This window comes from Rhinolophus sinicus, chromosome 14 (genome assembly GCF_057876585.1).
Source record: "Rhinolophus sinicus isolate RSI-liver-muscle chromosome 14, RSI-T2T, whole genome shotgun sequence".
NCBI classification, from domain to species: Eukaryota; Metazoa; Chordata; class Mammalia; order Chiroptera; family Rhinolophidae; genus Rhinolophus; species Rhinolophus sinicus.
The window spans coordinates 114,787,293-114,859,381 of NC_142514.1; the positions used below are offsets into that span (position 1 = coordinate 114,787,293).

The 72,089-nt window shown below is 34.4% G+C and overlaps 1 protein-coding gene across 1 annotated transcript; it reads left to right on the top strand.

Annotated features, from left to right (window-relative positions):
- Positions 1–202: 202 nt before the first annotated feature.
- Positions 203–14,262, top strand: LOC109435076 (caspase-12-like). Its single transcript, XM_088791483.1, has 11 exons — positions 203–437; positions 1,378–1,620; positions 3,048–3,104; positions 3,275–3,355; positions 7,289–7,383; positions 7,770–7,943; positions 8,679–8,913; positions 9,314–9,460; positions 12,889–12,998; positions 13,388–13,507; positions 14,093–14,262. The coding sequence occupies exons 1-10, from the start codon at positions 431–433 to the stop codon at positions 13,484–13,486; spliced, it is 1,248 nt and encodes a 415-aa protein (XP_088647609.1). The 5' UTR covers positions 203–430; the 3' UTR covers positions 13,487–13,507; positions 14,093–14,262.
- The last annotated feature ends 57,827 nt before the right edge of the window (positions 14,263–72,089 follow it).

Here is a 72,089-nt window from a genome sequence, read left to right on the forward strand (position 1 = left end):
CACTTCACTTCCAGCCAGGGTTGAGCAGGTGTTAGTTAAGTGAGGCCTCCCTGCCATTTAGTGGCTAACGGTGTCACAACGACAAATAGGGGTCTACTTGATTTAACTGTGTTAAAAATAGACTGAAAAACAGAACAGACATTTCCTATGTGTGTGTGTGTGTGTGTGTGTGTGTGTGTGTGTGTGTGTGTGTTTCATTCTACTATTCTGCTGATTGTTGTATCAAAGAGAAAAGGTAAGTTTTACTCTCTGATTTCCAAAGGAAAGAAGTTACGTATCAGAGGAGGAGTCAAATTCTATCCTGGCAAAGAATGAGGTTGAGAAGCTGCAGTTTCCAACTTAGGCAATATCAACACACCCGTCCACTGAGAGCAAAGAAAGAAATTTGCTTTCATTATCACTGCATTTCCTGCCAGGAGCCAGAGCAGCAATGGCTGGTGAGTGGCCCCAGTTTTCCCCTTGTTTTATGAGTGTATTTGGGGGTGGGGGGGTGGGATTTATAGCACAGGAGGAGTGGGTAAGAAAGAAGAAGCCAAGAAAGGGGCATTCACCAGACAAAACTATTTTTCTCTGGAGATGGGAGCTCAGGGCTCAGTAATGTGTACACTAACACACAAGGTATTTTAGTTGATGTGTTACAGCTTCTTGGAAAAAAAGGAAAATGTAAAAATCTGGACCTATGTTCTTAAAACTTTCCTGTGATTTTAGGCTTTTCTTTGGACTCATACTGACCCAGAATTCTCACCCATTTTATAAGTGTTCTTTTATTTGGCTGAGACGCCATGCTGTTGAACAGAGTAACTTGCGTTTCCTCCCTATTTCTGCTCTCTGTATGACCTTTCATTTCCAACAGCAAGCAAACCAGCTGTAGTTTGAGCTTTCAGTCTCTGCATATAGACAACTGCCTGCCAGCCCTGCCCATGGAAACAAAATGCATTATTTCTCAGGTGTAATATGTTTATGTTTTACCGCTATACATATTAAATATATTGTATTTTTAAATTAGGTATTGATAAAAGGACAGGAAGTGAGGGGATGATGGGTGAGACAAAGACTGAACTGAGTCAGCTATCATTAAGCTCTTTAGTGAAGTTGAAACTCATCTCTGAACCACAGTTTCCCCATCTATGAAAAGGCGCAAGTTCGAACAAGATAAGTGTTATTCTACCTGTGGTCTTTGCCATCACCTCAGGAATTGTTAGAAATGAAAATTCATGGACTCCACCCTGATCTATCAAATCAGAATTTGGGGGAATGGGGTGCAGGAAGTTCTACTTATCAAGCTTTTCAGGAGATTCTTCTGCGCATTAAAAATTTACTGGCCTAGATTCAAATATCTAAAGTCCTGTTCGTATTTAAAATCCTATCATTTTTCAGACAAGAGACTTAAAGAAGATCCTATCAACAAGGTGAAGTCCATGGCCAGGAACCTGGTTGACAACATTTTTGATGATTTGATGGAAAAGAATGTGTTAAATGGCGATGAGTTAAAAAAATTAGGGGATGGAGTGGACCTCATCGTGAATGGTACTGAAAACCTGGTTGAGAATCTTGCTGAGAAAAGTCAAATAGCAAGCAAAATATTTATGAAACGTCTCTTCAGACAACAGCTGTGTTTAGGTGAGTACCTTGGGCCAAAGGGCTAGTAACTTGTTCATCTATTGTCCTTATGCAGTTTTTGTCTTCTTACTTCTGTTCGCAAGTGGAGAATAAATTATCTACATCTCTAGTACCTTCTTTGCCTGACTTTCTTATTTAATAGTGGAATATGCCCTGATCTACCCCAGTGCCTTTTCCAGCATCCAGAATCACTTTTCACTGATACACGTTTTCTTTTTTCTTTAGCATTTGTCACCTTCAATCATTCCATAACATTTACATATTCATTATATCTCTCTGCTAAACTGTAAGCTCCATGAGGCATGTACCTTTGTCTGCTTTGTTCATGAATATATCCCAAACTCCTAGAAATGCCACCCAATACATAATAGATGCTGAGAAAATATTTGTTAAATGAATAAATGGTGATGGAGCTGCATTAAACTCAGTGATAGTCTGTAGCTAATCTGTGCTACTCTTGACAAATACTGTGGACTCTACAGTCATTCACAAATATAGAACATTCAATAGAAAAACTCACCATCTTCTATTTAGCTGTGACTTATCCCAAGGGATAAATCTCTTGTAACCTATATTTCTCTTTGTTGAAGGAGCATAGTGAATTTGAGGATAAGTGGAACATAAATGTATCTTTCTTTCTAGAGCATGGGTTGGCACATTTTTTCTTCGAAGGGAAGATAGTTTTATGGCCCATGTGGTCTCTGTCACAATGACTCAAATATACTGTCATAGGATGAAATCAGCAATATATAATACATACAAAATGAGGGTGGATATGTTCCAATAAAACTTTAGTTACAAAAACAGGTGTCCAGATGAGTTGGGCCTGCAGGCCATAGTTTGCTTACCCTTATGCCAGAGTAAAATACATATATGAATATATTCCAAATCTTTGGAACATCCCCCAAGGATTATTTTCTTTGTTGTTGAAAGACTATCTAATTCTTGTATAGAGATGTAGTTTCCCTCCTCAGAATGAAAAATTCTATTGCAGAAAAGCCTTTATTAAATAATTTGATTATTCCTTGAATTACATAAGCAGGAAGGTAATGAGCTCTTCTTTTTATTAATTAATTAATTAATTAATTCAGGTGTAGAACTCAATGTAATAGTTAGACATTTATACCCATCACAAAGTCATAACTCCTCTTTCCCATCTACTACCCCTCTGACATTGTATATAGCTGTTATAATTCCAATGAGCGCTTCTTTGTTTCATGGAAACTCTGCCTCCTCCTTCACTTGGCAGAAAGTTACAGTGCTCTAACACCAACCTGGAGCTCAGAGAATGAGTCAAGTCTCCATGCTTCATCCAGTATCCCCAGGCTGACATAGCCACTGCAAGTGAAAGAGTTTGAAGTGGATAGGTTCTAGAGACTAGGTTCTGGTAACAAATCTTATTGTATTTGTTTTTCATTGTATTTTAGACTCTCATTCTGAAAGTGAGAACGATGATTCTGACAACAGTGAGTCATCTTCAACAGGTAACTACCTCCAAATCTCATATCACAGGTGAAAATCTTAGACGTCAAGTGTTGTCAGAATGTATTCTGTTAAAGAGCTAGGAAACCTGTGTTTTCGGTCAATTTTCATCTTAAGAAATAACCTTCAGAGTAGAACATTGAGCCTTAATTTTTTGTTCATTCCACCTCAGAATCTGAAGATGAAAGTGAAGAAAACACAGATGACGACAAAAAAGCTGGATCAGCCATGGCGCTGGCTCTCCCTCCATCAGGTAACTGCCATCAAACCCAGTGGCTCATGGGAAACCTCATACATCACTTGGGGTGTGGCAGCTTTCCAGGGGCCATATGTTATAGTGCAAAGACCACTGAATTGAAGTTCAGGAAAGACCATTGAATTTAGGTTCAGGAAATCTGGGTATTTCTCCCTTCTGCCCCTAAGAAAGTCCCTCAAAAGTAAGATTAGCATATACATCCCTGCTCTTTAAATTCTCCTAAACATTGGGAAGTGAAAGTGAAGATGACACTGAGGACCATGCAGGATTGTTCCAGGCATTGGTCCTACCTCTGACGGGTAGAATATCATGGACACAAAATGACATTATCTGAGCTAAGGCTTATGAGAAAGACCTTATGGTGTAGTGGAAAGAGAAATGGAATAAACTCAAGAAAGCTCTACATTGAGCCCATCTGCTACTGACTAACCCTATCCTCTGATGTGTATATATCCCAACCTTTCCAAGGCTCATATTTTACATTGAATCAAAAACATCTTCAAACAAATAATTTTTTTAAAAAAAGAAATGTTCCAAAACAAGTGCTGATTAAAATATATATATATATATATATATATATATATATATATATATATATATATCCACTTGATATATAATCACATCAATTATGCAGATTACAAATAAATACAGAAAAAAATGCCTGAGACAACTGTCTACTATTATACAAGAACTTGTGGTTCATATAAAATTTTCAATGAAAGCATCATACACTGGGTGTAAAAAGTGCTGTCTCTGAAGCAATTTAAATGGAAAAGAAGATGATATACTCTGAAATTCTGTGTCTGATGGTGCAGTAGAAACTCAAGGAACTGAGGTTAAATTGCTGTGATGACACTTAAATAAAGTAGTATAAAAAGAAAAAAAAAAAGGATTCAGAAAATATCTAAGACACAGCAACTACCAACCACACAAAACAAAATAAAGATGGGGTTAAGAAAAATACATTAAAAAAACACACACACAAAAAAACACACACACTATGAATCAGACATACTATTCTATGTGGTCACCAAAGAAACTGATGAATTGTTGGGCCACATTAAAGAAGGATAGTGTCTAGAAAGGGAGTAGGGATAGTGTTGCTCTGAGTACCATATTTTCAGAAGTTCTGGATAAAAGCACAAAGGAATAAGGAAATTGTAATGTTTACTCAATCCATTCGTGTGTGTGTGTGTGTGTGTGTGTGTATATTATATGTATATATATATATATATAATATAGATATATACATATATATACATACATATATACACACACATGTATATATATATATATATATATATATATATATATATATATATATATATATTCATATGTTAACTGAAAACCTACTGTATGCCATTCTAATTACTGTGTTTACAGAAGTAAGCGATCTAAAGATCATGTCTACATGGAGTTTACAGTGTAGTGTGGGTAGATATATAATAAACATGCAAAAATTAAGTAGTAAAAATTATACAGGAGAAAAGAGGATTAGGCCATAGTAAGAGATGTTGTTGTTGGGGTGTAGGGTGAGGCACATGAGCCAGGGTGGACAGCTATGAGAACTCTTTTGAGGTGATATTCCAGTTTGTACCTAAACAATAGGCAGGGAGTTGTGCCAAACTCTAAAACAAAAACATTCCACAGAAGGGGGAAACACAAGCAAGGGCTCTGAGTGTGGAAAGATCTTGTCATATAGCAGTCATACGAAAGGCCAGTCTGTCTAGGGAGTAGGAAATTAGGGACAAAGTGATAGGAGGAGCTACTAAAGATCAGATCATTGCTACAATTTGGGGCCTTCTAGAGAGTGGGAAAGAATTGGGAGTTTGTTTGCAATGGAAAACCTGTAAGAAGTTGTTAAGCAGAGTAATAAACATAGAGTCAAAAAGGCTAGTTGAAAGCTATTACATGTTTCAGTTAAGAGATAATAGCTTTCAGACTAGAGTTGTAGTAATGAAGTAGATGATGACAAGTAGTTAAATTTGGGGTCTATTTTGGAGATGGAGTCAATAGAAACTATGGATGAATTGGATGTGGGCTGATAAACGAAATGAAGGGATCAAGCAGGGATGATTTTAAGTTTTTGGCTTGGAAACTGTGTGAAGGGTACCAATTACTGAGCTAGAGGAAAACAAACAAACAAAAAAACAACTTGTGATTGAGAGAAAACTCCAGAGAAACATATTTGAGTGGATAAATATCAGGAGTCCTTCTTTGTGCATGTTTAGTTTGAAACATGTGCTGCATCCAAAGGTAGATGTTGAATAAACAGGTGGATGTTCAAGTGAGGTGTTCACAGAGGAATCAGGGATGGGGATAAATACTGGGATTCATCAGCATGTAGATAGTATTTAAGATGATGGTACTGGAAGAGGCCATCTGGGGAGAGATGTTGATAGAGAATAGCAGAGGGTCCAATATAGAGCAACGAACTTTTGAAAGTATGGCAGAAGAGGAAGAACTAGCAATGGAGACAAATTTAGAAAGAATGGCTGAAAAATGCCACACCACAGAAGCTGACAGAACATTTTTTCAAGAAACAAAATGTATTCAGCCATGCTAAATGCTAAGAAAGCAAAAAATGCTTAGTGGTAACCCTGATAACAAGTACTTCTTTTAAGTGGTGAGGGTAATAGCTAGTTTATATTGCATACAAGAAAAAAAAAAAGAGTTGAAAAAACAGAAATAGTGAAAATAGAGAAAGCCTTTAAGGAACTGTGCTGAGAAGTGGAAACAGAGAAATGGAACTATAGCTGGAAGGGACATGGGGTCAAGGGAAGGTGTTTTTGAAAGCTATATTGATATTAAGATATGTTGATATGTCAATGGGGATAACACAGCAGGAAGAGTGGGGGAAATTGATGATGTAGAAGACAGAAGACAGGGCTGAATAAAATGCCTGAGTAAAGTCCTCATGGGTGAGAAGGAATGGAACTCAGAGCATAAGGAGAGGTATCACATTTAGATAGGAGGAAGAATCTGTCTTCCTTTGTAGTGGGAGAGCAAATAGAGTAGATGGGGAGAGAGTGGTACATGGATTTGTTGGTTGAAAGGATGAAATTATTCTTATGCAAAATATTAGAAGGAACAGAGGCTTGTTGCCCTTAAGGAAAACAGCACCAGGGGATACTTGGTAGCTATTTTCAATTGAAGATAACTATTCATTTACAATCAGTTACAAACTTATAACCTTATATATCATTTTAGATACTGGAAATATAAAGATTAGAAACATCTTCTGTGTCCTAATTAAGCTTACAGTACAATAAACACAATTAATATAAAATACAATAATTGTCTGTATGAGGGCATTTGCATAAAATAATGGGAAGATATATGAAAGTCATAGAAGAATTCATGAGCTTTCACAGGGAAAGGAATTCGACATTTTTATGTATGGTACCAATGCAGGAAATACGTACCAAAGCTTAGAAGCTTCACAATTTATGATACTCAGAACTGTTAAAAAATGCTTTAGAATGTTGTGAGTTAACTGTTAGTGGAGATATTTCAGAGAGTGATAATAATAAATTAGGGGTAGTGTTAACTCGAGTTCAAATATCTGAATAATGAACTTGACTAGGCTAGATGAACCTTAGGCTAGCTTCCAAATCTTAGACACTGTGTTTGTGTGAGTCTAATGTGTTTAGTTTGAAAGATTAATCAACATTGTGACCACTAAGACAGAAATTTATACTGGGGTAAGCAAGAAGCAACAAGAAAAGGGGAAGTACTCAAGTTTTTGTTTTAGTCATTTTAAATATGAGCTGATTTTCTTCTTATATTAGCTTTTTGGTGGAATGGCAGTAAGTATTGCCAAAGAATGAGAACCCAGTCAAAAGAGATGCATGATTGTAAGGCATTGCATGGTGCTATTTAATGAGTTTTTTTTTTTTTTTTTTACTTTTGTTTTGTTTTCTCTTTTAGCTCCTCAGGAAATCCAGGATTCCCAACCCAATCATAATTTGAAGCTTTGTTCTTATGATTATTTCCATAGAATGAAGACAACAAAGGCAGACGAGGTAGTATGCTTTGGACTGGGAGACACACGGTTTGCCCACTCAAAGACACTGGGGCTCACTGGGAATTTTAGTTCCTGTTATAAATGCCTTAAGAGCAGGCCAAATGGCATTGGATGTTATCTGATTAAGGTGTACTTACATTACATTTCTGTCTCTTCCATCCTATCTTGGAGCACACTCTAAATTCTTATCCATCACACAGCCAAAGCCAAGTTTCTAGTACATGTTTCTTGTCTGTGGTCCTATCTCTTTCCTCATGAAGACATATTTCCATTCCTAAGCTCTCCCACCACCCATTCTGTAATTGAAAGGGACTATTTAGTATGGACTTTGGAGGCAAAAGGGAGGAGGCCTGGGGCAACTCACTCTGTGCCTATTAATTGCAGATATATCCAGTGATGGAGCAGGAGGGCAGAACACGCCTGGCCCTCATCATCAGCAACAAAGAATTTATACATCTTTCTAACCGAAATGGTTCTGAAGTTGACCTTTCAGGGATGCAAGACCTGCTTGAAAACCTGGGCTACTCAGTGGTTGTAAAAGTGGATCTCACAGCTGTGGTAATGACTCGGGAGAGTGGGAAAATTTTCCCTCCTAAAGCGTTTTGAACTTTTTCCGTAGCAGCTGTAAGAACAAAATGCATGTTACAGGAATTACATTTGCTCTAGAATAGGATCCTCTGGATTTCAGCCTCCTCCAGTGAATAGTCTCATATCAAAGATTTAGAGCAGCTCTATGTGACTAAATTTCACTAAAAATTTTGGATCTTTCTATAGGTCTCAACCTGGGAGACATCTCTTACTTGATAGTCTGGGTGCGATGAAAAATCTAGTCCCTGAAATTGCCTAATACCTACAGAATGAGCTCATGAGACTTTTACAACTTGAATGTACTGTGTCTAAAAGTAAAACCATGTATGTGGTAAAAAAAAAAAAAAAAAAAAAAAAAAAGTTACACACACAAACAATTGTGATTCTGTCTCTGCCAAAAATATCTTGGGTGACCTTAGACAAACCATTTTAAACCTAACTTTCTGCTGTTCCATGATGAAGGTATCTGTTAAGTGTTGATAATTTTTATCAGTAGAAACTCTCTCTCTCTCTCTCTCTAGCAAAGCCTTCTTTTTGGAGACTTGTCATCTAACTTGTCCCTTATTATCCTTCATCTCCCAGCATCTTCCTAAGTCCAAATTGCCTGATTCCTCGATGCCTACTCCTTTTGTAAACTCTATCTACTATTTGAATACAAACTACATATGTAGAGTTTCTTGATAATAATTCTGGAGTCCCTTTCAGGAAATGGAAGCAGTACTATGGGAGTTTGCTGCCCGCCCAGAGCACCGATCCTCAGACAGCACAATCCTGGTGTTTATGTCACATGGCACCCTGGAAGGAATCTGTGGGATAAAGCACCAAAATTCAGAGCCAGATATTCTTCATGATGATACCATCTTCCAAATTTTCAACAACCGTAACTGCCAGAGTCTGAGAGACAAACCCAAAGTCATCATCATGCAGGCCTGCAGAGGCAGTGAGTCTGAGCTGGGGAAACACAGGGAGTAGCTGTGCACTTTTTCTATTAGCCTGATGTCTAGCCTTCATATCCCTAGGGGTGGCTGAGAGAAACCACATTGTAGTACTACTCTTAGGCCCAGTCCAGGAATTGTAAGTCTGAAATGATAAGAAGCCTAGAATAATTAGGAATGCCCAGGTCAGTTGAGACTAGGTTGTCAGCAAGTTTACTCTAAACTTATGAGGGCTCTGTATAGTTCCCAGTCAGTGACATCGTTTTTCTCTTAGTAAGATACTTGCATTTTTAATAAATGCCATATTGAAATGTACTGAAGTGAAGAAAAAATGTAAGAAAGATTTTGTGTGTGTGTATGTGTTTGAACATAACACCTTTGAGATGACATGGATGTCTCTCCCAGGAGGTACTGGGACTACTTGGGTGGCCGACACAGGAGGAACCTCTATATGTAGATATGACCGTACCCTTCAGTGTTACCTCTGGAGTGATGCTGTTACAAAGACCCATGTGGAGAAGGACTTCATCGCTTTCAAATCTTCAACTCCACGTAAGTGACTCAGAGAGAACAATTTCTTAACCTATCAGTTCTTAGATTACAGACCTAGCTATCATCGCATCTTATCACTAACATAAGAATATTTCCTCCCTAGTGAGATATTTTAGGTGGAAAAGACATTTAAAATTTTGAAATTTTCATAACTGGAAAACTATATAAAGGCTGATAATTAAGTTCGTGAACTTGTTGCAACAATGTTGCTAACTTTTTGATATCAGAGGGATTATTCATTATGAACTTGTACCAAATGGACAAACAGTTAATCAACTTTACTATTTGAAAGTGCTGAAAGGCTGTGTGAAAAAGTTAGATGACTTGAAATTTTCGCCAACAATTCATGGCTCTTGCATCATGACAATGCACCAGCTCACACGGCACTGTCTATGAGTGAGTTTTTAGCCAGTAAACAAATAACTGTATTGGAACACCCTCCCTACTCACCTGGTCGGGCTCCCAATGATTTCTTTCTTTACCCGAAGATAAAGGAAATATTGAAAGGAAAACATTTTGATGACACTCAGGACATCAATGGTAATATAATGACAGCTTTGATGGCCATTACAGAAAAAGAGTTCCAAAATTGCTTTGAAGGTTAGACTAGATGCTGGAGTTGGTGCATAGCTTCCCAAGGGGAGTACTTGGAAGGTGACCGTAGTGATATTCAGCAGTGACGTATTTAGCACTTTTTCAAGGATGAGTTCGCGAATTTAATTGTCAGACCTTGTTAAGTCTTGATTTTAGAGGAAACTTTAAAACTAAACAGGACTTTGGAGAGGATCCAGACTTAAAGTAGTCTATGTATAACTAAAGTTAAGAGGTTTTATTTGGGAGGATTTATTTTGTTTAAATATGTCCATGGCACATAGTTGTATCATCTTCTCATGGTTTAGTCCACCTGATCATCTACTAGCAATTAAATGAGCCAACCAGGAAAACTGTAATACTTGCTCCACATAATATTTGATTATAGTCTTAGGAAATAAGTTAACATTCAAATGCCTGCCTTCAGGATAACACAGCCAATAACTGAAAATCCTTCTTTGGTAGGAAAATCACAGTGGGAGGTAGAAAAAGAAGATATTCCTTATCGTTCATGGTCTAGCCTGTCAGAAATCTATTTAACAGTCATCCAATATACTGTTTCAGCAAACATTTAGATAACAAGGGCAATTTTAAAATCTGAGTTTATGTAAGTCAGTTTTAAGTGCTCTAGTGTCGTCACTACAAACCGTAATGTGCATAGAAATCACTTGGGAATCTGATTAAAATGTAGATTTCTGATTCAGTAGGTCTGGAGCAGGGCCTGAGATTCTGCCTTTCTGAAAATCTCCGTGGTGAGGCCAGTGCTGTTGGTCCCTGACCATATGTGAGTAGCAATGGACCCAAGGACCCTCTGAGTCTAGCCTGGCGAAATAGGAAAAAAGGCACGCAGGCAACTCCCATTGCACAGCTGGAAGAGTTCTACTTCACTTTATTTTATGTATTGGGGGATACATATTTCAAAGAACAGCTTTCTATTTTTTGCTATTAAAGGTAGTTTAAAAGTCATATATGGCCTAACACATATATGTTTAATTTAGCTGAGAAAATAAAGTCCAATATATGAAATTCTTGCATTCACTTCTTGTCTATACTATGTTCTAGGACTGGGCTAAGTGCAGGGCATATGATAAAGCCGACATGGTTACTCAAACTTACAGAGTGTACAGACAGGCCAGAGAAGCAGAAATTAATTGGGGGAAAAATATACACACAACATAACAGAAATAAATAATGATTGTCAACTGTGATAAGTGCTTTAAAGAAAAACTAGTACTCAGATGTGAAAGGTTAAAGGAGTTAACCACATCAAGGGTAAGAGAGGAACACTACAGATAGAAAAATAAATGTACACGGAGTACCTGAGACAGAAAGGAGATTGGAAAATAGGGCCAGTGAAGCTGGAACCTGGAGCCAGGGGAGGGTTACCAAGAGGGGTAGGCAGGAGCCACACAATTTGAGGCCTCATATGTTAGGGAATTTAATATACGGCAATATACTTTATTACTAATATTACTTTATACTAACAAAATTTTGTTGAAATTTAAGCAAGGAAATGATAATATTTTCATTTTTAAATGATCACTCTGGGGATTCTGTGGGGAACGGATATAGGAAGAGTAGATAAAGGAAGATAGGTTAAAATACTATTACAGTATTTTTAAGCCATAGGTGATTATGATAGTCTTGGAATCAGATAAGTTGTTGGATATAAGAAATAATTAGTATATAGAAATTAAGATGACATTGTGGTTTAGTAGCTATGGCAGGTGAAGAAGAAGTACTGATAGGTTTTAAGTAGATGACTATGGTGCATTCATTAAAATGGAAATAAATACTGCAAGTATGCTCGAGATACCTTTGGCCTACATATTTCAAGATGAAATGAAGAGTAAAGAGTTACATAGCTGTATTTTTCATAGGAGAGATCTGTGTTAGAATTTGGGGGGATGCTTGCATAAGGATGCTATTTAATATTCTAAAAACTGATGAAATTATCTAAGAATAGAGAATAGAGTGAGAAGAGACCCTACAGCTAAGGCTTGAAGAACTCTAGAGTTCAAAGACAGAGATAGAAGTATTTGTCATCAAATTAAACTCAGAAGCCATGGTCAGAGAATCAGAAAAGTAAGAGTTTGTGTTGTCAGAGTTACTGAGAAAATAATCTGTTGGAGTTACCAATAATTTCTTATGTGAATGGGAGATCAAGTAAAGGTGAGGCCCAATATACTACCATTAGATTTAATGACTTGGAGAACATCGGTGACAAATACAGTATGGGACGGAGAAGCTAGATGGGAGTGTGCAGGTTAAAAGAAAACGAAGATGGTGAGTAGAGACATATTTGAGAACTTTGACTATACAAAAGAAGGAGAAATAGGAAGGTAGCTGTAGAAAAATGGAAAATGGAATATTAACTTTTTTGTGATAGGAGATATTTGATCACATTGAAATGATAAAAGAGAAGTAGTAATTCAAGATATTCACACAACAAAACTATAAGTGCAAAAAATTATACTAAAAAACAGTACGAATAAAGAGATGGCCCAGAAGCAAGAAATATCAAGAGCTTGATTCTTTTTTTTCTACTACGTAGGAAGTGCTGAAAAGACATAGGTTCTTTCCCACTACTTGCATCCTGAGGGTCATAAGTTTGACCCTGCTATTAGGAAAGTCAAGGGGATATATATGATTGAGGGTCCATTATGGTTTCCTCTGGGCTGTATAAAAACATGAGATCTCAGTTTTATCCAGATTTGGCTTCCCTCTCTCTCCCAAAGCACCAAAATCAAACTTTGTCCAAAATCCGTCACTCTAGGAGTCTTCCACACTTAAACAAAGGCCACATCCTCCAATATTTGAATACTTTTTATTTGCAGATAATATTTCTTGGAGAACGGACAGACATGGCTCTCTCTTCATTTACCAACTTATCAGCCACTTCAAAGAATATTCTTGGTGTTATCATTTGGAGGAGATTTTTCGAAAGGTAGGGATGGATCTTCTTGTCCTTTTTAATTTCATGTCCCAGAAAGCTTTGTGGAACCATTTGCAAAACTTTTTTGGGAATTCTCAAGCTCTTAATTCCTCTTGATGCTTCTTCCTGTACTTCAAGTTTATTTAAAGAGGAAGTTTTTGAAGTAATACGTAGAATCAGTGTGAGTTTCTCTGATTCTGATAGCCTTGCTCATTCAGGGAATGCTTTTGAGGGTATTAGTACCTTCGTGCCTGCACTATATCCAAGGAAAAGCTAAACATTTCTTCTGTTTATGCTCTCTGGCTACAGCCTTAATATATACTATAGGTTTTCTCATTCCCGAGAAAGAAGTCCAAATTTCCTTTTTGGAAAAGCTCTAAAAGTTTTCTTTACTAATTTAGGTTCAGCATTCATTTGAGAATACAGAAGTACTGGCCCAGATGCCCACGATTGAAAGAGTATCTATGACACGTTATTTCTACCTCTTCCCTGGGATTTAAAAATCATATGAAGCATCTCAGGTAAATATATCCAAGAAGTGGATTTGGGTGCTCCTAGCTCAGAGTCTATACATAAAGTCTAGAAAGAACGGAGAACAATGACAGAGTGCTGCTGCCCCGTTGTCACTGAGGCTAATCTTATCTGCCTTTTGTTAATGGCTCTTGGTGAAACCCTGGTTTTATTTGACTTGGGCCATAGTATAATGATTGCATACGAGATGATAAGTCCAGTAAGAAAACCCTTCAGTCCTTGCTTTCTCAAGAACCTCCTCAGTGAGTAAAAAGCATATAGTTCTGATGCATGTGCAAAACAAAAACATCAGCCACGTTGCGAACATCTGGCGTTTGGCTTCCTCTCCAAGAAGTCAATTTTGCTGAGTCACATCCCTTCTTTGTTTGTTATGAGGCCTACCTATACCACAGTGTCGACTAGGACTGCTGCCCAATCTACGCTGAGGCAATGAGGCCCTAGTTCAGATATTCGCATTTGGGCATGACAGGTTCACAGTCCTTTTTTGAACATTTCTCACGTAGTAGAGATTAGTTCTATTTATCTTACTTTCTATAGCCCAGTTACTCATGTTTTCTTCTCTCTACTTTTTCCAGGAAAATGGAGGCATTATGGTCTCTATGAATCTATTATTTTACAAAGTCAATTTTTGATCAAGACTATTTTTGTACCAAACTTCCTAAATGACCACCTTCCTCAAATACCAGGGTAAAATCACTATCATACTGTTGTTGAGTTAATGTTCAATAAAATTCCTTTAAAAGTATGCTTGTTTTTCATTTTATCATAAAGGTAAGTCATGCTCATTGCAAAATAAATTTTAAGTATAGAGAAACAAAATTATTTTTAATGAAATAATATATTTTAAAAAAATAATGTTTAATAGAATTTATTTTTTAGAACAGTCTTAGATTTACAGAAAAATTGAGAAGATAGTACAGGGAGTGGCCATATGCCCAGCATTCAGTATCCCCTATTATTGTCTTACATTATTATAGTACATTTGCTATAATTAATGAACCAACTAAATTTGTGTTGAGTTCATTAGTAAATGGTTTAGTTTATTAGCTAAAGTCCATAGTTTATTCAGATTTCCTTTATGTGATATCTTCTTCTCTTCCAGGATCCCACTCATATATTTATTATACCATATATACCATATATGTGGTATCCCAGGATACCACATTATATTTATTTTTTAAATTAAGCTTATTGGGGTGACAATGGTTAGTAAAATTACATAGGTTTCAAATATACAATTCTGTATCACATCATCTATGTATCACATTGTGTGTTCACCACCCAGAGTCAGTTCTCCTTCCTTCACCATATATTTGACCCTCTTAACCCTCTTCTACTATCTACCCTCCCCCCTTATGCTCTGGTAACCACTAAACTATTGTCTGTGTCTATGAGTTTTTGTTTCTTTGTCTTGTTCCATTGTTGCTTTCAATTTTATATCCCACATATCAGTGAAATCATATGGTTCTTGACTTTTTCTGTCAGACTTAAGAAATAATATTTCTTAACCTTGTTATAACTTTATTTGTAACTTATTTGAAACTCAACTTATTTTTTTGTACAATCGATTCTGTTTCTGTATTATTATTTTGCCATAACCATCATAAATAGCAATAAAATTACCTAAAATGACCTGATTTTTGATTTTGTAATATTCCATCAGGCATTATAGTATATATTATTTAAACTTTTAGATGATATTTCCAGTATTGATTTCATACACACTGTGTGATGATGCATATTTTTATGATTTTACTTTGTCTAGGTATAAGTTTATTTTCTTTGAATGTTTTCCTGAAAGTGGAATTTATGGATGCAAATACTTTTACACTTTACTGTCAAAATTGTATGCCAGATTATATGCATACAAGAAATTTAAGATAATGACTGACAAAAAAATGAATAATTCTTTTTAGTAAAGCTACTAATTTAATAGATGAAAAATAGTCAGTTTCATTGGCACATTTTGCTATGATTGGACTTTTAACATCTTCATTAGCTAGTTTTTTATGTGAATGATTAATTCATATAATTTCTATTTTGTTACAAGTTTTGTATGTTTTTATCAACTGTGTAAATTCTTTTCTGTATAGCAACATATTAGCTCATGGTCTTATGTTAGCAAGCATTTTTTGGTTAGTTTGATAATGAATTTTGTTTATGATATTATATGACATGTAAAACACTCAAATGTTTTGTAATATAATTCATTTACATTTCTTTCTGCGTGTTTCTCTTTTTCAAGCTTAAATACTGTACTACTCTATCTATAATTTGTTATAATTGATTTTTAAGTATTTTTTATCCTTCTCTAAAATGTACGTAAATTATTTGCTGTGAACTATTGGGTTTTATTACTGATGGCATTATTGATATTTTTTTCAATGAATGTGAAAGATAAACTACTTAAATCATACTTCATTTTCTTACAAATTGTAGCATTGTCTTTAATGTTAAAGTAGTTTAGAATGTGCTCTGGGCTATTTATTTTTGGAGGATATAAAATAAAGATACTAGACTTTGATATTTATGTTAGGGAATCTTTGACTATAAGAGATTGAAATCCAGTCAACCTATCTCCAAACAAACAAACAACAACAAAAAACACCACAAACAAACAAAAACAGGAAAACAATGGCCTAATGTAAGCATATAATAGATAATCTAATATTCCTTTAGATACAAAACAAAAAATGTCCAGGTGTCTGGAAATCTGGTCTAGAAAATAGAAAGTAAGGAAATCATTCTCTCTGATTAGCATGTCCAGTGTAGAATGAGTCCTACTTTTGTATCCTGCATTCATAAAATACTAATTGTGGCATTTTTTAATAAATTAGTTAACTTCTCTGACACCAGTTTCCAGGTATGAAGTAGATACACTAACACTTATAGACCAGGTGTGATGTTCTGTGTATGTTGTGCCTCCCTGTTGCACTACTGCACACAGTGGGCAGCTGTTTATGGTAGAAGTCATTATTATTACATGCACTGATCTATCATGCCACAGCCCATTGTTAATCACTGTGGTTTTATAATCTTCACTAGTCCTCCTTTGTTCACATGCTTCTTAGTTATTCTTGTACTGTACATGCTCCCAGGGGAATTTTAGAATAAGTTTTCTGACAATTAAAAGGGGGTTTGAATGGAATTTTAATATGTACACTTACCAAGGGCCATATTTTATGTAATCATTACGCCACATTTTTTTTTTTTTTTTATCTTTAAGCAAAGGTTTATATATTTCTTCATATAACTTCCTCAAATTTTGGGTAAAAGTATTCCTAGACAAATTATATTTTCTTACTATTTCAATGACAATTTTTCTGCTCCATAGTTTCCAATTGATTATTGCTGTGAATGTTAAGAAAAGAAAATGGCAGGCACCATTGATCCTTAAATATATTTGTAAACTCAATTCAGGATCTGTACTGAACATTCATTGATGTAGAGCATTTTTCACTTAGTCTTTCTTTAGAAAATTCTTTTTTTTTTTAAATTTATTTATTTCTAATATGCTTTTTTTTAAATTTATTGGGGTGACAATTGTTAGTAAAATTACATAGATTTCAGGTGTACAATTCTGTATTACATCATCTATAAATCCCATTGTGTGTTCACCACCCAGAGTGAGTTCTCCTTCCATCACCATATATTTGATCCCCCTTACCCTCATCTAGAAAATTCAACATATAAAATTTTATCTATGTGGTGATGGAAGGAGAAATGACTCTGGGTGGTGAACACACAATGTGAAATATAAATGATGTATTACAGAATTGTACACTTGAAAACTATGTAATTTTACTAACCATTGTCACTTGATAAAAAAGAAATATCATCTGCAAATCATAGATTTGTCTCTTCCTTGCCAATATTCACAGCTTTTATTTCATTTTGATGAAGTTCTTTATTTATCATATACCTCTAGAAAAAATAATGCAATTAACATAGTGAGAGTGGACATTCTTAATTATTATTTAATGGAAATGGCTGCAGTATTTCATCGTGAACTATAATATTTCCTGTTCGCTTAAGCTAGATTTTTTTTTAACAATAAAATGTGTATTTACATTGTTATTTTTGATATAGTTTGTCTCCTCAGGGATGAATGTTATTCTGGGCCCTTATGCAGAATAAAAGGAAAGAAAGTATGACCTTTCTATTTGAACTACCTGTACTATATTATTAGGTATCCTGATATTAAGCACTGATTAGATTCTTAGGATAAAATCTTCTTTGTCATAGAAAATTATTAATTTACTCTACTCTTGAGATAATATCACTAATTGATTTCAAATGCACATCTTTATAATGATAGATTGGATTTTCATTCATTTTAATTTTGATTTATATTGATTTGATTTATTTTTATTTATTGCTAACTTGGCCATAGGCTATTTTTAATAATATTTTTCAGTGAACTATGAGTTATATTTTTAATGAACCCTAGAATATCTGAAAATATTTTTTCTATGAGATCACTTATAAGTTCATCTACAAACAAATATAAAGGCCAGTCTGAATTTATTCCTTAGTGGTAGCTTTTAACAATTATCAAAGTGTAAAATAAAAAAGAAATTACCAATATATAGCTGTATGTGTATATTCATTATTTTAATTTTCATTCTATAGATGAAAGCCAATTTATAAAAACCTTTAAAAAGTTTTGTTTTGTTTTAATCTTGAGATCATTAAAACTATGTAAAAATATCCTATTACATTTGAAAGTTATAAAGAAGGAAGTGAAAATCACCTGTTTCACAAAATGGTTGATGTTCTCTCTTCCAACTTGCCATCTTTCTTCCTCTCTCTCCACATATACATACTCCCATATATATTTAGAAACATACTGTATAGCTAGCTATCTTATGACTTGCATTAAAAATAATAATAATCACCTAGGATTAAAGTGAGTAACTGAGATGTAAAGCATCAGCAATATAAACAGCATAAGCTTAAAAATCTGGGGGAAGGCAACCTAGGGCTGATTTAACGGCAGTGTGGAGGGATCTCCCTGTGTCCTTACCCCAGGCCATGTTTCCTATCACTCCTCATGAGTGCCTCATATTGCAAAGGCCACTGCTTGGTTCCATGTGGCTGTTGGCCACAGCTTTTATTATCATTAAACTGCAGTATAATAAAAGCTGTGAATATTGGCAAGGAAGAGACAAATCTATGATTTGCAGATGATATTTCTTTTTTATCAGGTGACAATGGTTAGTAAAATTACATAGTTTTCAAGTGTACAATTCTGTAATACATCATTTATATATCACATTGTGTGTTCACCACCCAGAGTCATTTCTCCTTCCATCACCACATAGATAAAATTTTATATGTTGAATTTTCTAGATGAGGGTAAGGGGGATCAAATATATGGTGATGGAAGGAGAACTCACTCTGGGTGGTGAACACACAATGGGATTTATAGATGATGTAATACAGAATTGTACACCTGAAATCTATGTACTGTAAAAGCCAGTAAAAAAGAGGAAGAGATGAAAAAGAGTAATGACCCCACCCTTTCATAGAACCATTTCTTTCTATAAGCCATTAACCATAACTTAGTCACAGAACAAATCACAGCTGCAACAGAAGCTGAGAAATGAAGTGTTTATTGCATGTTGCCACATGCCTAAGAAATTGGGGTTTCTATTAGGAAAGGGAAAGAAAAGATATTGGGTCTCCAGTGGCTCTTTCTGCCATAGATTGCTTCCATATTTAATGGCTGCCTAATATTCTATTTAATGGATGTATTGGAATGTATTTTATTAATTTAGGTGATTCCCAAATTTGTTATTATTTTAAGCAATTTTATACAGTAGTAAAAATTTCCTTGTAAGTATATCTTTAAGTTTCTCTCTGATAACATTATTGGAATAAGTTCTCAGAACTGAAATGACAGGGTCAAATGCATTGAAATTTAAATTTTCTATGTAGGATATTATTCAAAAAATTATCCAATTGTATAGCTCCCATGACCCAAATGTGATATGGCTCATTTTCCCATATTTTCACCAACATGATACATAATCATTCTTGTTAATTTTTCAGGCCCAAAGCAAAATTACTTTAATTTTTATTTCTTTGCTTTATGAATTGGTTAAGCATCCTTTCCAATGCTTATTGGTCTCTGTATAAAAGTTAAATGTCAGCTGGTTCCCCTTCTTGCCCACAAGTTCTACACAGGGCTGCCTTACACTCAGAGGAACTGGCTCTTGGGGTACCCCTCTGGCTTCAAGCCGTGTAAGGGCTTTTCCTCTTACTTGACAAGCATATTCTCACTTCACAAAATTTTCTAACCCTCTGCCTAAAACAATCCCTTGTCATATCTCCATATCCACATGACTTCCTACTGCCCTTCTTTGGATCTCTGGCTATATTAACACCTTATCAGTGAGGTCTTCCCTCACCACTCTAAATAAAACAGGCCCTCTCCTGCCTCTGATACTCCTGACATTCTTACCCTGCTTCATTATTTTTCCACAGTACCAATTACCTTATGGCACATTACATAATTATTTGTTTACTACTTATATGCCCATCTTGTCCCATGAGAGTATAATCTCCATGAGGACAACAACTTTGTTTTGTTTGTTATGGCAGTCACAGAGCTTAGAACACTGCCTGGCACAGAGCAGACACTCTTTTTTTCCTTTTTTGAAGATTTTATTGGGGAAGAGGAACAGGACTTTATTGGTGAACAGTATGTACTTCCAGGACTTTTTTCCAAGTCAAGTTGTTATCCTTTCAATCTTAGTTGTGCAGGGTGCCGTTCAGCTTCAAGTTGTTGTCCTTTCAGTCTTAGTTGTGGAGGGCGCAGCTCAGCTCCAGGTCCAGTTGTCATTGCTAGTTGCAGGGGGCACAGCCCACCATCCCTTGTGGGACTCGAGGAATTGAACTGGCAACCTTGTGGTTGAGAGGATGCCCTCCAACCAACTGAGCCATCCGGGAGGCAGCTCAGCTCAAGATGCTGTGTTCAATCTTAGTTGTGGGGGCGGAGCCCACCATCCCTTGTGGGACTCAAGGAGTTGAACTGGAAACCTAGTGGTTGAGAGCCCACTGGCCCATGTGGGAATCGAACCGGCAGCCTTCGGAGTTAGGAGCACAAAGCTCCAACCACCTGAGCCACTGGGCCGGCCGAGGATTTTTTTTTTTTCTTCCTATTTATCAAACCTACTCTATTTGTCCTAAATCTTCTTGGGGAACATCTATTATTTGTTAGAAATTTATAATACATTCATTCTTTCATAGCCAAACATCTTTCATTACATAAACAGTTCTGTATTGTTCTCTGCCTGATTAAATAGTAGTTTTGGGAGATGTAACAATGAAAAACACTTGCTACTTATATAGAGCTTATTTACATAGAGTTTATTTTTTTGCTACTTATATGAAACTTATTTAAGATAGGTATTTAAAACACATAGCAATCATCTGAATGTCTGTGTCCCCTCAAAATTCGTATGTTGAAGTCCTAATGTTCAGTGTGATAGTTTTAGAAGGTGATGCCTTTGGGAGGTGATTAGGTAATGGGGTGGAACCCTCATGAATGGGATTAGTGCCTTATAAAGAAAAGCTCCAGAGAGCTCTCTTCCTCCATGTAAGGATGCAGGGAGAAGTGTGTGACTCAAAAGAGGGCCTTCACTTGACCATGCTGGAGCCATGATTTCTGATTTCTAGCCTTCAGAACTTTGAGTCAAAACATTTTGTTGTTTATAAGCCACCCAGTGTAGCATTTTATTTTAGCAACCCAATGGACTAAAACTCACGACATGTTCTAAACTTAACTAACAATCTTACTCTGGCTCTGGTTTTCTTTTCAGAACCAGTGTGCTGATCACTGGCACTGCCATCCACACACTTTGCCAGAAATCTAGCTTTGCAGGTAATTCCATCTTTTTTTTTATTTTTATTTTTTTCCCTCCCTCTATATCAAATCAATCACCAAATCTGTCAACTCTACTACCAAATTCATTCTTTTCTCCCCATGCTCACTCTCACCAGGTCACCACCTTTTTCTCTCATCTGAAATTGCACAGACTCACCACTGGTCAAACAAAATCTACATTTGTCTCCCTCTAATACACAACTAGACTACCATTGGAGAGATTGCTCGGAAAGGAGAATCATCCATCAGTTTACTAGCTTCTTATCCTTTTCAGAACTAAATACAAATATATTATCATAACCCACAAATGCTACTGTGTCCTCACTTCCTTAAATTTTTCCTACTCTATTTTGAAGCCCAGCTATACAGAACTACTTTCCTTTTGTTATGTTATGCTCTAGATGTTTCTATATGTTCCATATGCTTTTTTGTTCACCAATATTGCTTCCCTGGAATTACCACATTCTCCACTCGCAGAACTCTTTTAGCTGTCTAATTCCTGATTCTTCATCACAGTAGTAATAATAATAACAAAAATAGCTATAACAACAGTGGCAACACAAGCAAACCTGAAAAAATACTCATTTTAAATGTTTTTTAGTAATGTTGGGAGCTTCACAAAGCATTCTACAAACATTTTATTATTGAAGATTCAGCTCAGATACCAGCTCCTTAAGGACATTTTCTTGGATAATTTTTTCCAACTATTGGGTACTCCTCCAACATATTTTCACATGTTCTTGGGAGGCAGTATTTATCAGACAGGATCCACACAGGAGAAAAAGATGTGGATAAAGGAACTTGGATGTGGCTACAAAATAATGTTTGTTATTATAATAGTGGTGGTACTTGCAGAAATTTACATATGTATTAAAATTACATAGAACTATACACACAATGAGTGCATGTAAGATTAGTGAAATCTGAATAAAATCTATGCATTTTATCAATGTCGATTTCCTCATTTTGCTATTGTACTATAACTACACAAGATGTTACCACTGTGGGAAATTGGATGAAGCGTATACTGGATATCTTTGTACATTTTTTCCTCCTATTTTATATTTCTTTATTCAGTGAGTACTTGTTAAGAACCTAATGTGGAAACTCAATGTCAAATAGGTTGGATGAAACTTCTGTGTGATATGTATAGACAGAAATGAAGTAACTGCATTAAACAATGCTGAATTGCACATCGCAAAAAATTAGGACAAATTTTGGGGAAGGGTCTTTACATATTGGCACAGACTTAGGCAAAGATTTAAGGTATCCCAGTGTCCCTACCACCTGGAATATAGCAGGAAGTCATAGACTGAACAGCTTGTGCTTCCATCCATGTCCCAGAGCCATTTCACTTGTGTGTGTGTGTGTGTGTGTGTGTGTGTGTGTGCATGTGCACACATACATGTGTATGTGATTTAATTGACATAACATAAAATGTACCCTTTAACCATTTTAAAGTGTACAATTCAGTGGCTTTTAGAATATTCACAGTGTTGAGAAATCATCACTACTATCTAATTGCAGAATATTTTTATCACCGTAAAAGGAAACTCCATGTCTATTAGGTAGTCACTCCTCATTTTCCCCTTCTCCACCCTCTAGTGACTAATCTTTCTGTCTCTATGGAGTTGCCTATTCTAGACAATTCATATAAATAGAATTATACCGTATACTATATGTAGCCTTTCATGTCTGTCTTATTTTATTTAGCATAAGGATTTCAAGGTTCATCCTTGTTATAGCATGTATTAATACTTCATTCTTTTTTATGACCAAACAATATTTTATTAAATGTATATACCACTTTCATTTATCCATTAATCAGATGATGGACATTTGTATTGCTTTCACTTTTTGGCTATTATTAATAATGCTACCATAGATATTTATATACAAATGTTTCTTTTGATTAACATGTTTTCAAATCTTTTGGGAATACCTGGGAGTGGAAATGCTGGGTAATTCTATGTTCCACTTTTGATTAGTTTATCTCTTGCTCCAACTGTTATCCCTTGTCACAATATTACATTTGCCTTTAAATAAATTTGACAAATGCTACCTTGTAGTCCCCTCAGCTCTAGCAGAGTACTGAGTTAGGCAAATAGATACAAGCCTTTCAGACCAGACCTTCAGGGAGCCACCAGACAGGTCAAATGAACAAGCACAATTCTTTGAGAGTAAAGTCCACTCTACTCTCTCTGGTAGTAGACACTTGTACCAGGAATGCCTACTGGTATCTTCAAGACCACTACCAAGGTGGGGGTCAGGGGATGAGATCAACATATAAATTAAAATGGTACAAAGCTCTCTTACTGAGATTTAGCAGTTTTGTTTGTTTTGTTCCGTTTTGTTTTTCTTTATTAAGCATTCCCTGATTGGTCTAAGCTTTTGCATAGAACCCACAGTGTCAAGAAAGCTGACAGTTTTTGCCAGTTTTGATTCTGACAGTTTTTGCCGGTTTATCCATTGTTTTTGCTGATGAGTCCGATTTTTGTAGTTCCCTACTATGCCATTTTCACTGACATCTACTCTATGTACATATTATTGTAACTTCCTATAAATCTATTATTAGTTAAAAATAAAAAAAGCCTGGATCTTCCGTATATATCTGATGAATTAATGAATGAAAAAAGAGTAATAAGAAATAAAATACAGCTAAGAAACAAACTACTATTTAAAATGTATTCATTTTTGCATTTTCCAACAGCCAAAATGTCAAGCTATGAATATTTTGTCCTTTTCTTAGAAATTTTGGTAGAAAATACAGTAGCACAAATACATTAATTATGCTAAAAATTGAGATTATTTAATGTATATTTATTCTATTTTCCCTCAATATTATGAGATTTGTCTATTATTCTCTTCAACGTAAGTGAGCATGGCTTCAATTGAAAAATGCAAAAATATATATATATATGGTTTTTTTCATCTTTGGAGATGGGAATAAGTAAGTAGGGCATATGTTTTTAAAGTAAAAATAGATAACTTGAACACAGCAATTACTTCAGCTATCAGTATGTTTTTATTTTATTTCCTTTTGAGATAGTGTTGTTTTGTACATTTATATGAGGAATATTTAAATTGTAGTTTCTTTAAAGAGGCATTTGTTTCAAGTATAGAGTAAGTGCTGATTGTGCAATTATTGCTAATTGGAGAATTTACAACTTGCTTGTTGTGTTGAGAGCCTCATGATTTCATCATTATTCCTTTCTCTTTTGTACTTCAAATTTGTGGAATGAAAAATATACTAAACTAAAATTACAGTTTCAAATACATAATGCTATAACTAAACTACTTTTTATGCTTTACAGATGGTGTAAACTCCACAGTACAGGTCTTGCATATCAATGACTCCTTTATGCTAGTTAGTCAGAACCATGTAAAGGATATTTGTGGTACTGAATTTCACTTTACTAAAATAATTTTAAACCATAGTTTTCACTTGAAAGATGAATTTTCAACATACATTTGAAAATAAAATCAAAACACATTTTTATTCATTTTGAGATTTTAATAAACATTGTATATATTTACGGTGTAAAACATGATATTTTGAATTTTAGTGAAATAATTACTATGTAAAGCTAATTAACATATCCATCTTATTACACATTTACCATTTTTTGACTGTGGTGAGAGCGCCTGAAATCTACTCTCTTAGAAAATTTTCAGTATATAATATAGTATCAAATATAATCATCAACCATTCATTAGATCTCTAGACTTAATCACCCGACATAACTGAAACTGCAAATACCATTTGACCAACATCTTCCCATTCTGCACCCCCGCCTCTCACTTTGGCAACCACCGTTTTACTCTTTACTTGTTTGTGTTCAACTATTTTAGATCCATATAAAAGTAAACTCGAGCAGTATTTGTTTTTCTTTGTCTGGCTTATTTCATTTAGCATAATGTCCTTCAGTTTCATCCATGTTATCACAAATGTAACGCTCTCCTTACAATGTACCCACATGACTTGTGTTCACCTTTTGTTATGATAACAAAAGATGAATATAAGTCACGTTTGACTTCTGCAATCACAAGAGGTGCTCAAAGTTGTTACCATCAGCGTCCAGACACTTCTGATTATGGCGAACTACTGTTTGAGCAACGTTGACCAACACGTCCACTTGAATACATTTTTTTGGCATCCCCAGTGTATATATATACATATATATACATATATATATATGTATATATATATATATATATATGAATATATATATACATACATATATATGTATATATGTATATATACACACACATATATAGTGACCTATATAGACATATATAGACATATATATGTGTGTGTATATATATATGTATATATACATATTTCCACAATTTCTCTATCCATTCATCTGTTCACAGACATTTGAGTTACTTCCACATCTTGGCTATTGTGAATAAAGCTGCAATGAACATGGGAGTACTGTTATTTCTTTCAGGTATTGGTTTCATTTCCTTTGGTTATATACCCAGAAGAGGAATTGCTGGATCATATAATAGTTTAATTTTTAATTTTTTGATGAACCTGTATAAAGTTGTGTACAGTGGCTGTACCGATTTGCATCCCCAGCAACAGTGTACAAGCGTCCCCTCTTCTCCATACGCTCAACAAAAGATTGTCATTCACCTTTTTGATAAAAGCTATCTTAATAGGTAGGAGGTGATATCCTCTTGTGGTTGTAATTTGCATTTCCCTGAGAATTAGTGATATTGAGCACCTTTTCATATGTCTATCTGTTGGCTATTTGAGTATCCTTGGGAAAATATCAGTTCAGTTCTTCTGCCCATTTTTTAAAAATCTGTTTGTTTTCTTGCTATTGAGATGTATGAGAACAATAGATATTTTTATTAGTGAGAAGATATTTAATTTAGAGAATAGTTTCATTTTTATTTTCACAGATACGATTATCTTTCCAATGTTATATGTTAATTAAACTAGCATTGAAAGGAAATGGTAGATATTATTATTCTATCTCTAACTGCAGGAAAAATCAAATGAAAAGAAATGATACTGATGAGGATGAATTTATCAATAAGTTACATGGCAAAGTGTTCCCTTTGAAATTTCCATAAACAGTACAGATAATTTAAGTCCAAAGTAGTTAAAAACATTGATAAAGATTATGTTCTCTCCTAGACAATTTCTGAATTTTCTCTCCTTATTATATCAAATTGGGCCAGCCTCACGTATGTAACACACAAAGTCAATATGGCTACCTCAAATTTGAGAGCTATTTGATATCTCATATTAGTAAATATTTTTAATCATGTAGTCACCAATCTTTTTGAGAAGTAAATGTGGTAATAATTAAATTGATTATTTTAATATTAATTCCATTCATTCAATGAGTTATTAGACACAACTAGATATCGAGGGAAGGGCAAAAGAACAAGTAATGATATATCTCATCACTGAGAATTTAATGGAAGATTTATATGTATATATACCCATGAAAATACATTAACACAAAAATGGAATTTCATAATTGAGTGTACTATGTCAGCACTATGAGGCAGGGTTTTGTTTTGAGACTTTTTTTATTTTTCCTTTTTTAAATTTCAGGTTTTTTGAAGTATAATTGACAAATGAAATCATTAGATATTTAAAATGTAATTATGGTGATTTGATATATGTATACATTGTGAAAGAATTTTCACTATCTCATTAATTTTCTATCACCTCACACATACATACTTTTAATGTGTGATAATGTTTAAGTTCTACTCTCTTAGCAAATTCCAGTTATACAATAGTGTTACCAACTGTAGTCACCATGCTTTACATTAGTTCCTCAGACCTTTTTCCTCTTATAGCTGAAAGGTTGTAGGTACCATTTTATCATTCTCTCCTTATTTCCCCAACACCCAACCTCTACAACCACTTCTCTGCATTGTTTCTAAGAGTTTAATTTTTTTTCAGATTTCACATATATGTCATACTATGCAGTATTTATTTTTCTGTCTTATTTCACTTAGCATTATGATCTCAAGGCTCATAGATGTCACAAATGGCAGAATTTCCTTCTTTTTACAGCTGAATAATATTCCATTTATATTTCTTTATCCATTTCATCTGTCAGTGGACACCTAAGTTGTTTCCATATCTTGTCTTTTGTAAATGAGGCTGCAATGAACATAGGGGTACAGATATAGTTTTGACTTAAGGATTTCATTTTCTTTAGATATATTCCCAGAAACAGGATTGCTGGCTCATAAAGTAGTTCTATTTTTAATTTTCTAAATTATATTTTTAATTTTTCCATAGTGGCTCTAGCAGTTTACATTCCTACCAACAGTGCACAAGGGTTCCCTTTCCTCCACATGCTCATCAGCATTTGTCATCTCTTGTCACTTTGATAATAGCCACTTCTAATAAATGTGAGATGGTGTCTCATTGTGGGTTTGATTTACATTTCTCTGATCATTAATGATATTGAGCACCTTTTCTAGTACCTATTGGCCATGTGGATGTCTTCTTTAGAACATGTCAATTCAATCCCTCTGCCCTTTTAAAATAAATTTTTATTTGCTATTGAATTGAGTGAATACTATAGCTATTGTGGGTATTAACCACTTTGATTCACAGGGAACCACAGAAGACCCCAAATACCCAAATAAGTCTTGAGAAATAACAAAGCTGAGGCATCGCACTTCCTGAGAAGAATGTGTATCCTAGTGCTGTTGGATGGCATATTTAATAAATGTTGGTTAAGTATATATGGTTAAATATGTAATTTAAGTCTAATGTTCCCTTATTGATTTTCTGTCTGGATGATCTATCCATTGTTGAAAGTGGTATACTGAAGTCCTCTGCTATTCTATTTCTCTGTTCAGGTCAGTAAATATTTGCACCTAAGTTGAGTGCATGCATATTTAGAAATGTTATATCCTCTTGATAGACTGACCCCTTTGTCATATATTGACCTTGTTTGTCTCTTACAGTGTTTGCTTAAGATATATATATATATATATATATATATATATATATATATATATATATATATATATATATATTTTTTTTTTTTTAAGAAAGGAAAAACTTTTAAAATTGTAATGCTCAATATACACTGATAACAAAAGATGAATACAACTCACGTTTGACTTCTGCAATTACAAGAGGTGCTCAAAATGGTTACCATCAGTGTCCAGACACCTCTGATTATGGCGAACTACTGCTTGAGTAATGTTGACCAAAGTGTCCACCTATATACGTTTTCCTGTCACCCCCGGTATATATAATCTTCTCCTGCTTTCTTTTGATTTCATATGGAATGGTTTCTTTTCTTTTCTTTTCTTTTCTTTTCTTTTCTTTTCTTTTCTTTTCTTTTCTTTTCTTTTCTTTTCTTTTCTTTTCTTTTCTTTTCTTTTCTTTTCTTTTCTTTTCTTTTTTCAGTCTGTATGTGCCTTTAAGGTGAAGTGAATCTCTTGTAGGCAGTATATAATTGGGTTTAGTTTTTCAATTCATTCAGCCACTCTATGTCTTTTGATCGGATAATTTAGTCCATTTACTTTTAAAGTAATTAGTGATAGATATGGCCTTATTATTGCTATTTTGTTAATTGTTTACTAGCTGTTTTGTAATTCCTTTTGTTTCTTCTTCTCTTGCTATCTTCCTTTATGATTTGATGATTTTCTATAGTGGCATGCTTATATTCTTTTCTATTTTTTGTGTACCTACTATAGGTTTTGCTTTGTGGTTCCCATGAAGTTTACATAAAACATTTTATATTTACAATAACCTATTTTAATCTTATAATAACTTAATTTCAAACGAAGGCTTAAGCTTTATGTTTCTACTGCCCCTCAAATATTTTGTTCTTTTGATGCCACAATTTACTTTTTTTATTTTATTTTACTATACTTATTTTTAATACTTTTGTCTTTTAAATTCTTTGTGAGGTAATCACTTATTGAGATTTCATTAAGATCCGTTTCTGAAGTTTTGTCATTTACTTTTGTTTAGAACATATTCTTCTGTTTCTTTTCTTTCTTTTATCTTTTCTTTCTTTCTTTCTTTCTTTCTTTCTTTCTTTCTTTCTTTCTTTCTTTCTTTCTTTCTTTCTTTCTTTTTTTTTTACTTTTTGAGTTAGTTTCTACACATTTGATATAACAATCACCTCTTCCAGTCTTGACAGAGTGGTCTCATTGTAGGAGATGAACCTTTTTATTCAGGCTGGCCCATGCTCTTGATTCTCTCTCCTTTGTAATTTTCCCAGCTACTTTCTTTGTTCTTAGTGGCTCCCAGTAGTTGAGGGTGTGCCAAGACCTGTTAGTCTCCCAAGAGGTAGGATCTCAGTCAGCACCTAGATTCAGGCTGAATGAAAGCCAGACGCTTAGGCAGTGTCTTTTAAAGTATGCAAATAGGCCTCTTTCAGGGAAAGACTGGGAGATAGAAGTTTCTGTCTGCTTCTCTCTGCATTAAGCCCTGGGGTATAGCTGGTTAAGAACAGCTTCTTTATTTGCTTCAGTCCTGTGGGACCAGAGAATAGCTGCCCCCTGAACCAGTTGACCAAGGGATGCATCCCCTGGTGGCAGCCACCAAAGCTGGAATACAAGACATGTGCACAAGTTTCTGTCAGGGAGACTCTAGCATCTGAGAGAGAACAGGGAAACGACACCAATAGGCCACCTAGATCTTCAGGGAGGATCACAGTCATTCTATAGATGCCTGCTAAATTAGAAGACTGATCCTTAAGCAGCAGCTTTTAATGTATGGAAACAGTCCTCTTTTTGAGAAATCTTGGGAGATTAGTGTTTCTATCAACTCTGTGCTGAGTCCCCTGATAGCCTGTTAAGAACTGCTTCTTTGTCTGCTATAGTCTTGTGGTTCTCATGGGTGCAAGCCTCATTGGTTTTCAGAGCTAGGTATTTTGAGGGCTGTGCTTCAGGTAGAAGTCTTAAAAGTTGGGGTGCTAGATATTAGGTCCAAACCCTTTGCCCCTCAAGGAGAAGCTGGGAGTTGTTGAGTTACCTTCCCATTGTATGTCACTGTTCCAAGGTTGGGGTTTATGGCGAGAGTGTCAGCCTTGCCTACACATTTCAACATAGGTCATGTGAGTATTTTCTCATTTGCTTGATATGTAGGAGTTGCTTGATTAGTTCTGGATTTCTTTCAGAAGTAATTTCCCCGTGTGTAGCTGAAGATTCATTGTGTCAATGGGAGGAGGTGAATTCTTGAACTTCCTATGTTGTCATCTTGGGTTGGACCTCTAGTGTTTGTTTTTAAAAATACGTTACTCCTTTCTATACCCCAGGGTTTTACAGTTAGTAAACACTGAATACATGTTTATTTAATGAATAAAGTGTCGTGGTGAGAATAGTTAATTATAAGCATTTTGATTCCTAAAAGCCTATTAAGTAAAGGTTTAATTGTTTTATATGATAAGATTTTACTCCCCCCACAAAATGAAAAGACTGGTCAATAATAACGGAAAAGGAGCTGTGGCTGCAGAACCGGCTCAGAATGGTCCTATCCTATTTAATAAGATACTGAGTTGCTTTTCAGAGACCACAGACCAAAACTGCAAGTCATATAACTGAGGCATGCATGGAGGAGGTAATTCTGACCTTCAGTGGCACCCAGAATGAAAGTCTTGCCCCCACCCCCAAACAAACACATGGAACCAAAAGACAGCACATAACTGGAACTCGAACATCTGGATCCTTTCAGAAGCAAAGGGTTCGTTGTCCAGAAAGATCTGGGGTTGACGCTCCTTAACCATAAATGACCAAGTTCCAAGGTTCCCCAATTTTGTCTCCCCACCACTTCCACCTACCTGCTCCCCAAAACACCTTAAACACCCTTAACCTAGTCCAGCGAGCAAGGTAGATAAAACAATGAAGAAGATATAGTACCTTTCTTCCCAGAATATAAAGTCAAGTTATTAAATGCTGTCAAAATGTGTTTATGAGATGGTGACATTCAATATTTTGTATGTAAGTGTAGTGAAATGTACTCTCTGTTGTGACAACACTATTTTTGCTTAAAGCTAGCCTTAAGCAGGAAAAAGCCCTACTTGGTATTCCACAAGAAAATATATACCATAAATATTAGTATGGAGTAAAGGTTTTGATAAATACTTTTTTTCTTTTTTTAAGAGAGACAGAAGAAATGTTTATTTCATGCATCAGAAAGCATTTCACTCCAAACATTACCACTGAATTTCTTTTGACTAATCTATCCTCTAGATTTGATTTTTAGTTTCTTTGGGAATTTAATATTCTTCCTGCCTATTTTTACTAGAACAATTGGTTCTGTGTCAGCTTTCTCAGAGCTAGATCCTCTGATTTTCAGGGCATGGTTATTAAAGAATGAACCGAAAAATGTTTATCAAGTATTCACAAAGCCGGATATATCTAAGTCAATTTGACAATTGCACAGTCAAATGTCCAATTTATCATTGAGACCAATATTGAGCCCTTGATAAAACATTATCTTTAGAGGAGAACACCAAGGTACTTGCAGGGATGTTGATTACACAAGATCCCTTCTACTCTGGAAGGGACAGTGAGTAAACATACTGAAATAAATAGATATTCTGGGTTAAATTTACATTTATTTCCTATCCACAAGACATATACAAGTACACTATCAAAGGGAATATATACCGTCACCTACTATGATTCCCGTGTAATATTGCATCAACCAAGGCATCCACTTTACAAAAGAGCATATGTAGGAATGGGGATATATGATCATAAAATCTACCAGTTCTAACATATACTGCAATACAAAGGCTGCCAATCTGGAAGAACAATGAACATTTTGAAGGTACAGCAGAGGTGCCAGTTTGGATATCATACTTTGTAAAAATGGCACTCCGATCTCTAAGATGTAGGCTATACCCTAAATCAATAACCATTTCATGGTGCTATTTCCCCAATAGGTAAAACACATGAGTCCTGGAATTATGGATGGAAGTAGGAGTGGCTCCACTTCCCAACACTCCTAATGATTCGATAGCAGAGTTTGTGCTTCTTGTTTCTTCAACTCAAAGACCTTTGGTTTTAGAAGTCTCCAGAGGAGAAATGCTTCCCCCAGAGCACCCAGGGAGAATCCCAATTAAATTTTAGCTATAACTGCTCTTGCTCTTTTGGGCTCCTTGTGCCATGAGACTAACAAACAAGGAATGGAGTCACCTTCCAGGTATGGGTAAATGACCCTAGTCTTCATAAGATAAGGTTGATGTTCCACATTGGTGGAAGGGGACAGGAGAGATACAATTGCTATCCAGGGAGACAATTGGGGTATCTCTTGGTATTTCTTTCCTTAATTTAGATGACAGATAAAGTACAGTATAAAAGTACAGCAGCCAGAACCATAGAAGGATGTTGGTGAACGTGATCTTGAACCCCTTAGTAAATGTAAGTCTGAATCATGCCATTAGATAATCCTCGAAAACTAGTTGGAGATGCTAACTGAAGGTGACGGGGAGATAGAAAGCAGAGGAGAAAGGGATAGTGAATATTAATTGAAGCCCTCGGAGCAGCTACAGCAGCTGAGGCTATACTTCCTCCTACTTTATGTAAGTTTCCCCATGAAAAGAAATCATTTAGAATCTTGAAGGATCTGTTCCTAGATGGGGTAAACTTACTTTAGAAAGCAAGTGTAGTATCTGAATGGCTCAGTGGGATGCCATTTTGTGCTATTCAGATCCCCCGTCATGACTGAGGCACTATTTCCCCAACTTCCAGGAGTGCTGGCTGCTGAGGTCTCCTTACTAAGACCAGCCCCATGAATTAACCAAGGTGAAGAGAACAGCCAAAACCAAGGGCATATCCCTGCTCTGGGTATTTAACTGTTGATTGTGGTGAGGTACAAAAGGATTGCCCCTTTATACTATATGTTGCCAAAGTTTCATCCCAGTTTGGATGTGCTCCTATGAGATTAGCTGAGGCCTCAGTTGAAATTACACTGCATTTCACCTTCTCTCTTAGCTCAGTTCTGTTTTCTTGGTCCCTTATGTATCTTGTTTCTGAAGAATATTCCCCAGTAAACTTTACTTCAATCTTCATATCAGAGTGTGTTTTCCAGGTGACTCGACATATATTAGTCTAAAAGTGTGTGTGTGTGTGTGTGTGTGTGCACGTGCATATGTGTGTATATATATATACACACACACACACACACACATACTCATATATATTTTATAGTGCCATTTTTACTATATATATACATATATATACATACATATATATGTATGTGTATATATATATATATACATATATATATTCTCATATATATATATATATATATATATATATATATATATATATATATATTCTCACACACATATTTGCTACCTTTGGACTTAGGAAGTCAAAATGTCAGAATTCCTGAAGCAGCACACACAAGCTTTGAACAGCTCTGATCAGTATAAATTCTTCTTGCCTTAAATAAAAATCATCTCCTTATGGCTTCCTCCAGTTAATCCTGTATCTTTCTCTTGATTCTGAACTGGATTAAAACCTTTGGGAACACCCCCCCACACCAAAAAAAAAAAAGGATTCTTGTGTCTATCCATCAATTTTTAAAGTTAAAATACAGTGTTATATTTAAAACATGACACATAATATATGATTGCAGAAAGTTACTGCTTTTCCTTAGATTTTATGATTACTATTTCAAAAAAAGATTTTGTTCATAATGAACTTTTCTTATTTATTTATTAGCAAGTCCTTTTATTGCTAGTACATAAGCTGCACACTTACTCTGCCTAATAATCCAGCAACTATTGCCGTCTATAGGCAATCAATGTAATACTAAACGTGTCACTATTCCCCAACAGGCACTACATATTCATTTTTTATTTATTCCTACATTGTTCTTTTATCCACATAATACAATCTGTCTTACTCAAAACATATACTTGTACTTTCACTCAACCCTCTTCTATGAGTAGTAACACTGTCTCATAATATATTTCAAACATTTGTTTCATAGAATTTTACTGTAAAATAATATCAGTGAATTAGAACATCTGCAACAGAGAACAGCGTAAGAGTTAGACTTGACCCCTCCTGGTTCTCACTCACAATATCCAACAATGCTATTCAATGTTGTGACAAGTCTCCATGAACTCTCACAGACAATAAGTCCTTGGGGGTTATGGGCTCTTGAGCCATATGTCTATGACTGCTAAATAGGGGGCTGAGAGTTGTAAGAGACCATGCTTTTTATTCAAACCAGATCTTGCTTCAGACGTGCAAAGAAAGTAACAGTGTTCTAACAACCTCAAATTCCTAAGGAACCCTTTCTAACTCACAATACTTTCTTGCATTAGTCACTCATTTATGCTGGAAATGATAGCACATACTTTTCCATAGTGGCTGAACCACATTTCTCATTCCCATCAACAGTGTTTCAATTTCTGCACATTCTCACCTACACGTGTTATCTTTTGCTGTTTTTTTTGATAACTACCTCTTCCTGACAGTAATGAGGTGATATCTCATTACAGTCTTGATTTGCCTTTCCCCAATGATTAGTTGATTAATATTGAGCATTTTTTTCATACAGTATGGAGGTTCCTCAAAAATTAAAAATACCCAGCGATCCCTCTTTTGACTATTTACACAAAAGATTTGAAATCAAGATCTCAAAGAGATGTCTGCACTCACATTTTCACTGAAGTACTATTCACAATAGCCAAGATGTGGAAACAATCTAACTGCCCATGGAAAGATGAACAAAGAAAATGTGGTATACGAGTGTAATATAGCCTTAAAAAACAAAGAAATTCTGCAACATGTGGCAACATGGATGGCGTTATGCTAAAAATAAGCCAGTCACAGGAAGACAAATAATATATGATCTCACTTAAATAAGATATCTAAAATAATCAAATTCATAGAATCAAAGAGTGGAATGGTGGTTGCCAGGGCTGGTAGAGGGAAAACAGGGAGTTACCAATCAAAAGGCACAGAATTTCAATGAAGCAAGATGCATCAGCTCTAGAGATCTGCTGTATGACATTGTACCTATAGCTAACAATAATGTATTATGCACTTACTAATTTGTTAAGAGGGAAGATCTCATGTTAGGTGTTCTTACCACAATGAAACCACACAAAGAAAGGGGGAAATATGACAATCTGTAGTTTTACTCATATTTCATTTCAATCTTTTTCTTAGTCCTCAGCTGAATATAGAATGTTTAGCATGTGTGTGTGTGTGTGTGTGTGTGTGTGTGTGTGAGAAGTTCAATAAAGACAATTTTGTACAGTGTTCTTACTGTTCTGATAGAACTAAATATATATTTGTGTAATTTTACTAACAATTGTCACCCCAATAAATTTAATAAAATAAAATTTAAATATATATTTGTGTTCAAGCTAAAAAATACTGGAGACTCTGCATACAAATAAAATGTTTTTATATTTGTTTGAATATTGGCATTACATAATATGACGATATTAAAATTTATGCTATTAATTTAATTTATCATTACTTAGAATGACAATTAATTTGAGATAAATTTTGAAATTAAACTTTTTATTTGAGTTTTTTTTTATTCACATACATTTGCAAGAAATAAAACAGAAATCCTACATACCCTTTACTCAGTTTCCCCAATGGAAACATTTTGCAAAATTATAATGCAATATCATAAGCTGGATATTGACATTGGCACAGTCAAAATACAGAACATTTCTTTTCTGGAATTTCTTAAATTATTAATTCAATTTCTTTTATAGTTATAAGGCTATTCAAATACTCCATTTTGTATTGAATGAGTTCTGGCATTTTGTGTTTTACAGGAAAGTGGTCCAACTCATCAAAATTGTCAAATTTTTTATGTGTAAAGTTGTTTGTAGTATTCCCTTATTATCCTTTTGATATCTGCAGGGTTATAATTATATCCCTCATTTCATTCCTGATATTGATCATTTGGGTTATGTTATAAGACTCTGGATTTTGGATGTCATCAAAATGGCGGCATGAGGCGAGCCTCTGTAAAGCTCTCCTGGAATACAACTAATCGAACAATGATAACTCCACAAAGGACTCCCTGAACAGCAGACAGGCAAGACAAAGAGGCCCACTACTGAATTCATCTAAAGGTGGGCAAATCACTTGAGCAGGGGAGGAGGGAAGAGAGAAGTGTGGAGACGGAGCCGCCTGGGTGCAGGACGCGGGCCTAGCTCAGTGCTCTGAGCAAGAACTACCGCAGCTGCGGGAGAGGGAAGAACTCAGACTGCTAGAGCTCCGCTTATGGCCCACAGGGCTGAGGGAGCAGCATAAAATATGGCTGAACCCAATGCTCACGGCAGAGACCTCAGAGAAAAGACTGAGGGAAGAAGGCTGAAAACGGTGGTTTAAGCCCTCACTGCTGAGCAGAGAATGGAAGCCTTAGGCACTGAAACTAGCCTCCCCCTCCCTACCCTCCCAGAGCTTAACCCGCCCCCACCAGGCCGGTCCTAGAAGCGGAACAGTAGCAGTGTCAGGTCAAAAGAACAGAATATTTGCTCTTCTGAGAACTGTGGACCGCAGACACAGATTCACAGACCAACTAGTTCTGGCAAAGGGGAGGGAGCTGTGGAAGCAGGACCAGCTGCAGTGGTGGTCGCTGCCATTGCTCTGGGCCACCTCTCACAACTCACCCCACCCCTGGCTCCACCAATCTGGGCGGATCCCTGCAGGAGTAAACAGAACTGCTGAAACATAAGGGCTCTGATTCTGGTGCAGGAAGAGGTTTGGAACTTCCAAAGCTCTCCGCATACCCACAGGGACACTGCGCCCTGTGACCCAGGTGAACTATTAACAGAGGAGAAGCCCATCTCACAGGGAATATCCCCATTGTGTGAGAAGCTGGAATAGTGCAGAGAAAACATAGCACTACCGTGTGAGAGAGAAAAAAAAGGCTGCAGTCAGAGAGAAAATAAAACATTCTACCAACAAGTACTGGAAAACAAAAGGAAGACCTCTTCCAATCAACCTGTTGCAGAAGCCACTCCTATAGATATCTAGGAAGAGAAATAATAAATCAGTAATTGCCATGAATAACCAAGGCAACAAGACAGCTCAGAAAGAAAGTGAAAAGTCTCAAGAAAAGGAACTTAAAGACATGGAAATATGTGACTTAAATGACAGAGAATTTAAGATTGCAGTTCTGAAAAAAACTCAACGAGATGCAACAAAACACAGAAAGGCAGTTTAATGAACTCAGAAAAACAGTCAAGGAACAACATGAGCATTTCACGAAAGAGATTGCATTTTAAAAAAGAACCAAATAGAATTTCTGGAGATTAAGAGCTCAATAGAATAAATCAAATGAAATAACCAGGTTAGGGAATAGAGTTGACCAGATGGAGGAAAGAATCAGTGACATTGAAGATATAAACCTGGAAATTACACAGATGGAAGAAGAAAGAGACTTGAGACTTAAAAGAAATAAAAGAACTCTACAAGAATTTTCTGACTCCATCAGAAAGAGCAATATAAGAATAATGAGCATACCAGAAGGAGAAGAAAGAGAGAAGGGAACAGAGAATATATTCAAACAAATTGTCGATGAGAACTTCCCAAACTTGTGGACAGAACTGGATCCTCGAATCTAAGAAGCAAATAGAACACCTAATTACCTCAATTCCAACAGGCCTTCTCCAGGGCACATTGTATTGAAGTTGTCTAAAATCAACAACAAAGAAAGAATCCTCAAGGCAGCAAGGGAAAAGAAGACGGTAACCTACAAAGGAAAGCCCATTGGATTATCATCAGATTTTTCAGCAGAAACTCTACAAGCCAGGAGGGAGTGGAACCAAATATTCAAACTATTGAAAGAGAAAAATTATGAGCCAAGAATAATATATCCAGCAAAGATATCCTTCAGACATGAAGGAGGAATAAAGACCTTTCAGGACATACAGAAGTTGAGGGAATTTTCTAATACAGGACCTGCACTAGAAGAAATACTAAAGGAGACTATTTGACCACCATCAACAGGGACAATTTGTTGCAACCAAAACATAAAAAGGGGGAGAGTAAAGGCCTTAACCGGAATATGAGAATGGAGAAAGTAAGCATGCTGAAGAAAATAGGATACTCTAAATATCAAACTTTCTCTTACATAAACTTAAGGGTAACCACTCAAAAAGAAATCCAAAACTGAAATATATAATGTAAAAAAAAGAAGAAACACAGGGAAACACATAGAATACCACCACACAGAAATAATAGACCACAACAAATAGGCAAAGAAACAATGGAGACACAGCCTTACCAGAAAACTAGATAGAATGACAGGAAATCCTCACATATCAATAATCACCCTAAATGTAAATGGACTGAACTCACCAATAAAAAGGCACAGAGTAGCAGATTGGATCAAAAAACTAAACAGAACCATATGCTGTCTCCAAGGATACAGCCACAAGGATAAGCCACAATGCTCAGCCACAAGGATAAGCATAGACTCAAAGTGATAGGATGGAAATTGACACTCCAAGCAAATGGTACCCAGAGAAAAATCACGGTTAGCCATAATGATATCAGATGAAACAGACTTTAGGGTGAAAAAGATAACAAGAGACAAAGATGGACATTTCATAATGGTAAAGGGGACTATACAACAAGAAGACATAACAGTCATCAATATTTATGCCCCCAATCAGGGAGCACCAAAATATACCAAGCAACTACTAACAGAACTAAAGGGAGAAATTGACCAAAACACAATTATACTAGGGAACTTAAATACATCCTTGAAAGCTATTGATAGATCATCCAAACAGAAAATAAATAACGAAATAGCAGCCCTAAATGACAAATTAGATGAAATGGACATAATTCACATTTACAAAGCACTTCATCCTAGAAGATCAGACTATACATTCTTTTCTAGTGTACATGGAACATTCTCAAGGATAGACCATATATTGGGACATAAAATCAGCCTCAGCAAATTTAAGAAGATTGAATTCATACCAAGCACATTCTCTGATCACAAGGCTTTGAAATTAAATGTCAGCTGCAAAAAGAAAGCAGGAAAAAACACAAATACATGGAGATTAGATGACATACTTTTAAAGAATGACTGGGTCAAAGAGGAAATTAGAGGAGAGATCAAAAGATACGTAGAAACAAATAACAATGAAAATACATCCTACCAAAATGTTTGGGATGCATCGAAAGCAGTTTTAAGAGGGAAATTTATATCATTACAGGCCTATTTCAAGAAACAAGAAAACTCCCAAATAAATAACCTCATGTTACACCTTAAAGAACTAGAAAAAGAAGAACAAGTGAAACCCAAGGTCAGCAGAAGAAAGGAAATAACAAAAATCAGAGCAGAACTAAATGAAATAGAGAACAAAAAGACAATAGAAAAAAATTCATGTGACAAAGAGCTGGTTCTTTGACAACATTAACAAAATCGACAAACCCTTGGCTAGATTCACTAAGATAAAAAGAGAGAAGACACTAATTAACAAAATAAGAAATGAAAAAGGGGAAGTTATCACGGACACCACAGAAATACAAAGGATCATCCAAGAATACTATGAAGGACTATATGCCACCAAATTCAATAACCTAGAAGAAATGGACAAGTTCTCAGAAACATATAGCCTTCCAAGGTTGAACCATGAACTGGAAAATCTAAACAGACCAATCACCAGTAAGGAAATTGAATCAGTTATCCAAAACCTTCCCAAAAGCAAAAGTCCAGGACCAGATGGCTTCACTAGTGAATTCTACCAACCTTCAAAGAGGATCTAATACCAATCCTGCTCAAACTCTTCCAAAAAACTGAAGAAGAGATAGTACTCCCTAACTCATTTTATGAGGCCAACATTACCCCGATACTGAAACCTGGTAAGGACAACACAAAAAAAAGAAAATTACAGACCAATATCTCTGATGAATACAGATGCAAAAATCCTAAACAAATTCTAGCAAATCGAATACAACAATGCATTAAAAAGATTATTCATCACGACCGAGTGGGGTTCATCCCGGGGCACAAGGATGGTTGAAAATCCGCAAGTCCATCAATGTGATACATCACATAAACAAAATAAAGGACTAAAATCATACGATTATATCAATTGATGCAGGAAAAGCATTTGATAAGATACAGCACCCATTTATGATTAAAACACTTAATAAAATAGGTATAGAAGGAAAATACCTTAACGTAATAAAGGCCATAAATGACAAGCCCTCAGCTAATCACATAATTAATGCTGAAAAACTGAAGCCCTTTGCTCTACATTCAGGAACACGACAGGGCTGTCCTCCATCACCTCTGCTTTTCAACATAGTGTTGGAAGTCCTTGCCAGAGCAATCAGGCAAGAGAAAGAAATAAAAGGCATCCAAATTGGGAATGAAGAAGTTAAATTGTCACTCTTTGCAGATGACATAATGCTATATATAGAAAACCCTAAAGACTCCACCAAAAAGCTGTTAGAAACAATCAACAAATACAGTCAAGTGCTGGCTACAAAATCAACGTAGAAAAGTCCATTGCATTCCTATATACTAACAATGAAATTTCAGAAGAAGAAATACAAAAAACAATTCCTTTTGCAATTGCAGCAAAAAGTATAAAATACCTAGGAATAAACTTAACCAAGGATGTGAAGGACCTATATGCTGAAAACTGCAAGACATTTCTGAAAGAAATTAAAGAAGACACAAAGAAATGGAAAGACATTCCATGTTCATGGACTGGAAGAATCAACTTAGTTAAAATGGCCATATTACCCAAAGCAATATACAGATTTAATGCAATCCTCATCAAAATCCCAATGGCATTTTTCAAAGAAATAGAACAAAAAATCATCAGATTTGTTTGGAATCACAAAAGACCCCAAATAGCCAAAGCAATCTTAAGAAAAAAGAACAATACTGGAGGTATCACACTCCCTGACTGTAGCTTGTACTACAGGGCTACAATAATCAAAACAGCATGGTATTGGCAGAAAAACAGACACATAGACCAATGGAATAGAATTAAGAACCGAGAAATAAAAGCACATAAATATGGACAGATAATTTTTGACAAAGAAGTTAAATACAATGGAGGAAAGACAGCCTCTTCACTAAATGGTGCTGGGAGAATTGGATAGCCACATGCAAAAGAATGAAACTGGACTACTATCTGTCACCATGTACCAAAGTTAATTCAAAATGGATCAAAGACTTAGTGGCATGAGACCTGACACAATAAACTGCATAGAACAAAACATAGGTACTAAACTTATGGACCTTGGGTTCAAAGAGCATGTTATGAATTTGACTCCAAAGGCAATGGAAGTAAAAGCTAAAATAAACGAAAGGGAGTATATGAAACTTAAAAGCTTCTGCACAGCAAAAGAAACCATCAACAAAATAAAAAGGCAACTAACTGAATGGGAGAAGATTTTTGCAAACAGTGCCTCCGATAAGGGGCTAATATCCAAAATATACAAGGAACTCATGAAACTCAACAACGAAAAAATGAACAATCCAATTGAAAAATGGGCAGAGGACCTGAAGAGACATTTCTCCAAAGAGGACATACAAATGGCAAATAGACATAAGCAAAAATGCTCAACATCACTAATCATCAGAGAAATGCAAATAAAAACCACAATGAGATATCACCTCACCCCAGTCAGAATGGCTATCATCAACAAGACAAATAGTAACAAGTGTTGGAGAGGCTGTGGAGAAAAAGGAACCCTCAAACACTGTTGATGGGAATGCAGACTGGTGCAGCCGTTATGGAAGGCAGTGTGGAGGTTCCTCAGAAAATTACAAATAGAGTTACCATATGACCCAGCAATCCTTCTCCTGGGTATCTACCCAAAAATTCTGAAAACATTTATACATAAAGACACGTGTGCTCCAATGTTCATTGCAGCTTTGTTTACGGTGGCCAAGACATGGAAACAGCCAAAATGTCCTTCGATAGATGAATGGATAAAGAAGTTGTGGTATACATACACAATGGAATACTATTCTGTGGTAAGAAAAGATGATATAGGAACATTTGTGACAACATGGATGGATCTTAAGAGTATAATACTAAGCGAAATAAGTCAGACAGAAAAAGCAGAGAACCATATGATTTCACTGATATGTGGTATATGAACCAAAAACAAAAGAACAAGACAAACAAATGAGAAACAGAAACTCATAGACACAGACAGTAGTTTAGTGGTTACCAGAGTGTAAGGGGGATGGGGGGTGGGAGATGAGGGTAAGGGGGATCAAATATATGGTGATGGAAGGAGAACTGACTCTGGGTGGTGAACACACAATGGGATTTATTGATGATGTAATACAGAATTGTACACCTGAAATCTATGTAATTTTACTAACAATTGTCACCCTAACAAATTAAAAAAAAAAAAAAAAAAAAAAGACTGTGGATTTTATGTAATTCTGTTTTAGCTGACCTCTTGCCTCAATTGATCTTCCAGTGTAGGGGTTGCTCCTCATTACTGCTGGGTGTGCTGGGTGGGGGTGGGAGTTCTGGTTCCTTACATGGTCTCCACTAACATCGTGCGAGGTGTCGTTTATAAACTGAAAGGGCTGAAAGTCCCCACTTGGCTTTCTCTAACACAACTTTGTGTGTATTTGGGTGTCTCTCTGTGTGTATGTGTGTGGGGGGGCGGCTGTGCTTTGTTATGAGAGTATAATCTAGGCTACCCACTGGACCTTTACTGTCATAGGTATGTTGAAGGCACAGTTAATTCTGCAGTGTTTGGCTGATGCTGAGTGGTAATTATCTAAAAGTTTTCTGTCTTGCTAAGCAAAAAAGGTTTTCTGTCTTTCCTGTTCTCTGGCTAGAAAGAACAGGCCCGCTATTTCCTTCCTTCCTTCCTTCCTTCCTTCCTTCCTTCCTTCCTTCCTTCCTTCCTTCCTTCCTTCCTTCCTTCCTTCCTTCCTTCCTTCCTTTTTGTTTGTTTTAACCTACACCCATTAGCTTAACCCAAAGAATTCAACATGATATCTTTTCCCAGCTCTTTAGCCAATCTTCCTTCTTCTCTCTACATTTCATAGTCTGTTTGTGTTTGTTTTATATGTAATGTCCAGGGTTTTCAGTTGTGCTTAGGAAGAGAAATAGTGAAAAGTACATTTATTCTGTCTTTCTGGAAGCAGAAGTCCACTATACTTTTTGTGTAATAAAATATTATTTATGGAAATGCTTTATATAATTATATATTTTACAGTATTTTATTGCTTTTGAAATGGGTTCTGCATTTTCATTTTTTATCAGACCCTGCCTCTTATGTAGCTGGCCTTGCCTTGGTGTTTGGCATGGAAGGAGGGAATGTCCATGAGTGTTCAATATGCTATTTGGAATTTGAAGTCTTGGAGTAGTATTTTTTTTTAACACTAATCTGATCATCATTGTTTTATTGAAACTATCCAATAGTTTTGATCACTCCAAGGACAAAGTCTAAATTCCTTAACAAAGCACTATTGGGATTTATATAATTGGCACTCTGGTCCTCTCTAGTCTCATTTTACATCTGTTGCTCATTAGTCTCTCCTCTCCCATTTCCATTCTTTCAGGTCTTCACAGCGCTTCCTTCCCCCTCCTCCAACTTCCAGACTGTGAGCATGCTTGTTCCCCACAGGAAATTCTATTTCTTCCGTTCATCTGGCTAATTCCTATTCATTTGTTTTTTTGTCAGCCAAAAGGATCTTTCCTTAGGGATGCCATTCCTATTTTCCAAAATTAGATTAGGGCCGTCATAACCACCCATATAACCCTGTCCTGCTTTTCATAGCATACTGTAGATTTTTAATTAACCATTTGCTACCCTCTAGACAATAAGCTTTGGAAGGACGGGGGTCCTCTCTCTCATATGTTGATGTTACTTCCAATGTTTAGCTCTGTGTCTACCATATAATTGTCACTCGTTAAATATTTATTAACCACATTAAATATCATTATGTGTAAACATAGACGTTATGCTTCAAAAGATAAGAGAAAATAAATAACTATCCCAGAATTTGAATAAATTCACCAATTATATTTTTGACAACTATTCATTTAGTATGCTATGTGTCAGGCACATGTCTCCCTATGTGGTCATGAAAGTGATCAAGAGAAACCCTATCACTATCTTTGTAAGTCTTGTATCTTAAGGAAACAGACAAAAATAAATAAATAAATAAATAAATAAATAAATAAATAAATAAATAAATAAAATGATAAGTCCTAGGAAATAGCTAAATGGGGTAATAAGAGCATAACTGTGGAAGGGTGCCTGATCAGGAAATTAGGAGAAAAATATTTTAGCCAGAACAAACAAAAAATGCAAAAGTTCTACCTTTATTTTGCTGTTTATGTGATTTTTTTTTTTTTTTTTTAACCTAAGAAACTGGATAGATAGTGATGCTGTCACCACGCTGGGAAAGACTGGGCTTGGTCGATTTATTTTGGAGGGACTCAGAGAAAAAAAAGATTAGAAAATTAGAAATTTTCTTTTAAAAATCTCAAATTTGAGCTGCCTATTAGATGCACAAAGAAATACGTGAAGTAAAAACTTTTATGTATAAGATAGGAACTCAGTTCTTAAACATTTCTGTGTATTCTCATGGTTCTTGTGAGGGATTAAGGATACTTATAATAATGCTAGATATGCATTGTTTTTAATATTAAAATGAGCTGAATAGCTGAGAAATCATTATTTCTAACAGTTGACTAGAATAGTCCTTAGTTTGGGGTGGGGGGGAGTTCTTCAAATTATAACTAATGATACTAAATTTCTTGTTTTTTTTTTTTACACTGAAAAAGGACATTCAGCTTTTGAAATATTTGAGTACCTAGGAACCTAGGACACAAATTATATTTATTATACCATTCAAAAAAGTCTATAATCTGTATGAAAGCCCTTGCTTTCCTAAGAAATCTATTAGTGGACAAATGGTATGTTTTAAATATATTCTGTATGTGTCCTCATACACTTCACCATTACAGAGGTTTATTTTTCACATTTATTGTTTAAAATTTCAAATAGTTATTGTAAATATTTTACCGAATTGTAAAGGAGTATGTATCACCATAAGATAAATGTGAACACTTACCTTTTCTATACTTTTCCATAGCACACAAAATTTAACTAAAAAGGTTGTTTTTTTATTGAAGTTTTTCTGAACCAATTGACAAAAAGAAACCAAATGATAAGAAATATATATATATATATATATATATATATATATATATATATATATTCCTCTTGACTCATCTTAGTTTCTGTATTATTTTCTCCTTAATTATAGTCAATGATGTGTTTGTAAAATGTTTTTATGGACATGAAATCCACCATTAAACTTTGTAATTATACCATGTTCAACACTTCCCGTAAGGGTTTTGTTCTTTACAAAAACTGTATTGCCTTAAAGTGCAAAAATACAAACCTATATAAGGTACATGATATTCCCAACAAGTTAAATTACCTGTCATGCTACTCAGAACCTTTGGCAGAAATAGTGTGGCTTAGACTCCAGAACCACCTGTCGGCCTTGTTCTGTACCAATGGAAAATTTAACAGGCTCTGTTAGTGGTCCCTAAATCTGAACCAAGATAAAGCGGGGTTCTCTCACAGATTAAGAAACCTTGGACAATAATGCATCAGTAATTATTACAACAATAATGCCGTGTAACAAATGATCTCAAACTTTCAGTGGCAAATTTCAGTAACTTTATTTCTCACCCATGGGTGTCCAGGTCTGGGGAAACACCTCTGCTTCCTAATGTAGATCAGCTCAGTGTGCTTTTTCCATGTTTTTCACCCTCCCTTAGGACGGGTGGGCCAGAACCTGAAAAGACAAGTCTAATCACCTCAGCACATATCAGGCCCTTGCTTGAATAAATCTGTTGATCATTTCAACAGCAATGAAGTTTCTATGGAAGACCTAAGGCATGTTGCCCAAGACACTTTTCTTATCCTCTACTTCTTGAAAATTTATCTGATGGATTCAACCTGGAGATCTTTCTCTATTGATCTCTTGCCCCAACTACTGTCTAAGCAACTTACCAAAAAAGTTTCATAACCGTTTCTATTATATAAGGTAAATTCTTTTCAATATGAATGTTTTTTCTCAAATTGAAAGCAATTTGAAAGCATATAGTACTGATTTTTCCCCCCAATTTTATATATGTAGAGCACAAAGCCCAAAATAACATAAATCCTGTTGATGATGGAAACTATATGAGATGGTAATGATTTTTTGAATCAGACAGTTTTGGTGTGAGTTGTGTTTATCGATAGTGTATCCATCAAGATAATCACATAGTCTACATCATGTGTGTACTTTAACACAGCTAAGATTTATCATGGGCTCCAAGCCCAATGCAATCAACAAGGGCCTCTGATCATCATTATTATTCAGGTATTTGGAATGATGGAAGCGCCACCTTGACACATGGTTTCACCATATCAGATGAAAGGAGCATAGCAAATGGTACACTGCCTCCTAACTTATTTTCCCAATTGGAAACTCCTACATGTTACTCCTGCTTATATTTTATTAGTGAAAGCAAGTTATGTGGCCAGTTATGTAGAAATGAGGTGAGTGTACAATCCTACCACATTCCCAGAGGCAGCAATGTAAAATAATAACCTTTATTTATACCTGTTTAATACAGATGAAAATAATATTTGTGGCTGTAGAATAACTTCTAAAGCCACACAGGTACAAAGCAGCCAATTTGGAAATTAAATCCATTTCTAAGAAATGAAGACCTGAGTTTTAAGTCATAGCATTTCATTACCATTCCATGTGAAATAGACTCTCTGGTAGAGTACATGCTGACAAACATTATTTCATGTTCTCCTTCCTATTGCATTTTCTAGTTAGATGAGGAGGGTTTATACTGTAAAAATTAAGTAACAATAAAATAAATGCTGTTCCTCTTAGCTTCTGGGGTATTCAGGTCTACCTAAGAAATAAGGCCAGTAGGCTGTCTTGCAAGAACCTTCCCTGGTGGTAAAGAATATGCCGTGGTCCACGACCTAAAGTGTTCCCATAATTAGTGGAGATGTTAACAAAGCCAAAGAAACTATTACATAAATCCAAAATATCAATTTCTTCTTAAGAAATATAATTTTTGTAAGAAACAAAATGTTTGCATTAGTATAGCAAGACCATTTTCTTCCAGTTGGCTGGCCCAAACTATAATCAGATTGCTAAATCAACACAGAATCAAATAAGGGGAGTTAAATAAATTGATGCATAATGGCATTAAGCTAATAATTGCAACTTACAAAAAAAATGCTCTTGTTTATGGACAAAGGTATTCAAAGTCCATTGGTTACAACTTTTGCATCCTCGCATCATCACTAAATACTTTGTTATCTTTTGGGTAAGGCTCCCTCTCACAGGACAGAGAGAAATGGGTACTGCCACCTCCTGTCTCTATGACTTTTTTTTTGTTTCAATGTCTGTTTACAAGTAGTTTTCCCCAAATATATATTGACATTCAATCTGATTACCAAGTTTATTAGGCCTCAAAGTTGTTCTTTCATATCATAGTTTATACCTTTGCACTATTATATTTTATGTAGTTTTTTTAAGAAAATAGTCTTTCATTAAATCCAAATTTATCAGGATGTTCTCATGTATGATAGTTATAATGAGGATGATGATATATAACTGGGTTTAAATGTTTCTTCAGAATTATTTACAGGGACTTTTGATTTCAGTGGACAAAGTATTACAACAATACTTGGAGTAAAATTATATTTTTCCCTCTCATTAATAAGTGTGCACTCTATTTACTTTAAAATTGTTTATTTTCCAAAATTGTGTAATTTCCAAAGTAGTTTTCTAGACTAAGTGAGAGCAAGATCACTAAGCAAGATGTACATTTACATTTAAAAAATAAGTTTTAAGGTTCTCACTTATCATGAGAGTCAGAAATTTAAAGAAAGAAGGAAAAAGAAAGTGTTAAGGAAATGGGGGAGAGAGGGACATTGTTTTTTACCTTTTCAAATATTTAGCCTGTTTTCTCTCTATATCCTGACTGTGGTATTCAACGAATTTTATATTTATTCCTGTTGCTATACATATTATCTGCCACCACTCCTAAAAAATAAAACATTATGGAGGCAGGATTGCCGAAATCATGTCCTCCTGCACCTACAAAATATGCGTTAAGACTTGTTGTCATGAATATATACAAAGACTATTTTTGTGTGTTTTTTAACTGCATGATTAGAGAAACAGGGAACAGGATGAGTCTTCTGAGAGAAGGAAAATATTTTCACTGAATTCTTTTCTTTATTACAGGATAGGTCTGCTCTTCAAGTATAAGTACGAAAATATTTTTCTTCTTTGCATTTCATTTTTTTCTTTTAAGTCAAATTCCTCCTTTCTATTTGGCTCACTTTACTAATCATTCTCCCCTCTATTGGAAGATAGTCACTGAAAATATGTGTCGTTGTGGAGGAAAGAAAAGTTGATAGGAAAAGGCACAAAGGAAGAGAAATTACTAATATTATTTGAATTCAGTTAATTTGCACTTTGGTTCCTCGCTCAGCATTCCAGTCGCATACAACCTTAGATTTAGAAATTTTGACAAACACTTGGTACCATGGACAATTTTGGTTTCATATGTGCATTCAATCTGCTATCCATTCTAAAAGTCATCTTTCTTAGTCATAAATCTGACAACATAACTCTCCTGTTCAATATCCTTAAATGGCTTTCCATTTCCCCAGGATAAATAGCTTCTACATGTTTCACCAGCATACCTAATCTTTTCAACTAATACCTCATCTTTTACTTTCCAACCATACAAAACTATTTTTAACTTACCTTGTTTACTCTCACCATCAATTTTTATACATGCTTTTCCCTCTACCTGTTAAAAATCTCCACCTACCTCTTTTCTGGAATTACTCAAATTCATTTCTTTCTGGTCTAAATCTAGAAGTCACCTAAGGTGATAGAAATTACTAGGAAATCTTCCTATATACTTCCAACACACTCAATCTCAGCACTTAACAGATTGAGTAGTCTGTTTACTAATAAAAAGTTCATAGGACTAGAATTTAAAATTCATTAAGATAGGAATTGTGTCTTATTTATTGTTATATATCTAGGACTTAGAACAGTTCCAATAGATGGTTCAATAAGTACAATATTCCTCAATGGTGAATTCTGTTTTGGGAACATTGCAATTCTGAATTTCTGTGATTAATTTATACCACTAGTAGTTTTATCGCAAACAGCTTAGAAAAAAAAAAAAGCTACTGCATGAAATACTTAGTTTGAGATAGCAGAGCTGTCCAAATGGTGTACATGGTCATCACAACCTCTTTTTTTCTACCTCTGAAAGGATTTTATTTGAACAAAAATCAGATACAAAAATCCATAACAAAGAAACTATAAGTGGCGAAAGTTCAGGAGTATATAAGGAAAGGATGAGCCTTACATGGAAGGAATAAGACAAGAGCGGGCCCAAGATAAAAATTTGGGGTACAATTAGAAATTATATACATTTGACTCATCTGACTCCACTAAGAGACTTCTGAAAAAATTACCTATAAACCTGTCTACCCAGCTGTGTGCAGAGCCAACTAATAGAGGCAAAGCATAGACCCAGATCAATCATTCTAGCTAGATTTAATGGAGAGAAGACTTTCCTTATTACATTGGTCAATAATATCAATATTTGTTCAGGTGAACATTGCCTGAAACTACAGCATTAGATCATATATAACCATGTATCCCTTAATTCTAATCCTTACAGGCATGACCTTTATTTAAATGTCACTGGTTATCTTACATTTACCCCTGCTTGTAATAAAAGCACTTTGACATAGGTGTGTGTGTGTATTTAATTAAACAACTTTGATTGCCAAATCTCAAGTAAGAATGTTGGATGATGTATAAATCAAAGGAAAGCCTCTAAATGTCAGTAGTGAATCTAACATTTTTCCCTAATATTTGACATTCAACCTCTCTGCATGTGCATTTATTTAACTGTGAATGTTTCAGACAAATGGTCTAGCTCATTGCCCTTTACCTTGTCACTGAAATTGAAATAAACTGTGCTCTTTGGTAATTAGAAAAAACTGTTATAAAATCATGAAACATTAATTGTATTTCTAATTACAATTGGATTGATCATTAATAGTTATCGAGGTGATACTCGACAGTAAACACAAGCATATATTTTATCGGTGATTTCAAATTAGGATATCCAGAAAAGATTTACAAAAAGACAAGAACTATAATGTAGTCACTCTCTCCAGTCTCATATTCAATCTCTCTTTTCTTTTTTTTCACTCCAAACACTGGAATAAAAAGAGTTTTCACCCTTTTCCTGCATGCCAGTGAACTTCACATCTAAATGTCTTGCCCTGCCTAATCTGCAATTTATTCTGTTTAGTTTCTCAAAAGGTCTATGATAATCTATTTTATACAAAAATATTCATATGATTTCCCTGCTCTTATTTATAATAAACCCATTGTAGAGTATCTGAAAAATACTTAACAAGAAAAAGAAAATACACTATTAATAATCTTACCAGTCTTTCCTTGCATATATGTATATATTGTAATGATACTGTATGTTTTACCATAGTTTTAAAAAGTATGTATATATTATGAAATTTTCTCTTTTAAGTACTTTGAAAATCATGACTTTTAATAGCTACGTAGTATCCCATCCTGTAGATTTGTCTAATTTTTATAACAATCCCCATATTGTTGGACTTTTATATTGATTCTACTTGTTTAACAAGGAAGATTTATTAGCTATATGTATCTTTGTTTCTTCGAAATTTTTTTTAAAAAAAACTGTGTTCCATAATTGTAATTACTGAGCCAGACTATACGTATTTTAAGCCACTTAATACATTTTGCAAATCCCTTATCCTAAATTTATTGTTTCATTTTGGATAGTTTCTATTGCTATATCTAAATTTACTGGTGGTGAATACTCCTATCACTTATATATAAGTTTGCCCAACTCACTACATCTGTTCTTATAAAAGCTGGATATAAATTTAATATTACTTAATGTGAAAAAGTGCATTCCACCTCTTTTTCATATTTATTAATAATTTATATTTTCCTTTGGTTTCTCTGTTTATATCTTGCAAACAGATTTGAGTTGGAGTTTTATTTTATTTAATTAATTAATTAATTAATTAAATGAAGTCTTTGTATATTAATATTGTTATCACATACTGGGTTATCTACTGCCAGCTAAGTGTAATTTTCTCTCATCTATGTGCTCCTTTATATATTAGTGTTTGGAAGCCTGGGAACTATATTTCCCAAAATGTCTGCCAGCATGTTAGAGTTAGATTCCAGCAACATGAAACATTCACACAAGATTTGGAATGTAGAACAGAAAGAGAAGGCATTATTGCTTCTGCTAAAATAGCATAATAGGCATGTGGTTTCCAAAAGACCACAGACGTGAAGTGTTACTAAAGGTTTCTGAACACCCTTTTACAATTGGCCCACTTTGTTTCTGTAAGTAGAGATATTATAGAAGGTGGTATTTGGTACTCCCTGCACTTCCTGATTTCCTAAACACTACTAGTCCTTACTTTTACTCCCGCAGCCCCTGAAATTTCTTACACTGTATTCTACCTTGCTTGTATTGAATCCTGTTTATATTTTCCTACATAAATACTATCAATATATATTAATATTTGCCTTAAATAATTCCTATTTTATTTTTTACCTTTTTTAATTTTGTTTATAATTTCAAGAAAGTTTTATTTTTTTACATATGTAAAAACTTAGCACATCATTTCTTCATTAAAGCTTCTCTATTATTGAAAAAATTTTTTAAAGTACAAAATTGTTGCACACATAGTACAAACATATGTATGGCTGAAGCATTTGAGATAAATTAGCTAAACTGCTGAATCATCGCAACCGAACACTTTGTAGTACTATACAAGGAACATTTACACAGTACAACCATCAAAATTAGGAAATGAACATTGATACATCATACCATTTAATTCTTAGACTTCATATAATTTTCCCCAATTGTCCCAACAATACTTTTTATAGCAGAAGATTCCAATCCAGAATCATGTGTTACATTTAATTTATTTCTCTTTAGTTTACTCAGATCTAAAACACTTCCTTAATTTTCTTTGACTCTCATGATTTTGATACTTTTAAAGACTGGAAGGCATTTATCGTAATTTCCCATGTATAATGCTCACTTTTTTGCCCAAATTTGAGAGAAAAAATAAGGATGTGCACTATATATGGGTAGTACTAATTCCATATCTACATTATCTTGCATATCAGGCTTCTTGAACTTGTCCCACACCTCACTGAATCTCTGCTAGTGTTTTTTCAGTCTTTATTTTTCTCTCTGTGTGTCATTTTGGATAGTTTCTATTGCTATATCTTAAATCCTTGTTCCTGCAATGTTTAAACTGCTGTTAATCCCATCCAGATTATGTTTTCATCTCAAACACTGCTTTCAAGTTTGGAAATTTGAATTAGGTCTTTCTGATATCTTCTACCTCTCTGCTTATAATGTTTAATTTAGCTTCTTTAACATATGGAACAAATTATATTAACTATTGTGATGTCTATACCTATTAATTCTATCATCTGTGTTGTTTTTTTTTTTTTTTTCAGACAGTTTCAATAGGTTAATTTCTCCTCATTATGTATTGCAATTTCTTGTTTCTTTTCATGCTGGTAATTTTGTGTTGGGTGTTAGTCACTGCTAATTTTACCTTCTTGGGTGGTAAACATACATGAATAGTTAGTTTATAGAGAAATTCCATGTGAGAGTGGAATGAGGAAGATTTTTAAGATTAAGCAAGAGGGAGATTTTAATCTGTGAATTTACCCCATTTATGGAGCAATCCCTTCTTATTAATGTACCCATATACCCACGGTCTCTAGAGTTATGAGTGTTTCCATTCTTGCTTTTGTGAACAGGCACTATTCCTTTTATTGTCCATTTTAATTCTTTTGGATATTTTTCCGTGGCTTCTGGTTGTTACCTCACATGCATGCCCTGATCAATACTTAGCTAAAGACTTGAGGGACCTTTCTACATCTCTCCAGATATTTCTTTCCCTCCCTCCTCCCTCCTCTTTCTTCTCTCTTCCATCTTCCCACTGCTTTCCCCTCTCCTGTTTCCTCTCTTTTTCTGCAGCTTTCTCCTCTCTCTTTCTGCAGCTCTCTCCTCTCTGGTACTATCCTCTAAAATTCTAACCATCTATTCCTCCCCTTACTACTAGCTCATTCTCCTAAACTCAGGGAAAACACTAGATTCTGCCCACATTCTTGCTCATTCCACTGTCACATGGAATCTCTCTCCAGGCAATAAGTTGGCACAGTCCTAGGATTCACCTAGTTTGTTTCTCATTTCTAGAGACAACTGTTTTTCATTACCTGATATGCAATATCACAAAAATTGTAGCTTCATATTTTTTCCTGTGCTTTTTAATTTTTGATTGTTTTGGACAGAAGCATAGGTTTAATTCCTGTTATTCCACATTAGGTAGAAGAGGAATTTATTTATATGTAGTATTATAGTATGCTGAAGGACTTTCTATACCAAGTCAATGGATATGAAATTTATCTTATGATTAATCAGGAGCTAACCAAAAAACCTTTAAAATATTCTCATATAGATAGATGATAGATAGATAGATAGATAGATAGATAGATAGATAGATAGATAGAAAAGTCATTTGTCATTGTCTAATGTGGATTTGAAAATGAAAGATTCAAGTTATGAGACAAATTAGGGATTTATCATAAATTCATAATTTACATAATTACATAATATTGTAAATTCTAGTTTTACATACTTTTGAATCAATTCAATGGAAATGGGAGTTGAAAAAATGAGAATGATGAAAATTGAATCTGATTTTTTAAAATGTTATGCAAAATTGCCCTAGCATGGTCTTCATTTGAGTCTCCCTGAATACAGAGCCTTAGTAAAGGACTTACGTAGAGAGAGTTTTTGGGAAGTTAATTTATTCATCTTATTTCCTTGTTTACTCTATTTCTTAACAATTGCCTTAATTATCCCCTTCATTTTGAAACAGAATTTCTTATGAGTGCTAGAAGAATCTACCATGTTTTATAATTGAACTTCATGTTCAAAGTTAGAATTGTACGAGTATCTGTAGCCTGAGACAAGTGATGCTGATCCACAGTTTGGAATGCTTTCTGTCACCTTAATCAGTTGTGTTTCTCTACACCAATAACAAGCTATCAGAAGGAGAAGATCAGAAAATGATCCCATTTACAATTTCATCAAAGAGAATAAAATACCTAGGAATAATTTTAACCAACGAGGTAAAAAGACCTGAACTCAGAAAACTATAAAACACTGAAGAAAGAAATTGAAAAATACACAAATAAATAGAAGGATATATCATGTTCATGGATAGGAAGAATTAACATCGTTAAAATATGCATACAACCCAAAGCAATCTACAGATTCAATTCAATCCCTATCAAAATAGCACTGGTATTTATCATAGCACTAGAACAAATAATCCTAAAATTTATATGGAACAACAAAAGTTGCAGATAGGCAAAGAATCTTGAGAAAGAAGAACAAAGTTGGAGGTATCACACTACTTGATATCAAACTATACTACAAATCTTAGTAATCAAAACAGCACCATACTGGCATAAAAACAAACACATAGGTTAATGTAACAGGTTACAGAGCCCAGAAATAAACCCACACCTATGTGATCAATTAATCTGTGACAAAGGAGGCAAGAACGCATAATGAGCTAAACACAGTCTCTTCAATATATGATGTTGGGAAAACAGGACAGATACATGCAGAAATATGAAACTAGGCCACTTTCTTATACCATAGAAAAAAATAAACTCAAAATACATTAAAGACTTAAATGTCAGTTCGAAAACCATAAAATTCCTAAAAGCAAATATAGGCAGTAAAGTCTGTGTCATGCTCTCAGCAATATATTTTTTAAAATATGTCTCCTTGGGCAAAGGAAGTGAAAGAAAAAAAAAATAAACAAATGGGACTACATCAAACTAAAAAGTTTTTGCACAGTGAAGGAAACCATCACAAAAAGGAAAAAACAACCTACTCAATGGGAGAAGACATCTGGCAATGACATATCCAATATATATAAGGAACTCATTAATTTGGCACCTAAAAAAAAATCTAATTTAAAAAAATGGCAGAGGACCTGAATAGATGAACAGATGGACAACAGACATGAAAAGATGCTCAACATCAGTAATCACCAGGAAAATGCAAATCAAAATCACATTGAGATATCAAAACAGCATGTCAGAATGGACATCATCAATAAATCAACAAACAAGTGTTGGTGAGGATGTGGAAAAAAGGTAACCCTCATGCACTGTTGGTAGCATTGCAAATTGGTGCAACCACTATGGAAAATAATATGGAGGTTTCTCAAAACATTAAAAATAGAACCACCGTTTTATCCAGCAACTCCACTTCTAGGTACTTTCCCAAATAAATCCAAAACAGTAATTCAAAAAGATATATGAACCCTTATGTTCATTGCAGCATTACTTACAATAGCCAAGATATGGAAGCAAACTAAATGTCCATTGGTAGACGAAAGGATAAAGGAGATGTGGTATACACATACAATAAAATATTACATAGCCATAAAAGTGAATGAAATCTTGCCATTTACAACAACATGGATGGACCTAGAGGGTATTATGCTAAGGAAATAAGTCAGACATGGAAAGACATATACCATATGATTTCAGTTATGTATGGAATCTGAAAACAAAATAAATAAACAAACAAAACAGAAACCAGCTCATAGACAACAAACTGATGGTTGCCAGATGGGCTGTTGGAAGAAACAGGTGAAGGGATTAGAAGTACAAATTTGCAGTTATAAAAATAGTCACAGGGGTGTAAAACTACAACATAGGGAATACGGTCAGTAATATTGTAATAACTACCTATGTGTATATAGGTAGTATCTGTTAGGTACTAGACTTATTGAAGCGATCATTTCATAAGGTATATAACTATTTAATCACTATGTTGTACACCTCAAACATATAATACTGTATGTCAAAGTGACTGGAAAATAAATTTTAAAAAATAATTTGAAGATGTAATGCAAATAAAGAATATTACAGGATTTCTCTTTTTAGAATAGGCTAGTGAGTGGCTAAGAGTGTGAATCATGCAGTCATTATGCATACATTCAAACCTGATCTCTTTCATGCTAGCTGTGTAAACTCAGACATGATACTTAACTCCTTCAGTTTTCTTAACTCTATATTGGCGATAACATCACTACCTGTCTCATAGAATTGTGATGATTAAGTGATTCAATACATGCAAACAGCTTAGAAAAGTACCGAGTAAGCATGCACATATGTCTGGCTATTATCATTTTGTTAGCTGGAAAGTAGTTAGTTTTTCCTAGATAAAACCATTAATGCTACCATGATAGTATTATTGCAGTCAGATAACTTTCTAATCTATATAAAGAAATGTTATTGCCTATAACTATCCAACAGCAATCATAAGAAGGCTTTGTGATTAACAGAGAAGGGGCTAAATTCTTTCCAAATAAAATGTATGCTCTCATCTGGCACTCTGCAACCTTGGGCAATAGCATCTGTACAGTACTATTCACATAAGATGTCGCCTAATAATCATAAAAATATAATTTCATATAGACAAAACAGGAGGAAATTATTTTTTTAATTATTTGTTGTGTTATTCTTTATAGAGTCTTTATTAAAAATAAGAAAGAAAATATTGTATTTGAGTCCTCCTGCTTAAGACTGTATGAATAATGGTTTCTATGTAGTGTCTCAAGACTAAACTAAAATGCAAATTTTGAAAGTCTGTGTTGGACACTGCAATTCAGACACGATGATGGTGAGTGATCCAGTAGTCTATTGAGAACTGTTACAGTATTTTCTGAATTGTCTCTCTAAAGTTATTGAATCTATACTCAGTAACTAGAAAGAAACATATTTCCTCTGTGTCCACTATACACAAAGGAAAAAAAAAAGTACCATGGGAAATTCTTTACTTTAGAAACCTGTTTGTCAAAGTTAAAATTCGTTAAAAAGAAATAAATAAAAAATTAACTCTTTCATACATATTCTTAGAGAAAGGAACTAGACCACTAACCTACAGAACAAATCAATTTAAAGATTTACTAGGTATTCTAATGCCATACAGACATGCTAGATAGTAGTCATTTTTAAATTGTAGGAATTAAAGGTTACCACATATTCTTGGACAATTTAAGATAGAAGCGTGAAACTGAAATATAGCTTTATTTAAATGTGCATTTTTGCTCTCTATTTATGAATCTTTCAGCATATCCTTTGACATTTGGCCTAACACCTATTAGAATTTTCTATTGTTCTTGAATTTTACCATTCAGTAGACACTGGTGTCTGTTTTGATTAATATATTTATTGTTTTTATGCAGAAGTAGTACTATAGAATTGAATATATTTAGGGACTTCTTTCATAAATTCTAATGGTAACTACATAGAGTTTCAGTTATGATATCTTGCTGGCTCCTAGATTTCTTAGTACATAATATCCTTTAATTAGTTGTCTTAGTTTTATGTCAATATCCATTAATTATCTTAATGTGGCAAAAGTCTTTGTAAGTGTACAAGCAAAGGAATAATCAACAAAGAAAAATTCACTTAATTTTGCTAAAGCAAATTAGAAAACTGTCACATCATATTAAAAATAAAGACAAACAGGAATGACATAGTTGTATCAGATATGATATTGAAAAAAGGTTAATACGTCATAAAAGTAATGAACTTTTATAAATCAATAAAAAAGAAAATTTTCATAACTTTGAAATGTCTTAAGAAAGACATGTAATTCACAGATAAATAAACATATTCAATGAATGTAAAGAAATGTTGAAGTCAATTTTAGAGTAGCAATAATTCTAGTGGTAACAACAAAATAATGTCTAACATATACTAAGTTTTTGTTTTTCTTTTATTAGTTTCAGGTATACAAAACAATGTAATAGTTAGACATTTATACCCCTCCAAAGTGATAACCTTTAATACATGCCAGGCACCATGCTGTTATACAATTTAAACAACATAGTAGATGTTAAGTATTATCGTAAAACCTGCTTTATAGATGAGAAAACTTGGACATGAAGAGGGCAATTATATTGTCCAAAGTTATTTATTGGTAAGTTGGGTCACAAATATAGTGCTGATCAACTCCAATACACAATATTCTTAACCACTCTGCTACAAAATTATAATTTAACACAATAATGAAATGCATTTAAAAATTTGTGTCCACCAAATTAGCGAACAATAAATAATCGATAGTGTTCAAAATAGGCAAATAATATACACAAATAGGTTTTTTTAACACTATTAGGTGAAACTGTGAAGTGGTAAAAATTTTTTGCAGGTCAATTTGAAGGAAATATATCAAAAGTTTTAAACGGTGATTTCATTGATCAAATAACTCAGTTTCATTCATAATCTAAAATTATAACCAGTAAAATTTCCAAAGATTTATCTAGAGTTGTATTAATTAAAGCATTGTTTATTTAATTTTAAAAAAAATACAATTCAACAATTGAGAGTTCATTACATATGATATAATGGGATATTCATATAATTAATGCTGTTAATCTATCCAAATTTGTGTTTTAGAAAAGTATTTAACACCACATAAAAAGGTTTCAATATTTTAAGAGAAAAAGTAATTATAAAATGTAAACTCAATTATATACCCATACACACACAAAACATATACGTGATGGAAAACTGGAAGACTATATTGTCAAAGTTAATTGTGGTTACTCATGCATGATGGCATTATAAATTAATTTTACATTTTTTTTCTGTCCTTTTCTGGTGTCTGGCTGAAGAGTTAGGTAGTATGAGATTACAGGTGAAAAACATAGCAGTGTTTTGAGTTGGTTTCCTAGAGATTGTGTGTATCTGAGCCTATATATTTTGAAACTTGCCTTGCTTAGCTCTGTTTCATTCTCAGAAGTATATTCTCATCACATTTCCTCTTTGCTTAGTCCTGAAGATTTTGCGTGGATGCTATATTTCCTGTGTTTGCAAAGGTTTTCAATGTATCTGCCATCTTGGAGAAAGCATGAACAAGTGTTATTTACTATAATAATACATTTGGATAGCACCATTTTTAAAGTACCTCCATGTTTCTGAAATACTTTGATTCTATCACCAATGTAAAGTAAATAGTGTAAATTTTGTAGTAGCTATTCAGTTACAGGAAAATTTTAAAAATCTAAGTGAAGGTATGTAATTGAGCAAAGAATGCAGCAAAAAGCTTCACCTGTGAGTAGGTCAAGTAGATAGCTGTTTGGTGATGCTATCGAGAAACATTATCTTGAGTTTTTGCTCCAAGATATCTCTTCCATCAAAATGGACTTTCATCACCCCTTATAAGATTATGATATACACTTAAAATGGGAGAATTTTATATATGCAAATTATACCCCAATATAGCTGTTTAAAACAAAAACAAAAACCCTGATCATTATGTTCTTAGGTAAATGTTTTTTTAAGTGAATATGTGTTTTGGAAGGAGTACTACATTCGTGTAGAGAACATAAACAGACAACTCCCTAATTTTAATCTTTGATAGATCCTAATGCCAACAAAAGGAGAGAAACACTTATGTCTAGAGGTGTTTTATAGATCTATTTGTGTTGGCTTCCTGCTTTTTACCAGGGGTGAATTTCTCCTAGGACACACTGCCTTTTAGTGTAAATTAGGTTCTCACATAGCTACATACCACCAAGAGTGAAAACTCTTGATTTTAAATTTTGAGCAGTTGTGGCAGCTATTTTATTCAGTATTAAGCTCTACAGTCAATCATACATTATAAAAGTAAATCCTATATAACTTACTGAGATACAGTGAGTGCCAACTCCTTTTAAGCTGACAGAGCTTACAAACAACTAAATGACTGTCATATTTGAATGGCCTTATATCATAAACATTATATTTTAGATTAATATAGAGGCAGCCCAAGTACTTTGCATTTTTTACAAAATTATAAGAGTGGAGAACTGGTTTGAAGTATCCAATTTAAGGTTGACACATACAGATTTCAGAGAAAAAGCATATTCAAGAAAACATTGGTATGACTTCTATATTAGAAGAGGAAAAAAGGATGAGAAGGAAGAAAATGAAATCATCTGATAGGCATCCAATTAAATTGAGATTCTTTCTAATTCAATAACTAGAGCCTATATTTTTTTAAGGTTTTGTCAAAATTATATAAAATTATTAAAAAGTCTTTGTGCAAATCATAAAGAAAAAAAGCCTATTAAAGGCTTTCACTCTACCAACTAATCCTTGTAGAGATATTATTCTAACTTTGTATTAGGCATTGTGGTAATGCTGCAAACATGCCAGAAACTAATTTAGGTCCCTGCCGTTTTATAAAATCTTGATGGGCCCAATACAAAGCTCTTTAAATGTGTAAGGATATGCATTCCAAAGGGATATAGGATTCAGTGTAGATAATTATCACAAGTTGAGGCAACAAATAAAAGCGTCACAAATACAGACTTAGAGGCAGTTCTTAAAGGATAACTTGGAATTGTATAGGAAAACAGGAGCTGGAAGGATTGATTGACTAGATATTTAATGTAAGAAAGCTCAAGCTATGTGTGAAACACTAATTATTCGCTAAAATTTTGCTATGAATCTCATTTCACATAGTATATACTGATATTTATAATTTACTATTTAAATAAATAGCAATATAAGTTTTTCAAATTCCTTAAAAATATCTAAATAAGAACATACCTTTACAATTGAAAAAATGATGTAATATCAAATAAAATTAAATAATTTTGGGATCCAAAAATTATAGTTATACTTTTTATAAAACAATATTAAGTTTTAGTGTTTCCATGTAGATTTTCTTTTTTCTGAATCTTGGATCTCAAGAAAAAAAATAGTTGAGACATCAGAAAGTGATTATTTTGCAAGGATTAAAGCTTAAAAATCAACGTGGAGATATTACTGGTTTGAAAAAAGAAGCTAATGTGCAGAGTCCAGGGTTAAGGTCACCACTTCCAGGAGCAGGCAGAAGGAAAGTAATCATCATCTTGTCAGTATCACCGGTAGCTGTTGCCATGTTTACAAGAGACTGTGTTTATGGTCCTATCTTTGGCTAATGGTGAGTCATTCTTGCAAATATGATGTCCAAGAAGTGGCACGTTTAGGAAACACAAGTCCTTAAAATGACAACTTCAATACGTGAGTTTATGTAATGCTGTTAACCTTGCTAGGTGATCTTACTGTCACATTATTCAAATACTATCAGGTAAGGATCACTAGTAATTCCCAGTATTTGAATATTTACTCACTACACTACTTTTGAAAAATACTACTTTTCAAAATACAAAACTTAAATTTTCATATTTATTGAGCCTTTAAAAAAAATGATATCCATAATACATTGTAAGAGCTGGGAGGAATGTTGTGATTATTTTAAGAATAACAGGAATTTGGAAATTTCCAAGAAGTCCTGAGAATCCTAATTTCTTGTTTCTAAATTCTGAATAATATGTGAGTGGGGAGGAGTTGCTTAGGAACACTCTACTTTGACTCTTAGATCACAGGAAATATTGTCAATAAAAATTTTAAGAATTCTATTCTTGACAGAGTTTTTAATGGTACGTTCCTGTGCATCACAGTGTAAGTTTTAGCATGTAATATTTGTCTCTGACTCAGTTTGAGTTCATTTCTGTGATTCAGCAAACTCATAGTCTGTTTTCACAGATATGCAAATATGGGGTGGATTAATTCTTGATCTCACTACTTTTTCTGTATTTTTCCAATGCCTGTCTGTCACCATAATCAAGTTCTTTAAATGACCTCCTATTACTGAAAGCAATGTGAAGATTTAAGGAATAGTTGAATTTATCATAGGGTGTTTATGTTTTAATACAAATATTTAGAATTATTTATTTTAAACGTGTGTTTTTCAATCATCTGTTTGGAGATTTCAACATTCTCAAATCAGATGTTATAAGAAGTAAGTTTAGGAAGAGGCTAAAAGAAAACTAAGAATTATAATACAAGATGCATTTTGATACGTGTATAAAATGACTTATCACTCAAATCAGGCTACATTGAATATCGTTGCCTGTCTTGTGGAAATTGACATGTCATTTTTTTTCACATTTCCTTTTTCAAAGCCCTAAAGCAATCTGTTTTCAGAAGAAGGTCAAGGAGGAAGAATGCTGGCTTCAGCATCATTCTGATTTCAAACCTAAAATTACATCTGCCCTGGATTCTAGAAAATATTTTTTAACTAATGAAATGCTTTATCTAGTAAATTTGCTCTGATTCCATAGTCACATTTCCAGTGAATATTGGGAAATTTGAGAAATTATGAGCCACATGTGACATAAATGATAGTTAAATGTGTATACTTATATTTAAAAAAAAAGTTTCTTAAAAGATATCAAAGTTTTTACTGTATTAAAAACAGTGAAAGAATGGGAACAACTTGTATTGGAAGTCAATACAATATCTTAAAATTTTTTTCAGTGAGTCCATATGACTCACTGATTTACTAATAAATCACATGACTAGCTCCACATGATTAACATGTTTCTTTCTTACTCCCATCAACTCAAAGCTAACAATTTGCTTGAAGAATGAACAAACAACTATTTTCCATGTATACTGTACAAAGAGCTCATGGAATCTCTATGAAATGTAGACTCAGCTTTACTAGGAAGCCACAGAGTACTGAGTGAGGTGTGGACATGGGTCAGGCAGTTTGTTTAGGCTGTCAACGGGGGCGAAAATCAAGGCTATGGTGCCATTTATCTGAAATTTCCACAAGTGATTCTTGACATAAAGGGCAAATGCAAACTCACTTGTTTCCTGGATAAAAAGATAAACACACTGAAACCATAACACTGCTTAGCAGAGCTGAACTTGTTTCCTGAAGATATTTGCAATGTGCAAGAATGGGCTACATGATATAACTATAAGCACAACTATTGAAATCAAAGCTAGCCAGATGACAGTATTCTGAAGAAAGCAAGAACAGTCAGAGGAAAATATGAAAAGAAGAACAGACAGAGGAAATTGTAAAATTAAAGAGTGGATGTCATAAGGCCGTTTACTGTAAATAGTGATTTATTTTATTACCTAAAGTATAAGTGTAATCCCAAGAAATCTTCCAGTACAGAGCAATCATAATATAAATTATTCCAGATAAGTTAAAATGTTAGTTCATGCAGGAAAAGAAATCCTCATTGATTGCCCATGAGATACCCCAGATTGTTCAGAAAACTGGCGAGGGTGGTAATTCCACTTGCCCTTTGCACACTAGTTTTCAGTGTACTCTGCAGTCTATTCTTGCCATAATTCTGAAAGCTCCAGAACCTCTTTACCTAGCTAAAAAATAGCATGTCTGTATCTCTGCCTCATCACACTACTCCCTTGTAATTTCCAGAGAGAGAACTGACTTATTTAAGAACTTAATCTTGGTTTCTAAGTTATTATAAGGTGAAAGAACGATCTCCTCCTGCCCTAGTCATTATTTCCCTTAGTGGTTAGGAGTTTACGTCATGAGATCTTGGCCAAATTATCCAATCTTTATGTTCCCAAGTCTCTTCATTTATAAAACAAGGGTAACACAACATTTTTATTTGGCCATTACAAAGATTCATTAAGATAAATTTTTCAGTTTTTATAATAATATTGAGCCAATAATAAACATTCAATAAATATTTAGCAGTTACTGTTGTGTTGTTGCCGTTGTTTTTGTCATTGTCCCCAAATAATGGGTGCATGTGAACAATGGGAGACTAGAGAGAAGGTCCCGTACTATAAATTGACCAAGGGCCTGTCTTTAGTTATCCATCTCTGTGTCCCAAGCAGTTAGAGAGCTAGCGCTCGCCACACAGTGAGTTCTCAATAAGCATTATTTATAACAGGATGGAATTTTACTGCTTAAAACTAAAATATAATTGAGATGGCAGGCATTTTAGAACAGAAGAAGAGGAGGCAGTTGATTAATTCAGGGCTAGAATAAATGAAATGGAGCCCAAGATGTGCGTCTGGGACTGAATGGGCCATTAATGACTCAGCACTTCTGGCAATTGATGGGCAAGTCTGGGGTCTGCTAATCTACCTGAGGTTAAGACTTAATTTTTTTCTCCAGGAGAATAGACAGTTAACTGTCCATCAAAGGCAAGGGAAGTAGATAGAGTCAGAAGGGTGAGGACAGTACACAAGCGGTTTGGAAAGTTCCAAATTAATGGCAGTGAAATGTCCATGACTGAAAATGCTCAAGGTTATTTTTGCTTAGTGGGTTATTTTTTGTGTCAATAGCAGAGGAATAGGATGCACATATTCTCATCTCCATGGCCAGGAGTAAACAAGTCTCTTTTTGTGGATGAGAAATTACTTACTGTTTCTGGAAGAAAACCTCCAGGTAATTGTATCTTTGGCTCTGTGCTACAGGCAATAACTAGGCAAACAACGTTCATCCACTGAAATGATCTGCACTTTCCACCAGAAAGTGGGCCAAAGAAAAGGACTTCAGATCATGTATCAGATGTTAGAGGTTAAAATCCAAGCAATGAACCCATAGGTAATTTCTGGCTCTATCACTTCTACCTTTGTTTTCTTGGGAAAGTTATCTTTCTGAGTAACAATTTTCTAATATATAAAATAGGAATAATAATATCCATCTCACTAGATTGTTATGAAGATTAAATTAGTTAATTGAGATAAAATATTTAGATCGTGTCTGGCCTGGCACCCATTAAGTAATAGCAAATCAAAGTAGGTTTCACTCTTCTCGGGAAAATTTACTCCCTAGTAATTTGGTTACTAAATATCAAGAAGTCAGGCAATTAGGGAGGTTTCTTATTTTCTTCAAACCTCCTGAATACTAGTTAGCCAATGTTGTACCAAAGGCCTAATTTGTTACTGAGTAAAATCTGGTTCTATATCTCGGTTCACTGGTTAACTTTGAGAAACTATGCCTGAAGGACAGATAGAGGAGTTTTGAATCTCTTCCACATCTCCCTCTTCCCCTAAAACAAATGTCTTTGGGTGACTCACCCAGCCTTATTGAAGAGGTGGATTTAGTGTTGCAGATGGCTGTGGATTAATTGTAATTCACCACAATTTACTTTTAATAATTTTTGAGATAATCATAGAAACATAAACTCGCAAAACTGAACAGGACATTATGGTCATTGAGTTCAAAATCCCCATTTTACTCTTGAAGAAATGTGCCTTCATTTAGACTCCTTACTTAAACTCTTTCTTTCCCTTTAACTTTGAGGAGGAGAGTCTGGAATGGGAATCCTGGTCCTTAGTCATTGCCTGCCTGTTGTACGCGCTCTCCTTTACTGGCTCTGAGAGTGAGTATGTTAAAGGCAATTCAGGACAAGGGACTTGATGGATGTTCTGTGCCAAACACATGGTACTTCGTGCAACTCACTCCAGTCATTGTATAATCATCAAGCCCGTAGGTACGATTTTAGCGACATAAATCAATATGAATCTTCTTTAGTTCCAAAGAACAATATAATTAATAAAGATGTACATCTTTTATTGACCTTGAATTCTCTTGAATTTATTAATTTGTGACCTGGACTTAAAGTTTTCTGGAATTTACAATACTTATATCAATGTCAATATCTATAGCGATAACTAATTACAGTAGGTTCTAAGTAATTGGACCCCACATGACAGTGCTGAGGTTTTTCATTTTAGATTTAGAATAATGTGATGCCACAGATAAAAGTAGCTAGACATATAGTGCATTTAATCTCAAAGTAGATGACAAAAATCCAGTTCAGCACAGAGAGAATACACATTGCAAGCATTAACAGAAGCCCCTTATGTGTAATAAGGCAGACTGCTAGCCAGAGGAAACGTGGTGGCCCAGATAGTACAAATGACAACTTTGGCCTAAGGTGAACAGGCAGCACACTGTTACATTTCAGATCACAAGACAGGAGGTTGTCTAGGGCTGTGGCACTTTTCTAACTTTTACTCGTGCAATTTTAGTATACTATGACTTCTCAGAAGGAGGGTATCACGTTCTGATGCCATCATCTAAGAAAAGAGAGATTATGACTTTACATGCCTAAGAAATAGGAAAGAGAAATAGTTTTTTTTTTAAAATATTGAACATAGTGCATTTTTCCATTGCTGAAAAATAAAACATAATATTCATGTATGTGTGCACAGAACACACTAATAACAACTGGATACCAGTCATATCCCTAATTTGTGTGTATTCAGATATGATTTAAATATCTCCAATCTATAATAATAGATGGTATATTGAATTTCAAGACTAATAAACTAAACAATTGAAATTATGAAGGAAGGTACACATATCCTGTTTATGTTTATTCGGAGAGACAGGAGACCAAATGAAAATTACTTTTATTTTTTTACTGCATATGTGAAAGGTTTCTATTTATGGCATTGATTGTTCTTGTTTAAGTGCTATTTACATAAATTAATTTATAGGGTTAATGGCTGCCATCTGTAGACTACTCTATTAGCAGAAGTTATTAAGAATACATATGATCCAAAAGAATTTAGTAATATTGTTTTGAAACGTGTATAGCCTTGTACTGCCTTGTCTATGTCTGCTTGTCTATATTCTACATAGACAAGCAGACACACTTTAAACAAACAAACAAAACTGAATTATATTGTTATAAATCACAGGTGTAAAATAGTGCTTTTCTTTTCTCAACTGCAAGGGCATCTACTCTTGAACAAAGAAAATACTAATGTCACTGTAGTTATTTAAATAAAAACATAGGGCAGTTATGACTGTGACATAAGCCACTCAAACTTGCCAGTGAAGTAGCTGCAAAGTTGTCTTTTGAATTACAGTGTATCTTTCTAGGTTTCTGCATATAATACTGTTATGAATAAATAGGTCATTAAGAAATAGTTAACAGGAACATACTGACTTCTCAGTTTGAGATTAAAAGAAGTAGCTCTCAATCAAAGCTGACAACCACATTAGAATAATACGGAAATATTTTTTAAAATAACAGCAGTCTAACTCTAATTTTTATTTCCGGAAATATTAGAAAATAAAATATACAAAAAGTGAGAACAACTGATTCTAGACCACAATATATCACTAAGTAATAATTTGGGTAAGTTAACCTTAATATTTTGAGCAAATATGTTCATCTGTAAAATGGGATTCCTCATTTGCAAAATGCTAAATTCTTATAGGGTGGTGAGTTTATGTGACAATTAAATAACGTAAGGGACATAATGGGGTTCAAAATGCAGAAGATGCCATACAAGTGTTAAGTTTTATTATAGTAATTTAAATTTTTAAAAACGTTTCACACTACAGATATTTTATTCAATTTTTATCATCTTAATAATTTTGAAGAGTAGAGTCAACTCATTAGTGTTATTGTGATTTGTTTTAAAAAAATAACGAGTTATGATTGATAAAATTGCAAGATATTTAAAGTGGACAACATGATGATTTTATATGCATCCACATTGTGAAAGTATTTCTCCATCAAGTTAACACATGAGCACATCCATGACCTCATATACTTACCTTTTGTGTGTGTGTGAGAACATTTAAGTTCTATTCGCTTAGCAAATTTCAATTATACAATACAGTGTTATTAACTACAGTTACATTAGTTCCTTAGTCTTCATTAATCTTACAAGTGAAAGTTTGTATGCTTTTACCAACCTCTCCCTATTTCTCTCATCCTTTAACAACCACTTTTCTACTGTGTCTGAGTTCACCTTTTTTTTTTTTTTAAGATTTACCTATAAGTGATTCAATGCAGTATTTGTCTTTCTCTGTCTGGCTAATATCATTTATTTTAATGTCCTCTGGTTTATTCCATGTTGCTGCAAATGGCAGGATTTCCTTCCTTTTTTTTAAAGCTGAATATATTCCACATTATATATACTACATTTTCTCTCATATATATTCATCTGCAGACAGATGCTCAGGTTGTTTTCATACCTTGGCTATTGTTAATAATGGTGTAATGATCATAAGAGTACAAGTATCTCTTTGAAAAAGTGATTTCATTTGCTTTGGCTGTATACCCAAAAGTGGGATTGCTGGATTATTTGGTAGTTTTATTTTCAATTTTTTGAGGAATCTCTATACTGTTTTTCATAGCGGTTGTAACAATTTACATTTCCACGAATGTTCCCAAAGTGCTCTCTTTTCTATACATTTTCACCAGCATTAGTTATCTCTTGTATTTTGATCATAGGCATCCTTACAGGTGTGAGGTGATATCTCATTTTGGTTTTAATTTATATTTCTTTGATGATTAGTAATGTTGAGCACCTTTTCGTGTACTGCTGGCCATTTGTGTGTTTTTGAAAAAATGTCTATTCGGATCCTTTGCCCATTTAAAAAATAAGATAATTAGTAGTTTTATTTATTTATTTTTTTGCTATTAAGTTATATGAGTTCTTATATATTTTGAATAGTAACCCCTTATCAGATATGTGTTTTGCAAATATTTTCTCCCACTGAAAAGTTGCCTTTTCATTTTGTTGATGGTTTCCTTTGCTGTGCCAAACCTTTTCATTTTAATGTAGTTCCACATATTTATTTTTGCTTTTATTGCATTGGCTTTTGGTGTCGAATCAGAACATCATCACAAGAGGAACTTGTGAAGGAACTTACCTCATATATTTTCTTCTAGGAGTTTTAGATTCAGATTTTACATTTACATCTTTAATCCATTTTGGTTGATTTTTGTGTATGGTGTAAGACAGGGGTCCAGTTTTATTCATCTGCATGTGGCTGTCCAGTTTTCCTAGTAACATTTATTGAAGAGACTATCTTTTCCTTGTTGTATATTCTTAGCTCCTTTATTGTAAATTAATTGGCCATGTATGCATGAGTGTATTTGTAGTTTTTTTGTTCTATTCTTTTGACTTATGTGTCTGTTTTTATGCCAATGCTGTGTTGTTTTGATTTCTATAGCTTTGTTATATTGTAATACAGTTTGAAATCAGGATATGTGATCCCTTCAGTTTTGTTCTTCTTTCTCAATATTGTTTCAGCTATTTTGGGTCTTTTGTGGGTCCATACAAATTTTAGGATTATTTTTCTATTTTTTGTGAAAAATTCCATTGGAATTTTGATATGGGTTCAATTGACTCTGTAGGTTGTTTTGGGTAGTATGGACATTTTAACAATATTAATTTTTCTACTCCATGAGCACAGAATATCTTTTCATTTACTTGTGTCTTTTTTCTATTTCATTTATCAATGTCTTAATAGTTTTTAGTATATAGATTTTTGCCCCTCTTGGTTAAATTTATTCCTATACATTTTGTTCTTTTTGATGGAATTGTAAATGGGATTTTATTCTGTGTGTGTGTGTGTGTGTGTGTGTGTGTGTGTGTGTGTGTGTCTGTGTGTGCTAGTTTGCTGTTCATGAATAGAAACTGAATGACTTTTTATATTGATTTTGTATTTTTCAACTTTCCTGAATTTATTAGTTCTTATAGTCTTTTGATGACATCTTTAGGGTTTTCAATATCTAACGTATCATCCGAGGAGACAATTTTACATCTTCCTTTCCAATTTGTGTGCCTTTTATTTCTTTTTCTTGCATAATTGCTGTAGCTAGTATTTCTAATATTATTTTGAAACAAAATGGTGAAAGTGAGTGTCCTTGTCTTGCTCCTAATCTTAAAGAAAAATTTACCATTGAGTATGATGTTAGCCATGGTCTTGTCACATGTACCCTTTAGTATGTTGAGGTACACTCCTTTTCTACTCAGTTTGCTGAGAATTTTTATCATGTAAGAGTGTTTTAATTTTGTCAAAAGTTCTCTATGTATCATCTATTGGGATGATCATATGATTTTACCTTTTATTTTGTTAATGTGATATGTCGCATTATTGATTTGTGAATACTGATCCACCCTTGAGTCTCTGCAACAAATTACACTTGAAAAAATATACTATAAGCCAAAGAATAGAACAAGAGGAAAAAAGAAAAGGTGATTATATAATTATAAAATGGTCAACTCATCAATAGGATACAACATTTGCAAATATTTGTGCACACTGTAGGAGCACCTAAGTACACAAAGCAAAATTAACACATATGAAAAGAAAAGTAAATAACCACACAAGAATATTAGGGAAATTCATTATCCAATTTTCAACAATGCATAGATCATCCAGACAGAAAATCAATAAGGAAACACTGGACTTAAACTGTACGTTAGACCACATGCACCTAACAGACATATACAGAATATTCCAATCAACAGAAACAGGTTACACATTCTTCTCAAACACACATGGAACATTCTCCATGATAGACCATATGCTAGTCCATAAAACAAGACTGAATATATTTAAGAAGATTGAAATCATATCAAGTGTCTTTCCTGACCACAGTAGTGTGAAACTAGAAATAATACCAAGAATCATGAGAGGCTACTATGAACAAATTTATACCAATGAATTGGGCAACCTAGAAGAAATTAATAAATTTATAGAAACATATAATCTATTAAGACTGAATCCAGAAAAAATGGAAAATCTAAACAGATCAATTACTAGTCAGGAGATTAAATCAGTAATCAAAAGCTTCCCAACAACAACAACAAAATCCAAGACCAAATAGTTAATTCCACTGACATTTAAATGTCAGTCCTTTTCAAACTCTACCAAAAAAATAGCAGAGGAGGGAGCATTTTTAAACTTATTTATGAGGCCAGCATTACTGATACCAAAGCCAGGCAAAAACATTACAAAAAAGACAGTTGTAGGCCAATCTCCCTGATGAACATCGATGTAAAAAGTCTTAAAAAAAATAATAGCAAACCAAATTCAACAATACACTAAAATGATCATACATCATGATCAAGTGGGATTTATTATAAATAAAATTAGCATAAAAAGTTGAATGAGACACAAAGCTACCTTGGAGAATCAAGATGGCAGAATAGATAAACACTTTGCCTGTTTTCTTCTGTGAACACATTAAAATTACAACTGAATTATAGACCAATCAACCTAGAGAATCATCTGAAGTCTAGCTGAACAGAAGTTTTACAACTAAGAATATAAAGAAGAAGCCACATTGAGACTGGTAGGAGGAAGAGACGAAACAGGCTGGCCTGAAACCTCCATGTGGTAGTTGAGAATCATGAGGGATATATTAGCCACAGATGTTCATCCTGGAGGAGCGGGAGACTTCAGCCCCATGGCAGGTTGCACAACCTAGAGTACTCGTGCCAGAAAGAGGAGTCCCCATAACATCTGGTTGTGAAAAACAGTGGGGATTCTGACCATCCACATGGGACTGAAGGCTGCGGGAAATCCAAACATCCTCTTAAAACCTCACAGGCATTCACCCTGGGCTCTGTGGGATGGACAGTGACTCAGGGGGCATCAGAGGCATATGAGGGGCAAACTGAAGTGTGTGGCTTTCAGACGAGCACTGGAGGAGAGTCACCATTTTCCCTGTATGGGGTCCTTCTTCCATGCAGCTGGCAAAGAGGCTCCATCTTTCCTGTTTTGAGCCCTCCCCCAATGTCCATGGCCACATCTGCGTCTGAATTGGTCTGGTAAGCTCAGCTGGGATCCAACCCCAATGCTGAAAGCACTTTCTTGGCCAACAGTCAGACCTGCCCCTATTGCACTATGTTTTGTAAAACTGTAGGA

Excerpts from the sequence above, each read along its gene's own strand:
- LOC109435076 (XM_088791483.1), top strand. Across the intron at positions 3,105-3,274 it reads CAGTGAGTCATCTTCAACAG|AATCTGAAGATGAAAGTGAA; the intron begins GTAACTACCTCC and ends ATTCCACCTCAG. Across the intron at positions 9,461-12,888 it reads TTTCAAATCTTCAACTCCAC|ATAATATTTCTTGGAGAACG; the intron begins GTAAGTGACTCA and ends TTTTATTTGCAG.